This window comes from Cucurbita pepo, chromosome 10, assembly GCF_057944985.1.
Source record: "Cucurbita pepo subsp. pepo isolate OVF chromosome 10, ASM5794498v1, whole genome shotgun sequence".
Classification (NCBI taxonomy): Eukaryota; Viridiplantae; Streptophyta; class Magnoliopsida; order Cucurbitales; family Cucurbitaceae; genus Cucurbita; species Cucurbita pepo.
Window position 1 is genome coordinate 6,180,811 of NC_141807.1, and position 70,365 is coordinate 6,251,175.

Below are 70,365 nucleotides of genomic sequence, written 5' to 3' on the forward strand. Positions count from 1 at the left end.
TTTTTGGTCCTTCCGAAGCCGTTTCTGCCCTTAGTTTTACCATCCGAGGTCAGTATGGCTCCTAAACGTTAAAGACAGATTAGGTCGAGGGTTTATTTTGATAAATAGCATGAGGTTTAGCTAGGGTACCTTAGGTTCTAAATTTTTATGTGGTTATCATAGGACATATTTAACCGCTGGGATTAGCTCGTTGTGAGTGACTTCAACCAAGACCATCGAGGTAAGTGACCTTACTGTTAGAGTTAGCTTTCTACGTGTTGTATGATGGTGCGTGCCCTGTGGCCCCTGCATGCACCATATTTTATGTGATATGATTATGTGATGTATAGATTGTGTTGACCGTAGATTGTGTATGTTATGTGACGTATGAACTTGTGTTGACTGTTGACTGTTTATGTTATGTCATGAATGAGATGTTAGGATTGTATGCCATGAATATGTTGTTTGATGCCATAGATACACGTAGAATTATCGAGTCATGTCATGTAAGGATTCGAATTTTTGTTTTATTTATTTTACATTTTATGCTAAGATTTTATTTTTGCTTCCAAAACGAAAAGATATTATGCTGCATTTATTGTCGCTGGAAAAGGTATGATTTCTAGCAAGGAAATTACTGCCTTAATGGAAAAGTCATAAAGACCTTTTATATTCCCATATACAACTCTCCTCCTTCATTGAAAACAACTTTTGCTCTCCAAACGTTTACGGTTTTCGAGGGTGTCTGAGAGTACGGAAAAAATCGAGAGGGTTAGCCAGGAAAAACGTGTGAGGTGGTTCGCTGGATTTTCTTCGGTGAGTGGCCGGAGGGAGAAGCGACCGAGGCTATCGGTGTTGAATATCGTTGCGCGTCGGTCGGAATAGGCGAGGGGTGTCGTCGCGTCGTCGGAATCGGGGTTGTGACGACGTCGTTGGCGGCGCAGCGACGATTAGGGTTTTTGCGAGATTTCGGGTAAGGAAGACGAAGGAAAACGGGTTGGGTTCACGTTTGGCCTCTGGACCAGCCCACGGAACGAACGCGGGCCCTGTGCGTTTCGGCCCAACGCGGACTCGCGCTGCAGCCTTGGTCTCGGCTCCGCACGCGTGCTCTCGGCTCGGCTTGACGTGTACGGCGGCTCGGCTCCGTCAAAATCCGCAGCTCGGCTCCGTCAAATCCCGCAGCTCAGCTTGGCGGCTTAATTGGTCGGCTCGGCAGCTCGGCTTGGTGAATCGGTATCACTATAATATATCGATTCCAAGGTTTTTGGTCCTTCCGAAGCCGTTTCTGCCCTTAGTTTTACCATCCGAGGTCAGTATGGCTCCTAAACGTTAAAGACAGATTAGGTCGAGGGTTTATTTTGATAAATAGCATGAGGTTTAGCTAGGGTACCTTATGAAAAGTTCTAAATTTTTATGTGGTTATCATAGGACATATATAACCGCTGGGATTAGCTCGTTGAGTGACTTCAACCAAGACCATCGAGGTAAGTGACCTTACTGTTGGAGTTAGCTTTCTACGTGTTGGTGTGTGCCCTGTGGCCCCTGCATGCACCATATTTTATGTGATATGATTATGTGATGTATAGATTGTGTTGACCGTAGATTGTGTATGTTATGTGATGTATGAACTTGTGTTGACTGTTGACTGTTTATGTTATGTCATGAATGAGATGTTAGTATTGTATGCCATAAATATGTTGTTTGATGCCATAGATACACGTAGAATTATCGAGTCATGTCATGAGACGTTTATGCAACTGGAATGTTTATGTAATATGCCATGTAATGTAAGTCATGTGAGATGCCATGTGATGTAAGAAACGTAAATGCGATGTTAGCACTGCTTATGTAGTGCCATGTTAAATATGTTAAGGGACCTCATGCATATATGTATGTCACGTGCATCGGGATTCTTCCCCTTTATGATACGAAAGAATGAAATATGATATTTATGTTCGCCATGATATCATGCGGGCCCTTTTCTGTTCTGTGGTGTCCGGCTAAGTGTAACACGTTGTGCCCGACCAAGTCAGGCCCAGGGGGTACGTCTAAGAGCCCGCCTGGTGGGTTCATGTACACGTACATGGGCCATGTGTGAAGGAGTACCACACATCCAACCCTACCCGGAATAGAAAAGCGCCCAAGGCTATGAAAAGTTAGGTCCCCCTCATATGTTGCATGTGTTTGCATTCCTAACCCCAACAGTGGGGTGACTTACTGAGTATTTCATAAAATACTCAAGCCACGTGCTACCTACATTTTTTAGGTAAAGGCAAGGCGCCAATGTACGGTTGACGGCGGAGCTGAGGCCACCATGGAAGTTGGAGACGGGATATTTTTAGGAGTTTACTTTTATTAGACTGTTTTAAGTTATAGGATTGAGTATCGTTTTATTTGGATTTATTTTGAATTCAGTATTGAAGGTTTATTTTCGGAGTTTAGGTTTTGTTTTGGATTCATGAATTTTTATGAAAGACTATTTCAAGGTTATTTATGATGAGCTTCCGCCTAATGAGATAAGTATGCATGGGTGACGTCACTAATTAGGTTAAAGAAAATTAGGGGCGTTACAGTTATAGTCCTGCTCATAAAGGGTTCCGCTGTCTTGATCCCGCCATCACTAAGCTATATATCACCCGCCATGCTCAATTTGATGAAACTCACTTTCCTGCTACCCCTAGCTCCCAGGCCTAACCTATTTTCTCTATTCCTATTCCTATTTCAAATTTCTTGGAACCACATCTTTATCATATTGATTCATCCCTGTTGTGCGCCGAAAGCAAAACAAATGTACTCACAACACCGATGAACGGAATTACACAAAGAGACACCAAGATATTTACGTGGTTCGGAGAGAAGAAGTCCCTACATCCATGGGTAGCAACCAATCAATAATAAACAAAGTGTTACAAGTGAATACCTCACTATCACACTACAAAGACTCTCACCAATATGTCACTCAAGAAATACAATGTGACACACAAAACTTGATAAGTTCAGCAGTAGATTGTTAGAGTAGAGAACATAAACAATTGGATCTCAAGTGCTGTTTTATTAATTCTAAGCATGACATTATATAGCCTTTACAATCATGGTTGAACCTAAGAATATCAGCAGAAAGAAACTTAAAATCCAAAAGAATAGGACTAATCAGTCTTAAAGAATAGAACCTTATGACAATTTACAACAATCTCCACCTTGTCATAAGATCTTCAAGTTGATAACTGATTTGGTTGCTACCACGTCAACACACTACTCCTTTCTTCCGACGTTGATGAAATCCAAACAATGCCAGAACTTTTTACAAGCGATTACCTTTGTCAACATATCAGCAGGGTTATCAGCAATTTCAATTTTTAATAAACGAATGTCCCATTCAATAATAATTTCTCGAATAAAGTGAAAACGACATCAATATGTTTAGTACGAGCATGATGGACTTGATTTTTTCACAAACAAATAGCACTTTGGCTATCACAAAACACATCTATATGTTCCTTCAAAATACCCAAGTCATTGATCAAATCATGCATCCAAATAGCTTCTTTAAAAGCTTCCGTTACTATCATATACTCTGCTTCGGTGGTAGATAATGCAATAGTAGACTGCAATGTTGAACGCTAAGAAACAGGTCCACCAGCCATAGTAAATAAATAACCCGTAGTAGATCGTCACTTATCCAAATCACCAGCATAATCAGAATCCACATAATCAACTACAAGGTTGTCAAGATTAAACATTTCTTGTTTTTGAAACTTAATACCAACATCATTAGTACCAAGAATGTACCTAAGAATCCATTTGATAGCCTGCCAATGCTCTTTACCAGAATTATGCATATAACGACTCACCATGCTTACTGCGTGTGAAACATCAGGTCGAGTACATACCATAGCATATATCAAAGCACCAACAACATTTGTACAAGGAATATTCTCTATATACCTTTTGTCATTGTCGGAACTTGGATACATGGAAGCACTAAGTTTGAAATGAGGAGCAAGTGGACTACCAACGGGTTTGGTTGAATTATTCAAACTAAATCTTGTCAATACCTTGCGTAGATATTGAGACTGAGTCAACCAGACTGATCTTTTTTCCGATCTCGCCCTATCTCCATTCCAAGTATTTTTTTTGCATTGCCTAAGTCTTTCATTTCAAATGTTTTAGAAAGTTGATCTTTGAGTTTATCAATCTCCACCTGTCTCTTTGAAGCAATTAACATATCATCAACATATAAGAGAAAATAGATAAACGATCCATCATCAAGACACCGATAATACACACAATGATCAAATTGACTATAAGTATACATATGTTCTACCATGAAATGATCAAACTTTTTATACCATTGGCGAGGAGATTACTTCAGCCCATACAAAGATTTCTTCAATCTGCATACCAAATGTTGCTGTCCAACTACTCGAAAACCAACCGGTTGCGCCACATATATTTCTTCTTCCAAATCTCCATGCAAAAAAGCAGTTTTTACATCGAGTTGTACAAGCTCAAGATTAAATTGAGCAACCAAAGCCAACAAAATTCGAATGGAAGAATGTTTTACCACAGGTGAGAAAATTTCATTGTAATCAATACCTTCTTTTTGTGCATAGCCTTTAGCCACAAGTCGAGCCTTATAACGTATACCAGAAGAATTTTTTTGTTGTTGCAAAAACCCATTTACAACAAATTTCCTTCTTACCTTTTGGAAGTTGTACAAAATTCCAAGTTTGATTTATCTCCAATGATGCTATCTCCTGATTCACAGCCTCTTGCCAGTGCAATCTATCCGAGATCTGGATAGCATCTTTGTAGTTGTTTGGAACTCCATCAATCAAAGAGAAAGCATATGCTATCGTATCATCAAACCTTGCAGGTTTTCAAATTTCCCTTCGTGGTCTATTCCTGGAGATGGACTTAGGTTCCTCCACTCTTTCATTTACAAGGCTTTGCTCCTCCTGTTCTAAGACACCAGAGTTATTATCTACATGATCAATAGGTTCTTTAGTAGGAGCAACCATATCAGGAGAGAACATCACCTTCTTCACATGCTTCAATTCCTCGTCATTATTTTCAATTTTCTGTAAAAAACATTCCGGACTCATCGAATGTCACATCTCGACTATTAACAATCTTACTTGTTTCTGGACACCATAACCTATAGCCCTTTACGCCTTTGCTAAAGCCCATAAACTTGGCTTTTTTTGCTCTAGGATCCAGCTTTGAGTCTGTCACATGAGAATAAGCAGGACACCCAAACACATGCAGTTTATCATAATCACTAACAGGAGTACCCGACCATACCTCAAGCGGAGTTTTCCCACCATTTCTAGAAACAGGTAAACGATTCACCAAGTGAACTGAATAATTTAGAGGTTCAGCCCAAAATGCCTTACCCAATCCTGCTTGAGATAATATGCATCGAACCTTCTCTATTAATGTTTGGTTCATTCTCTCAGCAACTCCATTTTGTTGTGGCTTACCAGGAACAGTGAAGTGTCGAACGATCCCTTCATCTCGGTATACTTTAAGGAATGGATCATAAGTATATTCTCCCCTGTTGCCTGATCTCAGCTTTTTGATTTTCCTGTCCGTCTGATTCTCTACCATTTTCTTCCACTCTAGGAAGATTTGGAGAACCTCGTTTTTGTGCATCATGGGATACATCCAAACTCTCCTCGAGTAGTCATCAATAAAGGTGACAAACCACCTCTTTCCTCCGAATGAGACGTTCTTCGTGGTACCCCATACATCAGTGTGAACATAATCCAAAATGCCCTTTATTTGGTGTATAGCTGTACCAAACTTCACATTTTTTTTCTTTACCAAATATACAATGTTCACATAAATCAATTTTACCAGTTGTGGCACCCTGAAGGACCCTTGATTCACCAATGTCTGAAGCGCCTTCTCACCGGTATGCCCAAGTCTCATGTGCCATAAATTCAATATGTCTTGTTCCTTCGAACTTGCCACAGCAGCATGCCCAATTATTGTGGTTCCGTTGAGGTTGTATATGTTACCTCTTCTAGTTCCTTTAGTTGCCACCAAAGCTCCACAAGCTACTTTAAAATTTCCTCCTTCCAAAATGATGCGATAACCACTCGCGTCCAAAACGCCAAGGGAAAATCAAATTTTTCTTCAAGTCAGGGACATACCTCACATCATTGAGTTTTCGTATAACCCCATCAAACATCTTGATTTGTACTGAGCCAATTCCCATCATCTTGCAAGTACTATCATTGCTCATATAGACAACTCCACCGTTGAACTCTTTGGAGTCCAAAAACATCTCTCTGTTGGGACACATATGATAGGAGCACCCAGAATCAAGAATCCATTAACTGGTTTGGCTGACTGATAAAGAGATCATCAAGGCATTATCTGTATCAGTATCGTCATCTCTACCCCCACATTGGACTTCGACCCCTTCTCTTTTAAGATCGGACAACCTTTCTTCCAATGACCTTTCTGTCAACAATATGCACACTCATTTTTATCAACTTTTCTCCAATTATCAGATCTACCTCTCGACTTTGATCGGGACTTTCCACGTTCGCTCTTTTTTCAAGTAAAAGTCCTTCCACGAGCAGTGAGAACATTTGTGCTAGAGTCTTGATATGCCTCCTTTTCCTTCTTTCGCACCTCATTATTCATTAAGGCATTTGAAACATCTTCAAAAACAAAGATCAGTGAGTTCATGTAGTAGGGTGGTTACTAAAAACTCAGTAGGATTCCGACAAAGAATTCAACAGCAACAACACCTTGTCTTCGTCATTAATTGTAACATCTAGATTGAGCAAATCAGTGATGATTTTGTTAAAATCACCCAAATGCTCAGCCATTGAGACACTTTTCTTGTAGTCAAAACGGAAGAGTTTCTTCTTCAAATAGAGTTTATTTTCCACACTCTTCTTCATATATTTCGCCTCAAGCTTGTCCCATAGTTCTTTCGCCATGGTAACCTTCATAAATGGATATTTCTGATCCTTGCCAAGACAGGATCGAATAATTCCACAAGCTTGTCGATTTAATTTCGTCCTTTTGGCGTCTGTCATGTCTTCAGGCATCTCCTCTTGGAGAGAAGCATTAAGATCTTGCATGACCAACAAATCGCTAACTTCGCCTCGCCAAACACCAAAATTATTGGTTCCATCAAATTTCTCTACTTCGAGATTGGAACTCAACAATCTCGATCCACGTCGTGATTTAATTCCAGATGATTCTGCCATTTGCAATAATTAATCTGGATGTAACTAAAAAACACAATTCTTAAAAATTGATTTTCAAGAAAATAAGCACGATTGTGAGCACGACTAGTGGTTGATGAGGCCAAAACTTTCACAATACCCCAAATACCACAATCTGATACCACTTGTTGTGCGCCGAAAGCAGAACAAATGCACTCACAACACCAATGAACGAAATTACACAAAGAGACACCAAGATATTTACATGGTTCGGAGAGAAGAAGTTTCCCTACATCCACGAGTAGCAACCAATCACTAATAAACAGAGTGTTACAAGTGAATACCTCACTATCACACTACAAAGACTCTCACCAATATGTCACTCAAGAAATACAATGTGATACACAAACTTGATAAGTTCAGCAGCAGATTGTTAGAATAGAGAACATAAACAATTGGATCTCACGTGATGTTTTATTAATTCTAAGCATGGCATTATATAGCCTTTACAATCATGGTTGTACCTAAAAATATTATCAGAAAGAAACTTAAAGTCCCAAAGAATAGGACTAATCGAATAGGACCTTATGACAGTTTACAACAATCCCCCCTTACCACTTCATCATCGCACATTACTCGATCCAGTTCATCCCCGTGTGATATTTTTTCTGACCTTGTGGAAGAGTCTGTGTAGGTTGATACTTCTCTTGCAAGTTCCACTTTGCTACCCTCGACTTCTAATTCGACCTCTATTGAACCTACTGTTGATTCCTCTTCTTTGGGCACTCATCCTATGATCACACGAGCCAAAGCTGGTATATTCAAGACTCGTCATCCAGCAAATCTTGGTATTTTGGGCTCATCTTGACTTCTTTCTACTCTTCTTGCATCCATTGAGCCAAAATGATTCAAATTTGTGGCTAAGAATCTTGCTTAGGTTGCTGCCATGGATGAAGAAATTCGAGCGTTACAACAAAATGATACTTGGACTTTGGTTCCTCGCCCTGCCAACACCAACATCGTGGGCTCTAAATGGGTGTTTCGTATTAAATATATGCATGATGGATCCGTCGAGCGTTTCAAGGCTCGTCTTGTTGCAAAGGTTATACTCAGGTTCCTGGTCTTGACTAAGTTGACACTTTCAGTCCGGTTGTCAAAGCTACCACTGTCCATGTTGTGCTTTCTATTGCAGTCACAAATAAATGGCCTCTTCGACAACTTGATGTCAAGAATGTCTTTCTCAATGGAACTCTTATTGAACGTGTTCATATGGAACAAACTCCTGGGTATATTGATCCTCAATTTCCCTCTCATGTTTGTCTATTAAAGAAAGCCCTCTATGGCTTAAAGCAAGCTCCTCGCGCATGGTTTCAGCGTTTTAGCTCATTTCTTCTCACACTTGGGTTTTCTTGCAGTCGCGCTGACACGTCCCTTTTTGTCTTTCATCAGCAATCTAACCTTATCTATTTGCCTCTTTATGTTGATGACATTATTGTTATTAACAACAACTCATCTCTTATTGACAGCTTTACTCGCAAGCTTCATTCTGAATTTGCTACCAAAGATTTGGGTTTTCTCAGTTACTTTTTGGTCTTGAAGCTTCACCCACTCCTGATGGTTTCTTTATTAGTCAATTAAAATATGCTCGAGATATTCTTACTCGTGCTTAGTTGCTCGATAGCAAAACAGTCCACACTCCCATGGTTGTTTCTCAACACCTGACTGCTGATGGTTCTCCTTTCTCTGATCCTACTTTCTATAGATCTCTTGTTGGCGCCCTTCAGTACTTGATTATTACGCGTCCAGATATTGCCTATGCTGTCAATTCTGTCAGTCAATTCTTGCATTCTCCTACTGTAGTTCACTTTCTTGCTGTCAAACGTATTCTTCGCTATGTCAAAGGAACACTCCACTTTGGTCTTACCTTTTGTCCATCCACTGTTCCTAGTACGCAAGTCGCTTATTCGGATGCTGATTGGGCTGATTGTCCCGATACTCGTCGTTCTACATCCGACTATTCTATTTATCTTGGTAACAATCTCGTTTCTTGGAGTGCCAAAAATCAACCTACTGTCTCACGCTCCAGCTGTGAATCTGAGTATCGTGCTCTTGCCACAACTGCTGCTGCACTTCTTTGGGTTACGCATCTTTTGCATGACCTCAAGGTCCCTATTTCACAGCAGCCCTTACTCTTATGTGACAACAAAATTGCTATTTTGTTGAGCTCTAATCCCGTTTCTCACAAGCAGGCTAAACATGTTGAACTAGATTATCATTTCCTTTGAGAACTTGTTATCGTTGGCAAACTTTGCATACAATATGTACCTTCTCATCTCCAAGTTGCTGACATCTTCACAAAAAGTATTTCTTGACCTCTCTTTGATTTTTTCAGATCTAAGATTCACGTTCATTCAAATCCGACGCTTAGCTTGCGGGGAGGTGTTAAGGATAGTTGACCATTCATTATAAGGCAAATAGGCCTTACATTACGGCTTACCATATTTGCCCTTTTATTAAAGTCAAATATATTGTATTCATTTATTATTCTTTCCATTTTGTTATTTCCATATTATTTGTAATTTACTATATTTCTGTATTCTGTAAATGATTATAAATATGATAACTCTCACCACCATTTAGGTGTGGTGGATTCATCAAACATTTACAAGAATAATCTTTTTTATCTTGATAAGAGAGGAATGCTCAATTTGTCTTTATTGTAAGATTCGGTTGTATCAATTTGAGCAGCGTTTACCCACAACTATAAATATCAAACTCTAAAGTATTTATAAGCAAAGTAAATCTGTTAAAACTATCTCTCAAAAGTGTTCCAAATGAGCAATGAAAAATGGTTTCCTTCCGATCTAATTCCAATTAAGAATGTCAATTACAGAAGAGTGGAAGAGGCTGGAAGGTCTGCAGTGGAACAACATAATAGGAGGAGTGGAAATTCTTTCATTTACAAGACTGTGGTGAACGGTCTGACCGATATGATCAACGACCACCCAGGTCCTCGATTTTATATTATTGTGATAGAAGCTTTAAATAATGATGGTATTCCTTGGTTATATATTGCAAAGGTGTTGCACTTTGGGCTTCACCATAGAGGACCCTTTCTCTTCTCGTTTGAAGATGTCTTCAAGGATTTCAATAAGCATTAGATTGCTCTCTCCGTTCACAGTAAGCCCTCTCTCGCTACATAAAGGGGGGCGTTATTGTCTTTTAGCTACGAAAATGGCATAGACTATAATAAAATAATCACATAGTTATCTATCTATATATACTTATTAATTTTATGTTCGAAAGAAATTCAAAATAAATAAGTTTGAGGCACTAATATATTTAAAAATAATTTAATATGTATTTTACGCTCAAAATTTATTCAAAGTTAAGTGTTCGGTACGTGTCCAACAAATGTGGAATTTATATTTATACTTGTCTAATACATGTCCAACATGTTTCAAATATGGACATGAGAATAAGTTATTCTCATGGTTTCTTTTACACCAATTCAAACTAATTTGAAAGCTACAACTTTAATTTTGTTACGTAAGAAAGCGTTTTAACCAAGAGAACCAAGATCATAATAAACATAAGAATGACAAAACGAAATAAAATTCTTAGTTGAATACACATTTTCAAAGATGAGATATGAGAATAAGTTATTCTTATACTTTCTTTACACTCAGTCAAAGCGTATTTGATACGCTTCCAAAATGTTTTTTTTATATGTTCTTCCATCTCCTTTTCCCTCTCTTTTTATACTATAAAATTTCTTAAATTTTATATTTTATCACATTAAAAAAAAAAAAAAAAAAAAAAAAAAAAAAAAAAAAAGACCGAAATCATCTATGACATATTTCACTATTATAAAAAAAATTAATTTTGTTTTTACCGTCAATAATAGACGGAAATCATCTATCGACACCTCTAAGATTATCTCTTTTTTAATGTTACTTTTGAAAGTTAATTAATATTTTTTTATCGTCAATTTATGGGAGTCTTTTAGATTTTTTAGTTATTATCGAAATATTTGAAAATTTAGAAATATTTAAAGGCAATCCAATGATATTTTTATTAATTTAGTCTCTAATTTTAGAAAAACAAAATAATTTTTTTTATTGAGTTAATATTAGTTTTATTAATAAAAGATCAAAAAATTGAATTAATAAAATAAATTTAAAAAAAAACATAACAACACATTAAAATTAATTTAATGAAATTCACAAATAATCATCCTTAATAAAATTAAAACTGAAAAATTAATTTATTTTAAAACCGGAAGGTTTGCATAATGACATAAAATAATAATAATAATAAGATTTTACGCAAATTTAAGTTCCAAAAATTAATTAAATAACTAATAAATATTTTTCATACAAATAATTTTTTTAATTTTTTTATTTATTTATGGTTGGGAAAAGTTACAACAAAACTTGTATTTTACTTCGAACTGTAACAACCAAGCCCACCTCTAACACGGTTAAGAATGATGCTCTGATACTATGTTAAGAATGAGAAATAGAAGTGGTAATGCTAGGCTCACAGACTTGCGACTTGCGGTGATGTATGGACTAGTCGGGAACTGTAAAGGCTTCATTGTTGGATGTGAGAAATTTGAAGATGCTTATAACGTATTCTTGATATTGAATGATCGAGAACAGTTTGTCAACCACAGTTCTCGGTCTAGTAGAATGAGTGAGAATATCTAAACCATCAATTTCTATCCAAACTAAGACCCACTAGTTCATCATGTCAGAAGAATCGAAAATTTCAGAGTAGGAGAAGAGGAAAAGTAGAAGAAAAGTGATAGAATTCAGAACAGAGACGACGAATGAATTGAGATATATATCATCCTTTTAAGCCCACATCTCAAAAGTGTTAATTTCTCGTCTCTATAGCTATCGTCTTTGATTGAGCACAACAAATCATCGATATTTTTCCTCTTAACAATAAAATCAAGAACATATTCATTAACGAGATGTTTGTGGCAAGCTATCTTGATCCCGTCATCAACAGGTAGCCTCCTAATCTTAATATGGATCTTGAATTGACTATAAGTATTCTCAATCATTCTATTAGACCGAGAACTGTGGTTGACAACCTGTTCTCGATCATCAAATATCAAGAATACGTTATAAGCATCTTCAAATTTCTCACCAAGCTCAAAGGTGACATATTCAAGAGGTTCCTATTTTCTTTCACAACCTCTCAAGTGATCTAGAGCACAGATCTTGCTGTTATTATACAACTTCAACATCCTTATTGTATTCATCACTGTGATCCGCCCGGGTATTCATTTCATTTTGTTCCAATCAAATTAAATGAGACAAATTACCAACTCTCGAGTAAATCATTTATGCATGGACCAAGAAATGATCAGTTAAGATATTCACTTGTTCCAATCAAATTAAATGTGACAAATTACCAATCTTGGAGTAAATCATTGCGGTCTATTTCTGGGTTTTGCATCTTCGCGTAAATTTAATTATTTCTTGGAAGATCATCAACAAATACTTGGTTTTGCATCTCTCGTGTAATTCAATAATTTCTTGGAAGTCTACAAAGAAAACCAACCGTGTTTAAGGAAGGATTTTTCGGTCATGACTTTGTTTTAGACTCGAGTACTATCACAGTAGTCTCACTAGCTTTTATTGGTATCGCACTTGTTTTTCAAATTCAATAACTTTGATATACACCTATTCTGCAAACCTATACTCGTAAAGACAAGTTGGGTGTTATTGACTTACACTCGTATATTTGATATATTTTATCTCGTTTTTATTAGTATATTTTATCTTATTTTTAGGATTTAGTTGACAGCTTGTATCCTATTTAAACCTTGTGAACATTAATGAAAATAGGACTTCAACTCCCACGGCGACTTTTGATTCCACCTATGTTTCTCTGCACTTTCGATCCAACTTCTATTCTCATTCTTAAACAAACACATATTGTTTTTTTTTTTTTCCGCGCTTTTTCTTTCAAACTTCCCCTCAACATTTTTAAAACGCTTCTGCTGGGGAGAGGTTTCCACACATTTATAAATGATGTTTTGTTCTCCCATCGATGTGGAGAGATTTCTTACCGTTAATTTTGTTAGGTTATGGAGCGTGCTTATTTATTTATAGCTTAGTAAACGGGTATGGTAAATGACATAAAATGTCATAAATAGTAAATAGCTATGGAGTAAAAAAAACTATATCTGGTAAAGCTATATATAGTAAGTTAAACCATATATGTATATATATATCGAGCTTTAATACTTTCTATATTCTTTCTAATCTCTCTCCAATACTTTCTATATTCTCTCTAATCTCTCTTACTGTACGTCTGTAGTCATCAATAAAAAAAAAGTTTTAGCCAATATTCTCCTTGCATTTTCTCTATTATGTTCTTTCTGTTCATCTAAATCGAGTGTATGCGTTATTGTGCGATCCTAACAAATTTCGGGGCCCAACGTCTTCATTGGCACTCGTTTCGTTCTCCAGTCGATATGAGACCCCCCAATCGACCCCCGTTCGGAATCCAACGTTCTTACTGACACACTGCCTCGTGTTTACTCCCTTTGGGGCTCAGCCTCCTTGCTGGCACATCGTCCAGTGTCAGGCTCTAATACCATTTCTAATAGCCCAAACCTTCTCCTCCCCAAGTGATGTAGGGCCCTCCAATCCTCCCCCTTCGTGGCCCAACGTCATTGCTGACACACCGCCTCGTGTCCACCCCTCTTTGGGGCTCAGCCTCCTCGCTGGCACATTGTCCCGTGTCTGACTCTAATACTATTTGTAACGGCTCAAACCCACTTCTAACAAATATTGTCCTCTTTGAGTTTTTCCCGTTCGGGCTCTCAAGATTTAATTTAGAAAAATTAATTTTATTTTTTTGGCATATATAAATCCACATTTTTAATATGAAATATCACTAAAAAAAATTACCCATTTAACTCTAACATATTTAATATTTAAATGGATTAGTTAGCAATTCATCGCGTAATTACTTATAGAGAAAATGTGTTTTAACTTCAAATTCACTCTAGAGAGAATAATCAATACCGTACGAGAATAATTTTTTTTTTTTTATCTTTGAAAAATAAAATAGGATTGCTCAATTTGTTTTTATTGTAAGATTCGACAATATCAATTTGAGTAGCGTTTAGCCACAACTATAAATATCGAATTCTAAAGTATACATAAGCAAAGTAAATCCGTTAAAACTATCTATCAAAAGTGTTCTAGAATGAGCCATGAAGACGTTTTGCCATCAAATCCTATTAAGGATGTCAGTGACGAAAAAGTGCAATATGCTGGACGGTCTGCAGTGGAACAACATAACAAGAGGAGTGGAAATTCTTTCATTTACAAGAGTGTGGTGAACGGTCTGTCCGATATGATCAACGACCACGCAGGTCCTCGACTTTATATTCTTGTGATAGAAGCTTTAAATAATGATGGTATTTCTTGGTCATATATTGCAAAGGTGAGGCACTTTGGGCTTCACTTCAAAGAACCCGTTCTCTTATCCTTTGAAGATGTCCTTAAGGATTTCAACAAGCATTAGTTTGCTCTCTCGGTTTCCACGAAGCCCTCGCTCTCTCTACCTATAAGAGGGCGTTATTGTCTTTTAGCTATGAAAATGGCATAGACTATAATAAAATAACTATTATATATACTTATTAATTATGCATATTAATAGGAACAAATCCTCTCCTAATATATATATTAAATTTTTATTAATTTTATATTAGAAAGAAATTCAAAATGCACTAATATATTTAAAAATAATTTAATATGTATTTTACGTTCAAAATTTATTCGAAGTTAAGTGTTTGATGTACGTGTCTAATACATGTCCAACATGTTTCAAACATGGACATGATAATAAGTTGTTTCAAACATGTCTGACCGTATTTAATAGGCTTCCAAAATTTTGCCTAAATTAATAAAAATACTTCTAAAACTTAAAAAAAAAATAATATTTTTTAATTTTTTAAAAAGAATTCTAGATAATATTCTTACGGTTAGATTTGGATGGAAATCGTTAATACTTATTTCAAAAATATGGTTGAACTTTCAACCCGGCTTCAAAATAGTCGTTGAACATTAAGAAATTTCATTAATACCCTTCAATTAAAAAAAAAAAAAGAAAATTAAAAAATAAAATTAGAGTTAGTACTGTGTTACACATATCCATAAAAGTTTAAAGTTATTATTAACCCCTTTCACTATTATTTAAAATAATAATAATAATAATAATAAAAGAATTTTTACCATCATATATGAACAAAAATCATGTGAGTCTAAGAATATATATATTTTTTAATTTTTAAAAAATAAGAAAGAATAAAAATTAAAACATGGCACGAATGACTGGAAAATATACCTACAAGATGTTTGTACTACTAAAGAATTTGATTCGATGCTATAACTTAACAGAGGAATGCTCGGTTAGTCTTTGTTTAAGATTCGGCTATATCTATTTGAGTAGCGTTTAGCCACGACTATAAATATCGAACTTTAAAGTATTCATGAGCAAAGTAAATCTGTTGAAACTAGCTATCAAAGGTGTTCGAGAATGAGTGGTGGAGAAGTGTTTCCAATTAAGGATGTCAATGAAAATGATAGGAGGGGTGGGCGTTATGTTCATTTACAAGCGTGTGGTGAACGGTTTGTCCGATCTGATCAACAACAACGTAGGTCCTCGAATGACGATGGTATTCGTTGGTCTTATATGGCAAAGGGGAAGCACTATGGGCTTCACATGAAAGAGTCCAATCTCTTATCATTTGAAGATGTCCTCAAGGATTTCTTTTTCTCAAATTTTGTCAAACTCCACTCTTAGTTATGCATATTAAGTGTGAGGTCCTACGTCGATTAGAGAAGGGAACGTGATATGGAAATCAACCCAAGGGAAAGGATGGAACGGATTACCTTGATTATCAAGATCAAGAGTAAAGAAAACTCGTTTCCAAACTCGTGATTCGAATCACTCCACAAGAGGTTTGATCAATACCACTTGAATGACTCTAGCATGCAAGTTCTAAACACAAGAATTTGCAGACAAAAACTTAGCTCTCAACAAAGCTAAAATAGAAATTTTATTCTTAATTCCAAAATCTAATGTCTCTAGTCAAAGAAAAGGAGGCGTTATACAGTCTTTACAACTTTAACGGATGTGATACATAACTCCCAATTTAAATGGACTAGTAAATGAGAAAAACTCATAACCTCCTTATTAAAATGACTAATTAATGGTGGAATATGATAACGTATGTGGGTTACAATATAACCTTAACTCCTATATTTAAAACTAGTTTAAACATTGACAAACAAATAGGTAAATTATAATTAAATAATACAATAAATGAAATGTACTTATTAGTTATCCTTGGACTAGTTTCATAAATTCAGCTGAGTTCATTACATGCAACTTAGAGTGCATTTAATTCATTTCTTTCTTGAAGCTCAACTTTGCACAACATATAAGAGAGGTTTCCAACGTCTTCTATAATTCCTTTAATGAGCTCACTATAGCTTGAATATAAGTGTATAAGGTTTGTTGTAGCTTTTTTGCTCTTCTCCTTGTAATTGAACCTTGAGGTATAGAAATTTCTTGGTCGTGGTTCATATCAGAACAAGTGCCAAGAGGAGGCGGGGCAACACTGGGCCCTTGTGGGTTACAATATAACCTTGACTCCTATATTTAAAACTAGCTTAAACGTTGACAAACAAATAGGTATTTTATAATTAAATAATGCAGTAAATGAAATGTGCTTATTAGTCATCTTTTGACTAGTTTCATAAATTCAGCTGAGTTCATTACATGCAACTTAGAGTGCATTTAATTCATCTCTTTCTTGGAGCTCAACTTTGCACAACATATAAGGAAGGTTTCCAACGTTTTCTATAATTCCTTTGATGAGCTCACCATACCTTGAATATAAGTGTATAAGGTTTGTTGTAACTTCTTGGCTCTTGTCCTTCTAATTGGACCTTGAGGTATGGAAATTCCTTGGTCGTGGTTCATATAAGAACAAGTGCCAAGAGGAGGCGGGGCAACACTGGGCCCTGAAGGGGTGAATTATGAGATCCTATATCGGTTGGAGAGGAAAACGAAACATTCTTTGAAAGGGTGCGTAAACCTCTCCCTAACAAACGCGTTTTAAAAACCTCGAGGGGGAAAGCTCGTAGGGAAAACTCAATGAATACAATATCTTTTAGCAATGGGCTTAGACCGTTACAAATGGTATCAAAGCCAAACATCGAGCAGTGTGCTAATGAAAACGTTAATCCCTTCAAATCTCATATCCATTAGAAGGCTCACCCCCAATGACCAATTTTATAGGGGTTATGAGTTGTTTTGAACAACGGAAAGGGTCGATTCTACAAAAGCGAGAGGAATATATGGAGAGAGAGATGATTTGAACGTGGGTTTAGGGAAAAGAAAGAAAAAGTGCGTAGTAAACTGAACCGGTGAGTAGCAGCAGAGCAACAACAATGGCCGAGGCACCAAAAGAAAAGGGGCCAAAAGCAACACACTCGGAAGCCAAGGGGCCCTCCCCCGCCCCCCTCCGCCTCCCCGACATTCCAAAGTTTCATCACACCCATCACGAAAGCGAAATCTCTCCAACTCCAAGGTCTTATTTCATTCCATTTCTTCTATTTCTGCAAGAATCTTTCCTCTCCTTTTGCTTTTCTTCCCAGTCAGAGCTCCCCTTTTGTCTTTAAGACCATCTCATATCTGATGATAATCATGATAAAGTTCATCCTTATCGTCTTATTAACTCAAAAATCCATCTGGGTAACATCAAATTCGCCTTTAAATCTCTTTAATCCCCCTCCCCTTTTGTGTTCTTGATGTTTCAATGTCTGTTTATGTAAATTATCTTATACCCATCTTGCCAAATTGTCTTGATGTGTATTATTAGTGGAGAAACAGGATATATAGCTCAAATTCTTTTGGTTTTACCCAAATGGGCTGCCTCTAAGTGCACTTTCTGAGTTTTTCTACAAGATTTCTGCTGGTTTGAACATAGAAAAGTGTCAGATTATTAATAGAAACTGGTTTTGTTTGTTGAGATCTTGGAGTTTTGTGCTGTTGGTGAAGAAAAATATAGTGCCAATAGCAAGTAATCTGATACTTTCTTGGGTTGTTAACTCTGCTTGTTATCATATGCTTGTTGGCACTCCATGAATGTTCTGCTCCAGGTATCTGCATTTGGAATCGAACGTCGGCTTTAGGCTTTTTCGACTTGTCTAAAGAACATTGTTGTCGTTTCGAGCAGTCTCGAGCTAGTTCACTTTCATTCTTCAACTGGTTCTGTTCATAGGATCAATGGCTCAAGTGTTACGTAATTCTGTGTTTCTAGTCATTGTTGTCCTTTTTGTTAGAATCGATCTTTCACAGCAGTTTCAATCGTCTCCGACTCGGACCCTTTTAAGAATACAGAAGCTTCTGAACTTCCCAGCTGCATTGAGTAACTGGAATGACAGCACAGATTTTTGCAACCTGGAACCGGATGCCTCCATGACCGTTGTATGCTATGAGGGAAACATGACACAGTTGCATATAATTGGCAAGAAAGGAGCTCTTTTACTACCTCGTAACTTTTCGATGAGGGTTTTCGTTACTACCCTTGTTAAGCTTCCGGATTTGAAAGTTCTTACATTAGTTTCTCTTGGTTTATGGGGGTCAATACCTGGAAAAATTGCTCATTTATCATCATTGGAAATACTAAACATGAGCTCTAATTTCCTTTATGGTGCTATCCCTCAGGAAATGTCGTTGCTGTCTGGTTTACGAACGCTTATACTTGATGATAACATGCTTGCAGGACAGCTTCCTGATTGGTTCAGCGTGCTTCCGCTTCTAACCGTTTTGAGCTTGAAACACAACATTCTCAATGGATCATTGCCCGATTCATTTAGTGAGTTGGAAAATCTTCGGATTCTTTCCCTTTCGTATAACCGTTTTTATGGAGAGTTGCCTGATCTAAGCACTTTGACAAACCTTCAAGTTCTTGAATTGGAGGGCAATGGCTTTGGACCTCAATTCCCTCAACTTGGCAACAAGTTGGTTACCCTGAAACTGAGTAGAAACAAGTTCAGATCTTGTATCCCTGCTGAAGTTAGCTCGTTTTACCAGCTTCAACGTCTGGACGTTTCATTGAATTCTCTGGTTGGGCCGTTGCCATCGGTATTGTTTTCTCTACCATCTCTTTCTTATCTCAATATATCAGGGAACAAGCTCACAGGAATGATTTTGGATAATATTTCTTGCAATGATGAACTTAAAGTTGTAGATCTATCCTCAAATCTTTTGACTGGAATCTTGCCCAAATGTCTTCTAGCCGATACGAGGAATCGGGTTGTCTTGTATCCAAGAAACTGTTTTGTCACTGGAGATCAACAGCAGCATCCAGTTTCGTTTTGTCGAAACGAAGCATTAGCTGTGGGCATTATACCTGAGGAAAAGAAAACGTACCAATCACGAAATACCTTTCTCGCCCCGAGTATAGTTGGTGGTGTTGTTGGAGTGGTCATTTTGTTCGGTATAGTTTACTTGGTCGTAAGAAGAAAGAATGAGAAGAATATGGTGAAGAATCCTCCTACAAATTTAATAGTAGAGAATCCTTCTGCTGGGTACACCTCGAAGCTGCTCTCGGATTCAAGTAATATCCTTTTTTCTCATTGACCTTTAGTTTAGCTGCTCTTTCGAGAATAGGGCGTACTAGTTCTTGTGAGCAATGACATTCTCTCTTAATTGGTCAAAAACGATGTAGGATTGTTATTTTAAGCCTTCATATTTTGTTATTCTTTTCTAGTATTATACCCTATCAAAATGAGTTAAAATCCATCCAAAAATGACTGTAATGTGAGGTCCCACGTCGGTTGGAGAGGAGAACAAAACATTCATTATAAGGATGTGGAAACCTCTCCCTAGCAGACATGTTTTAAAACCATGACGAGAAGCCCAGAAGGGAAAGCCCAAAGAGGATAATATCTGCTAGCAATGGGTTTGGGCAGTGTGTCAACGAGGACGTTAGGCCCCGGGGGGGTGGATTTGAGGTCCCACATCGGTTGGAGAGGAGAACGAAATATTTCTTATAAGGGTGTGGAAACCTTTCCCTAGGTGACGTGTTTTAAAACCTTGAAGGGAAGCCTAGAAGGGAAAGCCCAAAGAAGACAATATCTGCTAGCGGTAGGTTTGGGCTATTACAAATGGTATCAGAGCCAAACATCGGGCGGTGTGTCAACGAGGACGTTGGGCCCTAAGGGGGGTGGATTATGAGGTCCCACATCGGTTTGAGAGGAAAACAAAACATTCCTTATAAGGGTGTGGAAACCTCTTCCTAGCAGACGCGTTTTAAAACCTTCCAGGGAAGCCCAAAGAGGACAATATCTACTAGCGGTGAGTTTGGGCGGTTACAAATGGTATCAGAGCCAGACACCAGGCAGTGTGCCAGCGAGGACGCTGGGCCCCCAAGGGGGGTGAATTGTGAGGTTCCACATCGGTTGGAGAGGAGAACAAAACATTTCTTATAAGGGTGTGAAAAACCTCTCCTTATCAGACGCTTTTAAAACCTCGAGGGGAAGCTTCGAAGGGAAAGCCAAAGAGGACAATATTTGTTAGCGGTGGGTTTGGGCTATTACAAATTGTATCAGAGTCATACACTGGGCGGTGTGCCAACGAGGACGTTGGGTCCCCAAAGGAGGGTGGATTGTGAGGTCTCATATCGGTTGAAGAGGAGAACAAAACATTCCTTATAAGGGTGTGGAAACCTCTCCTAGCAGACGCATTTTAAAACCTTGAGTGGAAGCTCAGGAGGGAAAGCCCAAAGAGATAATATCTGCTAGCAGTGAGTTTGGGCTATGTTACATATAACATCCATAACTTTCAGCCCGTAGTTGACGATAATCTATATAAGACGTGTACTAGCTTGAAGCTCCATATGGATGATTATTTATCTACTTTGTGAAAGTACCATGACTGAGATGAGTAGTGTAGTAGCTAACAAGTCCCTTATGCATTTTGATACATTACCTCTTTCTTCATCACCTTCAGGGTATATATCTCAAACAATGCCATTTGCGCCGCTCGGCCTTTCAACTTATAGAGTGCTCTCATATGAAGAGATTGAGGATGCTACCAACAACTTTGACTCTTCTGCGTTCATGGGTGAAGGTTCTCAAGGACAGGTATAACAAAATCTTGTATGTGATACCCGACTCTTTCATTATGAACGATGTCCGACTTTGACTCTTTTTCTTTCATGGGGTGACGGTTCTTAGTAAGGTTTTGTTGATATAGTAGCTTCAATCTTTGTTCATTACTCGCTCTGTTTCTTCTGTAACCGAAACTTCTTCTTGCTTCAACTTCCAAAGTTCCAATTTCAACTTTGAGATCTCACGTCGGTTGGAGAGGGAAACGAAACATTTCTTATAAGGGTGTGGAAACCTCTCCCTAGTGAACGTGGGAAGCCCGAAAGGGAAATCCCAAAGAGGACAATATCTGCCAGCGGTAAGGTTGGGCTGTTACAAATGGTATCAGAGCCAGTCATCGATCGCTGGTCCCTCAAGGGGGGTGGATTGTGAGATTCCACGTCGGTTGGAGAGGGGAACAAAACATTCCTTATAAGGGTGTGGAAACCTCTACTTAACAGACACGTTTTAAAATCGTAAAGGGAAGCCCGAAAGGGAAAGCCCAAAGAGAACAATATCTGCTAGCGGTGGGTTTAGACTGTTACAAATGGTATCAAAGCCAAACATTGGGCGGTGTACCCGCAAGGACGTAGGGCCATCAAGGGGGTGGATTGTGAGATGTCATATCGGTTGGAGAGGGGAACGAAACATTCCTTATAAGGGTGTGGAAACCTCCTAGTGGACGCGTATTAAAACCTTGAGGGGAAGCCCGAAAGGGAAAGCCCAAAGAGGACAATATCTGCTAGCGGTGGGCTTGGACTGTTACAAATGATATCAGAGCCAAACATCGAGCGGTGTACCCACGAGGACGCAGGGCCCTCAAGGGGGGTGGATTGTGAGATCCCATATCGGTTGGAAAGGGGAACGAAGCATTCCTTATAAGGGTGTGGAAACCTCCTAGTGGATGCATTTTAAAACCTTGAGGGGAAGCCCGAAAGGGAAAGCTCAAAAAGGACAATATTTGCTAGCGGTGGGCTTGAACTGTTACAAATGATATCAGAGCTAGACATCAAGCGTGTGTGCCAGTGAGGACGCTGGGCCCTCAAGGGGGTTGGATTGTGAGATTCCACATCGGTTGGAGTTGAAAACGAAACATTCCTTATAAGAGTGTGGAAACCTCTCCCTAGTGGACGCGTTTTAAAACCGTGAGGAGAATCCCAAATGGGAAAGTCCAAAGAAGACAATATCCGCTAGCGTTGGGCTTGGGCTTGGGCTGTTACAACAACGGAAAGAGTTATTAAATCATGTACTCCTTTATGGTGGCATACAACTTTTGTTTGAACAAAGCGCTTTTTGTACACTTCGTCTCTTACATCAAAGACTTTGTCCTTTTTTTTGTTATCAGATGTACCGAGGTCAGCTAAAGGATGGCTCTTTGGTTGCCATTAGATGCCTTAAAATGAAAAGAAGATCTAGTATCCATAACTTCACGCATCATATCGATCTTATTTCGAAACTCAGACATCGTCATTTGGTTAGTGCTCTTGGACACTGCTTCGAGTTGTACTTGGAAGACTCGAGTGTCAGCAGAATATTTCTCGTCTTCGAATACGTTCCGAATGGCACGTTGAGAAGTTGGATATCTGGTAAATGGAAATGGATATCACCAATGTTCATACTGATTTCATTTCAGCATTTTAACTATTCAAATGGATTGCAGAGAGGCACACGAGGCACTCGAGGCGATCGCTTGCTTGGACACAGCGTATAGCAGCAGCAGTAGGAATAGCTAAAGGCATCCAGTTTTTGCATACGGTTGCTGGCGTATACTCGAATAACATTAAAATAACAGATGTACTACTGGATCAGAATCTTGTTGCAAAAATTAGCAGCTACAACCTTCCTCTGATGGCTGAGAGCATGGCTAAGGTACAACAAAGAAGCATGCCAATTTATTCATCTCCTTGGCCCTTCTCGTTCTCTCTAGTTCATAATGACCCGGTTAACTTCTCAGGTCAGTCGGGGAGTTTCTTCAGGTGGATCAAAGGATTCGAGCGATCAAGAAAGGTTTGGTTATGAATATATTTTGTGAGATCCCACGTCGATTGAAGAGAGGAACAAGTGTCAGGCCCTGAAGGGGGTAGATTGTGAGATCCCACATCGGTTGGAGAGGGGAACGAAGCATTCTTTATAAGGGTGTGGAAACCTCTCCCTAGTAGACAATATCTGCTAGCGGTGGGCTTGGATGGTTACATATTTAACGTATATTCACCTTGCTTCACAGGATCAATCAAGAAGCTCAAGCTGACATCTATGACTTTGGAGCTATATTATTAGAAATCATTCGTGGGCGATCCTTCAAATCGAAAAACGAACTAAATGCTCTAAGGGAGAAGGTGATAGAGATTACTTTTCTTTTCAATACGTCTGCGTGCGTGCGTGTTGTATGGAGAGTAAAAGACCCAACCGCTATGAAATTTATCTATGAACATGTCGAAGTAGACATGACGTTTATGACGCTCTTTGATGAATGCAGCTACAAGAAGCCATTTCAGGGGATAGCGTTGCGCGAAAGAACGTAGTCGATATCGCCATTCAAAACGAATGCTTAGATCAATCATTGAAGACAATGATGGAAGTTTGTGTGAGGTGTCTGCTCAAAGATCCAATAACCAGACCTTCCATTGAAGATGTTCTCTGGAACTTGCAGTTTGCTGCTCAGGTTCAGGACGCTTGGTGCGGTGAGTACCGAAGCAGCGACGGGTCTCCCGTCTCCCCTTCTCAACCGAAACTCTCAATCTGCTAAGTCTCACAAAGAGGTTCATTTAGTTTATCCATATCAGTTCTTGGATCTTCATAGACTCTTTCTGCTGCCATGAGCTTCACTCTGTTGGTTTAGTCTTCAAAATGAACAAAGTTTGGTTTAATCTTTTAATCCTTGAACTTCAAGCATATGTTGTTTTAAACGTTATAGTGGTGCGCGTCGCAAAATGAGTGTCCTAAACGTCTTCCTTTGAAATTGAGTTGGAGGTTGATATATGGGGTTGCTCTCTAGTACGGTATTTGTAAAGAACTCAACATGGACACGGGAGGATTCATGTCTTGATAATACCCAGATGGATTGATGTTTGAACTGTCCTTGCAATGAAGACGACTCCTGTGTTGATTCTCGATAAGCATGTCCGAGTAAGCAATAAGGGCTAATGACATCTCAAGACTTGGGATAGCATCACAATGCATAGGCCATGTGATGAATCAAGATTACAGAATGAGATGCGACATTGCATATGAAAGAGCTTGGCTTAAAAGGGGCAAGGTCGGACCAGATAACTTGGCTTAAAGTAGAGGCAAGTAGACGAAGAGTCACGAGCAAGCGAACATGCACGCACGAGCGGCGTGTATAACCAAACAAGCTTAGTTTTCGTATTCTGTCTATGAAAAAAGACCTCACCTAAGGTCCAACGAAGTTGCTAAACTAGGCAAAAAATAGAAATGGGGTTTGAGTTCTCCTTAAGACTTGTCACGAGCATGTCAAAATTATAGCACTGCACGGTTGTAGGTGTACGACCATAACAGCCGATAACATTCTCATTTTTTGAAAAGTATATCGAAAACATATGAATTTATAATTGTCATTTTTTTTTTCTTTTTTTGTGACACAATTACACTACAATGACGTCACTTTTAATACTCAGCAATTTATCTCTTTGAATCGTCAAATAAAATACACATCGAAAAAGTAAAAAAGTGATATGGGTCTAAATCATCTTTATTATTTTTTTACTTAAAGTAAAAAGTAATTTTATTTTTTTTTAACTTGGAAACTTGAATCAACTTCCTCTTTCCACCATAGGATTGGTTGTTACAAATGATAAGATGTTCATGTGATGGCCACATTTTGTCTTGTTTTTTTATTTATTTATTTATTTATTTATTAAAGTCAACCCAACAGTTTTTACTCATAGTCAACATTGTGGAAATCAATGTTTTTTCTTTTATTTTTTTTATTTTTTATTTTTTGTCATTACTTGGAAATTTGCAATGGAAAATTAATAACAAAACATAAGATTCCAATGTCATTATGTTACATAATGATCATTAAATAAAATGTAGAAAACAATATTAATTATATAACCTAAGTTTTATACCCACCTGAGATCATAGTTTTGTGACACATTTATAATACTTTGATTTACGCTCCTATGCACTTCATATCAAATTTTTAATGTTATTGTCGACTTTTTTTAACGAATATACAACAAAACAATGTAGAGATGCTCATGTACCACAATAGGGCGACGAAGCACACATGGACACCCCATTGCAAGGTCTGAGACGACCCAGAAACCACTTGATGAACATTATCAACTTTGTAAGCCTACTTGAATCAGCAGCCCGTCTTATCATCATACTTAATAATCCAATAATGATGGTCGGTGATTAAAACCGAGCAATTTAAGAATATGCAGTACCAATTCAATCTCAATTTGTCCATCGTTTCTCTAGAAATAACTTTAATTATTAAACGGTTTGTTTTAATCGTAAAATTCTAATTTTGAAAGTAAGTCACCTATACTCCTTTGAACACGCATAAGAACATATCAATTTATAAGATAAGATATGAATATTCAATTTGTCCTAGGTTTTCTAAGAACATAGGATTGGTTGTTACAAATTATAAGATAAGATGTTCTAAAATTCAAATGTTCGGTTATAGTCAACCCAATAGTTTATATTCATAGTCAACGTTATTGTTTTTTTATTTTTTATTATTTGATAGGGGAAATTAAAAAGAAAATAGAATTAATTAGAAGACGGGTTCAAACTGCAAAGTTTTATCCTTATCAGAATGTGATCGTAGTTTTATGATATATTTATAATATTTCATGTGATAATGTTTTTCGTTCTTAATAAGACCCGTATTTAGGATTCAAAATTTAAATTCGATATTTAATGACTTTAGGATACAGATGTAACGCACGAGCCTAACAGTTGTATAAGATTTCTCCTTCATTATCGATTTTATTATTTATTGAACTTCCCGGGTTTTATTGGTAGCTATAGAGGCTAAACTTCACGAAGCCGCATAAGCGAAAAATGTTTGGGATGCTCTTAAAATCCTAAAAAATATATTAAAAAAAAGGGTCAAAGTCAACTTAGACAGTGGTCTAGAACACTAGCCTCTCCTACAATAAAGAGAAATGAAGGGAAGAAGAAAGAGAGCGGATTCTTTCTCGTGAGACCTATAGATACAATCAGTTAATTATTCTTTTTAGAGCGGTATCGGTTTACGATCCAATAGTAGGACTTAAACTCATAACCATCTTAAACTCGGCTAGCAGTTACATTCTTCTATGTAAGAATCAGACTTATATTACGTGTTTTTCGTTATTATTTATTATTTAAAATTTTCCTTTTAAAACACTAAATTCCTTATTTACCCTTCTATTACATGTAATTTTTTTTATATAAAAATTAATTTTTCTATTTAATTTATTAAATACATAATTTTAATAATTAATTATAATAAAATAAGTTTGTTTTATATATACAAATAAAATTTATATATATTTTTCCAATACAAATTCATGTGAATGAGTTAAAAATATGATAAGGGTACTTTAGTAATTCTACTACAATACCTAATTCGGTTTCATTTTACATCAAAACCATGACTCAATATACCTCAATTTAGAATTTAAATATTAATTTTTTTCCATAAAATGAAAAATAAAATAAATAATGAAAAAAAATTATGAATTGGGCTAATTTTTTAACTTTTTTTATCGTTTATTTTAAAAAATATATATTTTTTCTTAGAATAAAATTATATATACATATATTTATTTTATTTCATAATTTTTTTATATTATTTGTTCGAGAATTACTCCTAAAAATATTTATTTTTACTATTTAAAATATTATTTAAATAAATAAATAGATATTTTGTTATTAATAATAAATATAGTTTAAAATTTTAAAATTTTAAAATTTATTATGGTAAGAATAAAAATTTAGATATTTTAAAAGTAAAAAAAGAAAAAAAAAAATGATTACGTTGCTTCGTTGTCAAGCATGCTTATAATAACAAAGTCAATGATGTGTGGCCTATAAATATTCGCATGATTTAAAAGTAGAAAAGGGCGGCCACTTTCCTTCTCCCTTTTTCATCTACGCAATTTTCTCCTTCTCCGCCCTACGAACAGACCAGATCGCAAACCCTTCTCTCTCGATCGCTCTTAATCACCTCTGTTCGATCATCCATGGCGACCAATTTCTGGTCCTTGGCATGTATTCGGAGTCAGAATAGCGCCAATCTAACGCCGCGCCCTCATTATCCGTCTATGCCGAAATATCCAGCTGGGGTTTCGTTGCTGGAGAATAGCTTTCCGATGACTGAATCCACGGCATTCTTCTCCGTCATCGGCATGACTTGCTCTGCTTGTGCTGGCTCTGTTGAGAAGGCGATCAAACGTCTCCCTGGGATTCGTGAAGCTGTTGTTGATGTTTTGAATGGCAAAGCTCGAGTCCAGTTTTACCCTAGCTTCGTTGATGTTTGTATTTCTGTCCCTATCTCTCTCTGTTATTTCTCGCGCTTGGATTTTGTTTTTCGAATTTGTTTTGGTTTTCGTCTCGTCTTGCTGTCGCTTTCATGTGATTTTGAATTAAATGTTTAGAGTTTGACGTACAAGTTAAGAAATGGCTGGCTTACGTTTCGTATATTTTTTTTAATCGATTAGATTGCGGCTAGAATTGGTGTGACCATTCAACTACAACGCTTGATCAATTGTAAACGATTAGAGTTCTTGTTTAATGCAGCTTTTTTCCTGCGTTGTATGGTATTTTTGTCCCACGATTAGGATTAAATGTTTTTCGTTCCTCAGAACTTTTTAGCCTCAACTTGATTTCATTTATATAAACTATGTGGTTGCTATTTGCCATGAGGTGGTAAAGAGAACATCTAGCATGTTCTCTTTGGGGTTTCCCTTCCGGGCTTCCTCAAGGTTTTAAAACGTGTCTGCTAGAGAGAGATTTGCACACCGTTATAAAAACTGTTTTGTTCCCTCCTCCAACCGATGTGGGATCTCACAATCCACCACCCTTTGGGGCCCAGCGTCTTTGCTGGCACTCGTTCCCCTCTCCAATCTATGTTGGATCTCCCAATCCACCCTCCTTCGGGACCCAGGGTCCTCGTTGGCACACCGCCTGGTGTCCACCCCTCTTCGGGGCTCAGCCTCCTCGTTGGCACACTGCTCGGTGTCTAGCTCTGATACCATTCGTTACAGCACAAGCCCATCGCTAGCAGATATTGTCCTTTTTGGGCTTTCTCTTCTGGGCTTCCCCTCAAGGTTTTTAAAACGCGTCTGCTAGGTAGAGGTTTCCACACTCTTGTAAAGAATGTTTCGTTCTCCTCCCCAACCGATGTGGAATCTCACAAGATCATTGACACTAACTTCGTTTTTCATTTTTTTTTATTTTTTTTTATTTTTATTTTTTATTTTTTGATAAGAGACAATTTCATTGATGAGTGAAATTTACAAGAGGGATGTAGAATCCATGATGTTTACAAAAGACATTCCCAATTTGTAATGAGGGAGGTATAACTAAAGCTATAGGAAGTAAAAATATTAGATTGCGAGCCAATTAGTGAGGCAATTGAATTGTTGTTTTTGACTTCTTCTTGATCATGCACACAGGTGGATCAAGTATGTGAGGCAATTAACGATGCAGGCTTTGAAGCAAGTATACTCAATGATGATATGATTGAAAGATGTCGAATTCGTGTAATTGGAATGACTTGTACATCTTGTTCCACAACTTTGGAATCTACATTACAAGCAATTCGTGGAGTTCAAAATGCTCAAGTAGCATTAGCCACGGAAGAAGCAGAAATTTGTTACAACCCAAGGATTTTGAACTACAATCAACTTCTCCAAGCCATTGAAGATTCTGGATTTGAAGCCTTACTTGTTAGCACAGAAGAAGATGTGAGCAAGATACAGCTCCAAGTTGATGGAGTGAGATCTGAGAATTCAATGAGATTGATTGGTAGCTCTCTGGAAGCACTTCCTGGAGTTCTAGGTATTGATATTGATCCTTCACTCAGCAAAATTTCCTTGTCTTATAAGCCAAATGTCACGGGACCTCGGAATATAATCCAAGTGATCGAATCAACTGGGTCGGGTCAAATTAAAGCAACAATATTTCCTGAAGAACAGGGCAGAGATGCCTATAAAAAGGAGGAAATTAAGCAATATTACAGATCATTCTTATGGAGTTTGATATTTACAATTCCAGTATTTTTAAGCTCCATGGTCTTCACTTATATACCTGGTATTAAGGATGGGTTGGATACCAAAATTGTCAATATGATGACTGTTGGAGAGCTTCTGAGGTGGGTGTTAGCAACTCCTGTACAGTTCATCATTGGAAGGCGATTCTATACTGGATCTTACAAAGCGTTGCGTCATGGATCTGCAAATATGGACGTTTTGATTGCTTTGGGCACAAATGCAGCATACTTTTATTCAGTGTACATGGTCTTAAGATCTGCAACCTCGAGTGATTTTAAAGCCACGGATTTCTTTGAAACCAGTTCCATGCTAATTTCATTCATTCTCCTCGGGAAATATCTTGAGGTCTTGGCGAAGGGAAAGACATCAGACGCTATTGCCAAGCTTATGAAGTTGGTGCCTGAAACAGCAACCTTGCTTACTTTTGATAATGATGGAAGGGTCATTAGGGAAGATGAAATTGATAGCCGATTGATACAAAAGAATGATGTAATTAAAGTCATTCCTGGTGCAAAGGTTGCTTCAGATGGAGTTGTTGTTTGGGGACAAAGTCATGTCAATGAAAGCATGATTACTGGGGAAGCCAAGCCAGTGGCGAAGAGACAGGATGATTCGGTGATTGGAGGCACCTTGAATGAGAACGGAGTGCTACATGTGAGGGCGACACACGTTGGATCTGAAAGTGCTCTTTCGCAGATTGTTCGTCTCGTCGAATCAGCTCAGATGGCGAAGGCTCCAGTTCAGAAAATTGCAGATCGTATCTCTAAGTTTTTTGTGCCAATGGTTAGTAAGTCTTGCTCTAACTTTTCTATAATAACTGCAAAATCTGCTCCTGAGGTTATAAGGAGAGCAATGTGTTCTCAGAATCTTTTATTTGATCAATTTGACCTTAAAAGTTAAAACATTGGTAATTTTCATGTTTCTCACTGGGAAATTTTCATCTTGAAATCTTGAAATCTCTGTGTAGGTTATAGTACTTTCATTGACAACATGGCTCATCTGGTTTCTCACTGGGAAGTATGGTGGCTACCCAAGGACCTGGATACCTTCTTCCATGGATAGCTTTGAGCTTGCTCTCCAGTTTGGTATTTCAGTAATGGTCATAGCATGCCCTTGTGCTTTGGGCCTGGCAACTCCAACTGCTGTCATGGTTGGAACGGGAGTTGGTGCATCAAAAGGTGTTTTAATCAAAGGTGGCCAAGCATTGGAGAGCGCTCACAAGGTTAAATATTCCATTCCCACTTTAATGATCTGTTGATATATTTCTTCCTTTTCATTATTGTTTTGAAACCTCATTCATTTTGATAGAACAAAATTGTGTCAAAAATGGGGAGCGGATGATTCACATTTCATGGTGTGAAGTGTGAAGAAGTATGTCTCTACGTAGTTTCCATGTTTACAAATAACTCAATACTGGCTTAATAGAATGATTTTGTTAGCTAATTTATGTTCTACAAACTTAACAATCCCAATCCCAAGCCCAAGCCCACCACTAGTAGATATTGTTTTCTTTGGACTTTCTCTTTCGGGCTTCCTCTCAAGGTTTTTAAAACGCGTCTGCTAGGGAGAGATTTCCACACCCTTATAAAGAATGTTTCGTTCTCCTCCCCAACTGATGTGGGATCTCATAATCCACCCTTTTTTGGGGCCCAGCGTCCTCGCTGGCACTCATTCCCTTCTCTAATCGACGTGGACCCCCCAATCTACTCCCCTTCAGGGCCTAGCATCCTTGCTGACACACCACCTCGTGTCAACCCCCCTTTGGGCCCAGCCTCCTCGCTGGCACATCGCTTCGTGTCTAGCTTTGATTTCATTTGTAACGGCCCAAGCCCACCGCTAGCAGATATTTTCTTTTTCTGCCTTTTTCTTTCGGGCTTCTCCTCAAGATTTTTAAAACACGTCTGTTAGGGAGAAGTTTCCACACCCTTATAAAGAATCCTTCGTTCTCCTCCCTAACCGATGTGGGATCTCACATTGTCCTTCTTTGTTCTTGTGAGTAAATAGAATACTGAGTTGAATTTAACTTTGTAGGTGAATTGCATTGTGTTTGACAAGACTGGAACTCTGACAGTCGGGAAGCCAGTTGTGGTGAACACTAAACTACTGAAAAATATGGCTCTGAAAGATTTCTATGAACTAGTCGCCGCCACTGAGGTGAACTTGATTGCTTAAAAACTTTCCCATATTCTACCATCAGAAATTAAGTCACTCTACAACTTTATTCTGCATTTGAATCAGGTAAACAGCGAGCATCCATTGGCTAAAGCCGTTGTTGAATATGCTAAAAAGTTCAAAGAAGAAGACGATAACCAAACTTGGCCTGAAGCACTAGACTTTATCTCCATTACTGGACATGGAGTTAAGGCCATCGTTCAAAACAAAGAAGTACTTGCAGGCAACAAGAGTCTCATGTTAGATCAGAACATCCTCATACCTGTTGAAGCTGAAGAAATATTAAAAGAAATCGAAGAACTGGCTCATACTGGAATTTTGGTATCCATTGATAGGAAATTGACAGGGGTTCTTGCCATATCTGATCCACTAAAACCGAGTGCTCGCGAGGTCATTTCGATACTCAAGGCCATGAAAGTTAAATCCATCATGGTTACAGGTGATAATTGGGGGACGGCGAAGTCCATAGCCAATGAGGTTGGGATTGATGATGTAATTGCAGAAGCTAAACCAGACCAGAAAGCAGATGAAGTGAAGAAATTACAGGTACCTACTTTTTCTCCAAATAGAAACTTGTTCTTTATAGATTAAAACCACTTTAAATTTTGAAGAACTTTGTTGATAGAACTACGAATCTTACATGTAGTAAGAAGCTTATACGTAGTAAATAATCACGGTCGAGATGTTGCCATGGATGAAAATTTCGTCGTTGGCATTCATTTTGGTAGATTGTATGGCTGATTACAGACGACCCTCCCCTACTTTTGAGTTTTTATCAACTAGCACCAAATTTTGACCACCCCTTTCTATCATCTTCACTAAGCTTGGTTCTGAATTTTGACATCTAGACTTTGGGTCATACGGTGGCAATGGTGGGAGATGGGATCAACGACTCACCGGCGCTTGTGGCTGCAGATGTTGGAATGGCAATTGGTGCAGGCACAGACATCGCCATTGAGGCAGCTGACATAGTTCTTATGAAAAGCAACTTGGAGGATGTCATAACAGCCATCGACCTTTCAAGGAAAACGTTTTCCAGGATCCGTCTGAACTACGTTTGGGCGCTCGGTTACAATCTCCTCGGTATCCCTATTGCAGCAGGAGTCCTATTCCCATCAACTCGATTTCGGTTACCGCCATGGATTGCAGGAGCAGCAATGGCTGCCTCTTCTGTTAGTGTTGTTTGCAGTTCTCTCCTCCTCAAGTATTACAAAAGACCCAAGAAGCTTGATGCCCTTGACATTCAAGGCATTAGAGTTGAGTGATTAGCACATTATCAAGTATAGGAATGGTGTCAATGTGATGTTACTACTAGTTTGTGGTACATTGTATATTTGCATGAAACTGTCATAATTTCAATTTCATTGTCATGAAAAAAATAATAAATATTATATGAAGTAATAATTATATGAAGTTGTTTTCTATATTTGAGGTATCTCAACCATATAATACGTATTTTGAGACTCAAAATACACGTTGAAATTAATGCCGTATTAAGAAAAATCAAACTTTATTATGCAACAAGGGCTTAAAGATACTTCAAATACGACTTCATTTATTTTTAGATAGGTAGTTATTCATAAAATATGAATGTTTATGAATGTTACAACTTTTGAATTGTCCAGGAAAGATAAGCGTCTCGCTTTGAGACTATATAAAGAGGCGAGGCTATATAAAGCCATGTATGTGCATGGTGTCACAATCGCACTCTTGATGGCAGCGGACTTACGATTGTGTGGCACTCTCTTTCCAACGACAAGTGAGCTAAGCCAATTCGTTCTTACGTCGGCGACGTATGCTCGAGCCTCTGGCCTAGGTTTAAGAAGAAGGTTTTAGAAAACGAGAGCAGAGAGAGATTTTCGAAAGAGAGCAAGCAAGAGAGTAACATCAATGGCTCACAGTACATAACCTAACATCAATGGCTCACAGTATATAACCTTTGGTATGGAGAAGTTGGGAGAAGTTGACAACTAATCATATCCGCCTATAGTATATTCTGAGGCATTTCATGTCTGGCCAGCCTAGACATGATTTTTTCGAAATGTCATACTTCCTAGAAATACAAAAGTAAAACACTAGAAAATGGAAAAAACATAGAGGGTTTGGCTTGTCATGGGCATGCGGCCATGGGCAACGCCTTAAGACGAGCACGACCGTGACATCCTCCCCCACCTAATTGATTGACGTCTCTGTCAACCGACTACTTTCAAACTTGGTGATGTGGGTGGCGACGGAGTCCAGATCTTCGGTGCGTTCCTAGCTGATTTCCTCCGTAGGGAGATTCTTCCATTTGACAAGGAATTCACGAATCTTTCGTACAGGTCTTCCTATCTTCCTAACCCTGTCGGCTAGGATCTCCTCTATTTCTTTGGTGTCTCTTTGTTAGATCGATGCTCGGTCTAGTGATTACATTTCGCTAGTCGTCGTCTGGGTTAGGGTGATAGGGCTTCAAATTGTAGAATATAAATTTGCTATGATACCAATTTGTTGAAATTAGAAGCCGCTCTGCCGCTCTGATATCAACTTGTAGAAAATGGATGCTCGCTCTGAAACTAACTCGTTTAGATAACTCTCACGAAACTTTGAAGGGGGTGTCGAGAGGGGAGAGACAAGGAGACCGACTTTTCAAAAGTACTTTTCTATTTCACAGAACTTTTAACTCTTTCTTCTTCTCTTTTTGCTCCTTTTTCTCGGTGTGCTCTAATATTACGATGAGAAGTAAAACCTACTTATAAGTTTTTTAACGCAAAAAATGGTCATAACTATCCCACGTTTCCTTCCCCGTTTTCTTACCCATAACACACTCATTTCCTAAAATACATATGACTTTTGACTAAATTTTAAAACAAAAAATTAATAATAGCTCCTCCCCTTTTTTTCTCTATCTTTTTTTTTTTTTTTTTCTCTCTCTTTAATTTTATTTCCAACAAAACTTCTCATAAAGTTAAATGTTCCTACCATTTGTCATGCCAATCATCTTCTTGTATTTGTCGAGAAGTACTTTCGGTAGCGGTTTTGTAAAGATGTCCGCAACTTGATCCTGACTTGCCACATGCAGCAATTCCAAGTTTCCTTCCTTCACATGATCTCGGATAAAATGAAATTGAACGTCAATGTGTTTGCTTCTTTCATGGTTCACTGGGTTCTTGGCCAACTCAATTGCTGATTTATTGCCAACTTGTATTACGGTTGCACCTCATTGCTTTAGCTCCAACTCACTCAACAAACTTCTAAGCCATATTGTGTGGCACACACACCAAGATGCTGCTACATACTCAGCTTCACACGTCGAGAGTGTCATGATCGGTTGTTTCTTTGAAAGCCAAGTAAAACCTGTGTTGCCCATGAAGAATACATAACCCGATGTACTTTTCTGATCGTCTATGTCTCCGCACCAATCACTGTCAGAGTAACCAACTAACTTGTAATCTTCTGTTCTTGAGTAGAATAACCCAAGTGATAATGTTCCTTGGACGTATCGTAGGATTCACTTCAACGCCTTCCAATGTGAATAAATTGGCTCCTCCATGAACCAGCTTATTATGCCGACACTTAATAAAAGATTTGGTCTTGTGCATGTAAGATAGCGAAGGCTTTCCACTAGGCTTCGGTACCTATTTGCATCTACTCGTTCTCCTTCATCGTACTTTGAGAGCTTCGCAGGTTCCATTGGTGTTGATACTGGGTTACAATTTTTCATCTGTACTCCTTCAAAATTTCCTTTGCATATTTCTCCTGTGATATAAAAATACATGTTTCTCCTTATTTAACCTCCAAACCTAGGAAAAATTTCAACAAGCCCAAGTCCGTCGTCTCAAATTCTCGCGTCATTGTGCTTTTGAATTCTTCTATCATTTCATCATTGTTGCCTGAGAAGATGAGGTCATCGACATAAAGAGCGACAAGTATCACATTACCTCCACTCTTCTTTGTATAAAGTGAATGTTCGTGGGGACATTGTTTGTACCCATTGTCCTTGAAGTATGTGTCGATACGAGTATTCCATGCTCGCGGCGCTTGTTTAACCCGTAAAGCGCCTTCTTTAGTTTTAGTACCTTCTTCTCTTCTCCAATTTTCATGTACCCGGGAGGTTGTTCAAGATATACTTCTTCTTCAAGCACACCACTCAAGAATGTTGATTTGACATTCATTTGAAAAATAAGCCATTTGAATTGGGCTGCTTGGAAAATAATCAATCGGATTGTCTCCATTCTAGCGACGGGAGCAAACACTTCGTCATAGTCGATTCCCACCTTTTGCTTGTATCCCTTCGCAACAAGTCGTGCTTTGTACCGCTCAATCTCGCCTTGAGCATTCATCTTTTTCTTGAATACCCACTTCACACCTATGGGTTGACTTCCTTCCAGTAATTTTGTCTCTTCCCATGTGTTGTTGCGATGGATCGCTTTAATCTCCTCATCCATGGCAGTTTGCCACTTCGTGTCTCACACTGCCTCTTCAAAGCTGATATTTTCAGCATCTGCCAGAAGACATACAAGGTGTACCTCATCTGTTGAGTCATACAAATCTTGCAAACTTCGCATTTTTGGTTGTTGTGGTTCATCGAAATTTTCTGAGTCTGTTGGTGCACTTGTTGGTGCCGACTGATGATTCTCCAACTTCGATGTTGACTTCCGTCAAATTGTTCCAGTCTCATTCGCTTGCATCATTTACTCGCACATCGCGACTCACTATCACCATCTTGCTAATCGGGTCAAGTAGTTTGTATCCTTTTGTCTTCTCATCATATCCAATCAAAATATACCTCTTGCTTTTGTCTTCGAGCTTCGTTCTATGTTGGTTTGGTATGTGAGCATAAGTCACACTACCGAACACCTAGAGATGAGGAATTGTAGGCTTTTGTCTACTCCAAGCCTCTTATGGTGTTTGATCATCTAACTTCGCATGTGGACATCGATTCTGTACGTAGATGGCGCATTGCACGGCTTCTGCCCAAAATTCCTTCGGCATCCTTTTGCTCTTAAGCATTGAGCGAACCATGTCGAGAATGGTCCGGTTCTTTCTCTCAGCCACACCATTTTGTTGAGGGGTGTACGGTGCGGTTAGAAACCGCCTTATGCCTTGCTCCTCGCAGTACTCCATGAAAGCCGTCGAAGTATACTCGCCACCTCTATCGGATCGTACAGCTTTGATGTGTCTACCAGTTTCCTTCTCCACCATTACTTTGAACTTTTTAAACACCTCGAATGCCTCGGATTTTCCTTTTAGAAAATAAGCTCAATTTTTCCGTGAGTAATCATCGATAAAGGAAATAAAATACCTCTTTCCGCTGAAGGACTCGAGGTTAATTGGTCCACATATATCTGTATGGATCAACTCGAGAGGTTGTTTAGCCCAAAATTCAGCCTTCTTTTGAATTGAGGTTCTCGCATGCTTGGTGAGCACGCATTCTTCACAAAATTTTCCTTCAAAGTCCATGTTTGGTAGCCCATGTACCATATTCTTCTTCGCTAACTCCTTTAGGCCGCCATGATGTAGGTGACCAAAACGGAGATGCCAGAGTGATGCCTTGTCTTCTACATCGACTCTCAAACACTTTTCTCGTATGCTTCCTAAGTTCAATTTGTACATTCGATTTCTTCCTATCTCGACTCGAGCCACCAAACGCTCTTTCTTATCCTTCAGGTGTAGCAGGCGGTCCTTTAGGAATATCGAGTAACCTTTCTCTGTGAGTTGCCCCATACTCAATATGTTGGTCTTGAGATCTGGTACGTAATAGACATCTTGGATTGACCCCATCACACCATCCTTTTGCAAGAAGTGTATCGTACCTCGACCTTTTACCTCCACCTTCGACGCATCTCCAAATGACACATGACCATCTTCAATCTTTTGCATTTCTTTGAATAGGTGCTCGTGACCGCACATATGATTGCTTGCCCCTAAGTCGAGATTGTTGGGTTTTATGTTCTAAAACTCATAGTTTGTAAACAAAGGAATAATTATTTTTATTTACTTATTTATTAATTTACTAATTTATTATTTTTTTTTTTTTTTACATAATAATAATTTTTTGTTCTTTATAATAATTTTTATTTATTATTTTTTTTTGTTGTTACAGTATATCTGTTCACCCACTTGGTCTGTAGTTACTTCCGTTTGGCCTATTGAGGCTTCCATTTCGATGACCTTGCGGTTTATATGTTTTACCCTAGTGTTTGGGGCCTGTGTTGTTCTTCTTTGGAAACCCGCTTCGTTCCCAAAGTCTAGGAGTCTCTCGGCGCTGGTGATTGCGGTAGCTACGTCTTGACATTTTTCTCGTGTATTTTTGTTTTGGCCCACGGTTGTAACCCGTTTATAAAGAAAAATACCTTGTCCTTCTCTGACGTGCCCCTGATATCTAGCAACAGGATCGAGAACTGTCTGACATAGTCCCTTATGCTTCTAGTTTGTTTTAGGGCTATTAGTTTTTCCATTGCTATATGTTCTACGTTTTCGGTGAAGAATTGGTCCCTCAACTCTCTCTTGAGGTCTTCCCACGAGTCGATGGTGCACAATCCATTCTCGATGTCTTGCATCGTCTATGAGATACATTGAGGCTACTGTCACTTTTATGTCGTCGGTACAAGCCGTTGTGGTTTTAAAGTACTGTTCGACATCAAAGATGAAGTTCTCCACCTCTTTGGCGCCTCGGTTCCCTTTGAAGGGTATGGGGTCTAGGAACTTCAGTTTGTTGGATCCTGTATTAGTTTGCCCAGTAGTGACGTTCTCCACGGCTTTCATGGTCACCCCAATTCGGGTGTTCATGTCGGCCATCTTTTCTTGGATGACATCGATCGTTGTTCTGAATTCGTCAGCTAATCCATTGAACAAACTCATCATTATATTTTGTAGCACGTCGAACTCTTCGCCACGTCCCTCCTTGTGCGCGACAGAGCTATCGGGGCTACCAGAAGGTCTTGAGCTACTCATAGGAGCAACTCTTTCTTCGAGCGAGGTCACTCGAAACATTAGTTCTGCGATTGGCAACCCATCCAGGCGGTTGCCCATTGCGTCGATTTCTACAACTTTTCCATTCAATTCCATCACTCGTGCTTCCAGGAAGCGGATGGTGTCAAGGACTTCTTTGAGGAACAGTTCCTCCTCTATTAAAGTAAGTCGGTCGGCTTGTGATTTGAGTGTCAACTTTGTCGTCGACATGTTTTCGGTCTTTGCTATGTCACGGAGCTAACAAAGCTCTAATACTACTTGTCACAATCGCACTCTTGATGGCAGTGAACTTGCAATTGTGCAGCACTCACTTTCCAACGACAACTGAGCTAAGTCAATTCATTCTTACGTCGCCTACGGCCAAGCGACGTATACTCGAGCCTCTGGCCTCGGTTTAAGAAGAATGTTTTAGAAAACGAGGGCAGAGAGAGATTTTCGAAAGAGAAATGTTGAAAGAGACGTTATATAAGCAAGCAAGAGAGTAACAACAACGGCTCACAGTGTATAACCTTTGGTAGGGAGAAGTTGACAACTAGTCATATCCCCTATAGTATATTCTGAGGCATTTTATGTCTGGTAGGCCTAGACATGATTTTTCCGAAACGTCATACTTCCTAGAAATACAAAAGTAAAACACTAGAACATGGAAAGACATCAAAGGTTTGACTTGTCGTGGTTTTCTTTCTTTTTGACCATGTTTTCCAAAGGTAGTTGAAATGGGCATGCGGCCATGGGCAACACGCCTTGGACGAGTATGACCGTGACACATGACACCGTAAGGTAGACTTTAAAAATGTAATAGAAAGAGCATTTGTAGTTTCTTTTAGCCAACGACTAAATTTCTTTGCAAGTTTTAGTGGCATGCTTAGCTCATTCAAGCTTGATTTGATCAATCTTGCTTATGGTATTATTCAAATAAAATCAAATCAAATCTTAAACAAGTATTTTTAAAATCAAATCAAATCTTAAACAAGTATTTTTGTCTTAAGATATTCGATAAAAAGGTAATCCAAATTTAACTTTCCTTATTTTGAGGTGCTTGAATATTTAGATCTAAAAGTCTTATTCTTCAATAAGATTTAGATCGATTTTCTAAGCAGTACAATTATTTGAAATGGAATCATATTAATTATGGGATTGTAGCATTTGTGAATTAAGAATTTGCATATCCAAAACGTGTACGAGGACTCTTAGATTCAATTGGCTAGGGTCAATGATATCATGAATGTTTTTTTTTTTGTTTTTTTCCCGAAAGAAGCTTAATTTTCAAAAACAAAAACATTACCGATCGATGAAACCATGCAAGTTTTGACAATATTAAAACAGTTTATCCAAAGTGAAAGAAGTGCTGAATGAGGCCAGATAATAACTAACCCAAGAAAAACGCAATTGAACGAGCCAAAGGATAACCAGGAAACAAGAAAAGACATGAATTGTGTTCCCTATTGATGATCCTACGGACAAGAAGGGTATGCCAATTTAGCAGCAAAAACAGTTTCAGTTTGGAGGGTCTTACCATCAAATATGTATGTATTGAGTTCAAGAAAATGGAAAAATATATATATATATGCATGTCAAATAATGATAAAATTGGCAGCAAATACACTATAATCTACCTCATTTCAGCTAAACCTTGAATTTACCCTTGAATTTGGTGTCAAAATGTTGTTACAAGACCTATACCAAGCTCTTCTGCAAGCTCATCCCAAACTGGTAGGAGTGTCAACACGACAAGAAACACAGCCAATGTGACAGCAGCTTTTCTCCACGTTCCGACTTCTGTAACATCGTTTAAGCATGGCTTTTCGGGACTCCTCTGGAAAAAAAAGATTATGGCATAGCGGTAAATAAAGGGAACAATCCGAGCCTCCGAAGGCTTTGGTTTGCAATGTTATTGTGCCTTCTATGATGATAACATTACAGGACATACCTGACATATGAGAACATATAGTCCCCAGGGAAGCGATAATGGTCCACCAAGCTTAATAGAGAAGCAGGGGAAGAGAAATAGTTAAATGGAAGCCAGAGAGCTTAAATGGTAATGTTTTGTTGAGACAAAAGTTAATGGTTTGAATTTCATGAATAGAAAATCAGTAGATTGACATACCACTCCTAACCCGAGCAGCGTGTAGGTCGTCAAACCAAACCCAACTAAGGCACCTTTTCCAAAAGCACCCTGCACAAGCAATAGTAATGAGAACAAAGAATTGGAAGAGTTGTTTGTCTCTCTCAAGCCTTCTCTTCCTTTCGAGTCTTATGGGTGTAATATAGCCTAAGCCCACTAGGCCTTTCCCCTTCGAGCCTCCCCACAAGGTTTTAAAATGCGTTTGCTAGGAAGAGATTTTAAAATGCGTTTGCTAGGAAGAGATTTACACACCTTTATAAAGAATGTTTCGCTCTCCTTCCCAAACAATGTAAGATCTCACAATCCACCCCCCTTCCTTCAGGGCCCAGCGTCTTCACTTGCATTCGTTCCCTTCTCCAATCGATGTGGGACCCCCCAATTCAGATAGTGAGATCCCACATCGGTTGGGGAGGAGAACGAACCATTCTTTATTAGGGTGTGGAAGCCTCTCCCAAGAAAACATGTTTTCAAAACCTTGAGAGGAAGCCCGAAAGGAAAAGCCCAAAGAGGACAATATCTGTTTGCGGTGGGGTTGGGCTGTTACAAATGGTATCAGAGAAAGACACTGGGCAATGTGCCAGCGAGGAGGCTAAACCCCGAAGGGGGGTGGACACCATGCGGTGTGCCAGCGAAGACGCTGGGCCCCGAAAGGAGATGGATTGGGGGGTCCACATCGATTAGAGAAGGAAACAAATGTCATCGAGGACGCTGGGTCCCGAAAAGGGGTGGATTGTGAGATCCCACATCAGTTGGAGAGGAGAACAAAGCATTCTTTATAAGGGTGTGGAAACCTCTCCCTTGCAGGCGCGTTTTAAAAACCTTGAGGGGAAGCCCAAAAGGGAAAACCCAAAGAGGACAATATCTGCTAGCGGTGGGCTTGGACTGTTACATGGGGATGGAGAAAAATCTCAAGTATGTACATTATGACAAGCCTCAAAAGAAAGTTTAAAAAGTACCCCTATTCTTTTAAAAGTTGCACGATTGCCCCCTTGGAGTAGAAAGTTTTAGAATTTTAGACCGAAATTGGGATTTGGAAAGATGTGGTGATGACCTAGAATAGTATGGCAATCCAAATTTCTATCCTAGGTCTCCACCACACCATTCTAGGTTTCAGTTTCTAATCGAAATTCTAAAGGATTTCTACTCCAAGAATAATTACCAATAATATTTTTCCAATTTGAAGCAAACGTATCACGTATACCTGAATCGCTCTTCCACCATCAAGGCAGCCAACTGGAAGCATGTTAAAGGCTGTTGTAGTCAAACCACACCTGAAGAATAAAGAGAATTAGAATATAAATTAAGGATGTACGGAGATGTTAAGGTAGAGAACAAGATATTCCAGAAGTAAGACTTACCAGCCGGCAATAACTAGAGGATGAATTGCAACAGTTGAGGCATGCATGGCCCTGGATGTTCAAAAGATAAATATATCAGCTTGTATTAGTAAAATAACATAGTGGGAGAGAACTATTGACGTATCAGTAATGTTCAGACAACTCGACGTACGAACATCTCCATGACAAGGCTACAAATGGTACGACTGGGATTAGACCTATCAATTAAAATTTTTCTTCATATTGTGAATGTTATGAATATTATATTTGGTTTAAACTATAACTCTAGCCACTTAAGCCTATTTAATCCTGAAGTCAATTTAGTCTCTGATTTTCACCAACTTCTAATTACGTCCTTTTGATTATACTTCTTTTTAGCCTCTAAAATAACATCATAACACAAAGCTAATATATGTTGAGGATTGTTGGAAGAGAGAGTCCCACATCAGCTAATTAAGGGGTTGATCATGGGTTTATAAGTAAAGAATATATCTCCATTGGTATGAGGCCTTTCGGTGAAACCAAAAGCAAAGATATGAGAGTTTATGCTCAAAGTGGACAATATCATACCATTGTGGAGAGTCGTGGTTCATAACATGGTATCAGAGTCATGCCCTTATCTTAGCCATGTCAATAAAATCCTCAAATGTCAAACAAAGAAGTTGGAACCCTCAAAAGTGTAGTCAACAAGCGACTCAAGTGTTGAACAAAGGGTGTACTTTGTTCAAGGGCTCCAGAGAAGAAATCGAGCCTCAATTAAGGGGAAGCTATTCGAGGGCTCCATAGGCCTCAGGAAAGGCTCTATGGTGTACTTTATTCAAGGGGAGGATTGTTGGAAGAGTTGTCCCACAACGACTAATTAAGGGGTTGGTCATGGGTTTATAAGCAAGGAATACATCTCCATTGGTATGAGGCCTTTTGGGGAAACCAAAAGCAAAGCCACGAGAGCTTATGCTTAAAATGAACAATATCATACAATGTGGAGAGGTAATGATATGATATGACAGACTCAAGAACATGTCATGTCAAAATTCAGTTAATGCAAATAAATTCTGTTAACAGAGATTTGCAGTAGAGATTAGATAGAACCATAATCTTGAAGTCTATAGACCAAATGGAAACACTTTTTAATATAATGTCAAGCACTGAATAGACAAAATATTCAAATTTTGATGGAAAATTCGTGTTTTTATCGATTTAATAAATAATTATTTTATGATAAACAAACTGTAGAGGCAAATAAGTAACATACGCATAACCAAGAGTGGCTCTACTGATGAGTCCAAGGAGCAGAGAACCTTGAAACAGCATGCTAGGGACTTGCACCAAGTCTCCAGCTGCATCTGGATTTGATGAAAGCAGGAGACCAACAGCAAACATGGAAAACGACAATGCTGCACCAGCAAAAGGGCCAGCAAGTGATACGTCAACTTGGGTACTCCGATCAGGAATAATCGACTTGAACTATCAAAACAAAAGGCAAATAATAAGCATCAGTACTGCATCTTATACAGCATTAAAATCTTTAAACCACAGTAAAAACCTCAAATACGAATGAAGCATTCAAAAAAGTAATAAACTATTAACTACCATCCATGTGTGACTAGTTTTTATGTGCAAGAATAGCAAATATGCTTACCTGAGTGATTGCACCGAAACTGCCAAGAGTTATGTTAGGAATGAAGTAAGGAATGCTGAGTTTCACTTTCTTTGGAAAAGCTGCCAGAAAATGCCCAACTTCCTGCAAATTAATGACTCCGTTAGACATGTAAAATTACATGTGTAAGTGATTGCGCAAAAATGGATACGCCCCAAAACTGACCCAGAGCACAAAACCATTTTTTTTTACAGGAAACAAAACCATTTCATTGATATGGTGAAATGTGTACAAAAGAACCTATCAAGATAGATTTACATGAAGCTAGTCCAATACTCAAGGAGAGTAGATAAACTATATTTACAAAAAGGTTGCTTTAGAGTTTGCACCAAGAAAATGCTAAAAAAGAAATAGATTCTAAAATGGATGTTATTCCACGCTTCTTCTCGTTTAAGATGCGGCCATTTCGTTCCATGCATAGACCCAAAAGAAGGCTCTCATGAAGTTTAACCAAAGGTTTTATCTCTTCTTTGAAGGGATGACCCATTAGTAACAAGATAGAAGGGAGAAAATGTCACCTGGGCGAGTCAAGTTACTGCAGAAATTAGAGGCAATCAAGTCCCAAAGTTCATTTGTAAACCAACAGTTTCTGAAAATATGGATTTGTGATTCGTTCAAACAAATAGGGCAGCAAAATGGAGACAGATAAATCCAAGGAGATTTCTTCTTAAGGACATCTTGAGTGTTGATACTCAAAAAACTGAGCTCCCAGAGAAATAACTTAATCTTTTTTGATAGGTACCCCTCCAAATATGTGTAAAAACCGTCAAACTTCGGTGACTGACCGCCACTAATTCTTTTGTAAGAGATTTCATAGGGAAAACCCCACCATTTTTTAATAACCAGCACTATTTGTCATCACTTCTAGAAGGTGAAAAGGGCTCAATTAGTGTCGACAAGGACACCCATTCCATAATCTCCTCTTCCAGCACATTCTGGGGAAGAGATTCCAAGATGATTCGTTGGACATCCAAAGGTCAGCAACGGTTGCATCTTCCTTAAGAGATAATGCATACAGGGGCTGGGTATAATTCTTTAAGAGAATTCCTTCCAGTCCATATATCTTCCAGAATGATGATTTGTCTCCTTGGCACACTTTCCTTCCACAGTATTTCTAGATGAGGTCGTTTTGTTTATCAATGAACTTCCACAGTCCTTTGGATGTGTGCAAGGAGTAAGAACCCGGCCTTGATCCACAACGATTTGTTCCATATTAAGCAACAATCACTTTCCTCCAGAGGGCTCTTTCCTCAAAATGCTCCTAAGTGTCTAAAAATAACTATATGGGATGTAGCTTGGATCCCTCACCAGCCAATCCCACAGTTGATGCTGTGCTAATTCTCATGGGATACAAACGGCCCTTTTGTTTCTAAGTTCACTAGAAAGTATTTGTATACCAAACCCTCAAGTCCCTTTTAAGATATGTCCTCCAATAGAATGATATCCTTGGATGTCCATAACTACAATTGTCTATTCAGTGTTATTCAATACTTCAGAGAAAATATATCAGCATAAGCAATAATTACATTATATTTAAGAGTAAAATGTGAAGATTGATAATTTTCTGATATTAAAATTGAAATAAAACAATGTACCAGAGGAAATCAAATGACAGGAGGTGACATGACATCATTGAAAAGGTAAGGAATTAAAAAACTCTCTCCAACAATCTCAAATCCAAAAATGAGTAGTGAACAAAATATTCCTTCACTTTCCCATGTTGATTGGTGACTTGACATGATATTAGAGCAGGAATTGGCCGAACTCCTATGATGTCATTTTCTCTCCAATTAATATTGATATTCACTGGTTTGATCTACTACAAATTTTCAAGCCCACAAGTGAGGAGGAGTGATAAAGTATTAATAAAAAATCTAAATTTACCGTAATCCATCCGCTTAAGCTTTTGAGCTTACAAGTGAATTAACAATATCCTCAGTAATTTCCCCCTCAAAACAATTCTAAAACTTGTCTTCCACATGTTTCTAGAGAACTGTGCAGAAGGTATACAACCAGAGAGTAAAGGGCTTATAAGAAAGTTGCTGAACAGGGGAAATTTAAAGATGTAAACTAAAAATTTTAATGGTAAAGAATGCAGTCTGAAAATTTAGTCTCTTATCTGACAATGAAGAGGTAAAGAGACGGTTATCACAATCCCCATGTTTGTCGTGTGTCGAAAGCAAAAGAAAAAAAAAACAATTTTGTGAATGCTTCAACTAAGAAAGATGGAAACTAGAAGATTTCACTCACATGAAACAACAAAACCCCCAACACACCATATGCTAGAGGCAGAGCAGAATCTACAAATGGAACTAGCAGCTCCATATCTGGTGGTTCGACAGCATTGGGATCTGTAAAGTACTTCACTACCTCTGGAGGAAGGCGATTGATCTGTCCAAGTCAATACGATACAGTAAACTATTTACTTCAAAAGTGACAATTAAAGAATGGCTACAACCATTAAGGATATACGTATACGCAATGAAGTAATGAAACGCATGTAGAAAAGTTACACACAAGCTTGCACAGCATAAAAACACATATCCAATACATCTTTAGCTATCATTTTGTCAATTCATCAAATCAAGTTTATTCTTCAGTCTATCTGATCACGAAAGTTCTATAAGTAACTACCTGAGATGCAATTCCTAGCTCCACGGAGGAGCCAATGGTTAAAAGAAACAACAACAAAGCAATAACATATTGCCAAAGTGTTGTTGGACCGGGTTCTGAGACCTCTTTCCGCAACAAACCAAAACTAACACGTGGACCACCGCGTGGATCTGGACCTTCTGAATTTGGTTCCTCCACCATAAAAAGGTTGTACTTATCGCCCGTGACTTCAACGAGCTGACTTTGGAGTTTGGAGAATACCTCTTCCCTTTTACCCCTTAAATTCCCAAGGAAAAGAATGCCCTCCCCAAGATCTCCAAACGCTTCTTCTTTGGTTACCCAGAAAGTGGAGTAGCCAAACAGCTTGTCCTTTATTAATTTTACATCAGAAGGATCAACCTTCTCTGGTCCAAGAAGTTCCATCAGTTTAAAAGAATCAACCTGAAAGTTGTTGTATGCTGGTCCAATTGGAGACAAATTCGATGACTGAAACAGGAAATAAATCACAAATTAACAGATTCAGCTCTTAGAAATGCATCTTAAAGTTCTTTTGAGCTAGATCAAAGACGACATTCTAAGTTGAAAACAGTACAATAGTTATTATGATGCCACAATGACATTCAGCTATAAGAATGCAGCCAATTCTCATTGAAGCTCATCAACAAAATGAAAAGAAAAACGGTCAAGAATTTATACCCTTGAAGAAATCGATGGAGGAGTCTTCTCCGAATCAACCTCGCCGCCACGCCTCTCTTCAACCTCTTCAGCTGATACCGTCGCCGTCACGGCATTCGACTCCTTAGGCGAATCATCCTCTCTGTCTCCTTCGTTATGGCCTTCATTATCTGAACTAAAACACACAAACCTACCAAAATCTCCATCAGAAACCAAAAGCCTTCCCCTCTTCGACCTTTTCCCGCACAAGAAACACGAATTCTTCAACCTCCTAAACCCCAATAACCCGATTCCCTCCCTCGCAGTACAGCGCCTAAAACTCGACCGAAATTTGAAATTCGCGGCTCCGATACTAAAACTACAGCTCGTAAGAGTTCCCATTGAACAAAAATCCAACAGAAGCTTCCTTCGGCGAATACACGTCGCCTCCTTGAAGGTGCTTGGCTCAATGCAGCAGTAGGAGAAATGAGTTGAAGCAACAAATAGTAGATAACGCAAGGTTCATATCAATCTAAAAACATAGAGAGTTGAGCTCGATGATGCTTCAATGGCGGAAGGATAACAGAGTAGAGATGGATAGAATTCTTGTTCCGCTGCTGCAAATTGCGATTAAGAGATATCAGAATATCCATTTGAGAAAAATCCATAATCAGAAATATCTTTTCTTTGCGGCAAAGAGAAAGAGATTGACAAAATTACGTGTAAAATATCTTTTTTTTTTTTTTTTTAATTGGTTTTAAAAATTATTTCTTTAATTTATTCAAACTCTTAGCTAGCAAAGCTACAACACTCATTCTAATGCAACAAGGTGTTCCATGACTCTTTAGTCCTTTAGTCCTCTCTTCCATGGTGTTGCACTACCTTTATACACCTGACCGAAGGAGGTTTCGTCTCACCGACATTTATGTCTGACAAGATAAACCGTTCGTTGGGCATCTTAAAACAAGAGGTGGGGTTCGGTTTCTCTTCGCCGGTTTGCTTTTGTCTAAAAACTACGCGACTGTTCGATCTCTCTCGGTTACTCGTGGTCTCTATCTTGTAGGTGTGTGTTGTGAGGACCGACTAAGTGTGATTACATTTGATATACTCTCAGCGTCGGAAGAGAACGTGGGTTGCGGGTAAGAGAATTCTGGCGCTCACGCGTGTTCCACCGACCTCGTAATCTTTTTAACCTCAGTAACTTGATCTTCTAAGCTACAATATTGGAGCTGAACTATTTCATTCTTTGTAAGATTCTTTGTGAAGTGAAAACATATGTCAATATGCTTACTCCTCCCATGCGTAACTAGATTCTTCCCGCTGCCTCAAGTAGTCGCCTAAGTCATATAGTCTATCGAGAGCTTAGTGCTACTACTATCAGTTATGCTTTAGTTGTTGATAAACCCACTGCTGGTTACTTTTTAAAACTCAATGAGATAACGGTCTCGCTCAACATGAATACATAGTGAATCGGACATTTTCTTTAATGTTATTATTGTTAGGATCTCACAACAACATACACTCAATCTAGATAAATACAAAAAAAAATATATATATATATATATATAATATAGGAGAGAGAAATTATAGACTAACAAAAAGAACAGGAGAAAACTAACTATATATAGTTTACCAGTTATATAACTATCTACCATATATAACTATTTATCATATATAATATAACTATTTACCCTATATAGTTTTTTTTTTTTTACACTACATATGACCATTTACTTTATATGTCATTTGTCGTATATAGCTTTACTATTATAACCTAAATAGTAAATATGTTGTTTACTATGACCCTTTACTATTATAACCTAAATAGTAAACACAATTAGCACAGTCAACATCAATATAGCCAATTAGATATTTTCTTCGTTCTTTTGGGGTAATGTATAATTCTTTTCACGACTTGCAAGGGAGACTCCTTAGACTTTGCATGAATCGATTAACTTTACACGCTGTACATGATGTTTAGTCATGTGGTTATTGCATATATTAAACAACCAACCATTTGCTCGTGCAACATCTTGTGAATTTCTTTTCCATTTTCATCATTTTGAATTACTCATTCCAAATCTGGTTGAGGATTATTGGAAGTGAGTCCCACATTGGTTAATTTAGTAGAAGATTATGGGTTTATAAGTGAGGAATACTATCTTCATTGACATGAGGTTTTTTGGGGAAACCCAAAGCAAAGTTATGAGAGCTTATGTTCAAAGTGGACAATATCATATAATTGTGGAGAGTCGTGGTTTTTAACATGGTATCAAAGTAATGCACTTAATCATGTCAATAGAATTCTCAAATATCAAACAAAGAATTGTGAGCCTCCTCGAGAGTCCTCTCAACCGATAGGGAGAGGAGAGCCCTAGCGAGTACGAGAGATTGGTAAGAGAGGATGTCGATTATTTGCACGGAGTTACATATGAAATATCAAAGAGTCGTCCAAAAGCATAATGTCTCTTATAGTTTACGAAGTTTTAAAGAATAGCTATCTTGGTTAATTATTGCTATTCTACCGTCAATTATTTACTAGCTAGATGATGTGGATTCGAGCATGTTCGTTAATACAATGATTTAATATAATTTTTAATTTTTCAAAATTTAATTTCTTAATTTTAAAATTTTATATATATCTATTAAATACAAAAAAAAAACAAAAACAAAAAAAAAAACAAAAAAAAAAAACAAAAAAAAATTATATACAATTAAATTTTATTTTAAAATTTGAGATATTTATTACATGTAAAATTAAATTTATTTAGAAACTAATATACATAAATACATAAAATATATATATATATATATATAAATAATAGTAAAAGGATTAAATTGGAAAATTTCAAACTCGAAGGTATATGGGCTTGGGCCAGAATTCAAACCTTTGCAGAGGCCCAGGCCCAAAAACACTGACTCCCTCCGCGTAGGCGAAACGCGGCTGCTTGGTGTGGACGCAATCGGAGCTTCATATCACAAACCATGGAGATGAAGCTCCAAAGAAATTCAAATCCACAGACCGCCATATTCTCTCGCTCTTGGGCAGAAACTCCATACGCAAGTTCAGCCAATTCCTGCAGCGATTATGGCCGCTTCATCCTCCGTTTCCATCGTCCTCCTTCTCTTTTCCATCCTTTCTTTGTTCCTCGTCTTCCGTGCAGCTCCCGACACCGCCATCAAGAGTATCTTTCTTTCCCTTTCCTAATTTCGATTCTTGTTTTTTTTTGATGTTTGTGCGTGATCTTCTAGTCTGTGAGGGAGGGATTTTCAATTGGGTTTGTGGGGGGGAAGATTGATTTTGCAGTCAGGGTGCTTTTTGATCCTTTTAGGTGGGATTCTGAATTGATGCCAGATTGATTCATGGTGTTTTTAGTGATTTGACTGCGGATCAGGGTTTGTATTTGCAGTTCGATTCGTTCGTTTTCTTCCGCTTTGTTGTTTCGTTCGAGCCGATTGTAGGTTGTAACTAGTAAGCAGTTCTTTGTCAGAGTAAAAATAGAGGAAAAACGCATTCCACGATCTATGAGTGTGTCAATTGTAAGTCCTTTTTTTACATGTATCAATGTGCGTGGTTTTATCATCAAGATGGCCATCTTTCAAAATTCAGTGAGTTTGTTTGTTACTTTCAATTGAGTTTCATAATAATTTTTCAAGATCCGTATGTAATACAATATATCCTTTAATTGTTCTTTCGTGCATATTGTATCTGATATATGTTTGCTGATTTAACGTTCTGATTTTGCATTATTTCGTTTGTGTAGTACAGTTTAGTTAGTAACAATCTTGTGCGATTAATTTCTTACTACAATTATGTTTTTTACAATTGATAGGTATTGACCTCGAGCACCCAGCTGAGGATATCTTTCCATCTTCACTTTCTGGAGGCAGTGATATACAATGTGATCGTGTTCGGATTGCTGGTCTTTCAAGATTAAAACTTGGAAGCTTTGCCAGTTCTTTTCGAATCACTGCAGTTCCATCTGTTGCTATTCCTGAAAGACAACATACCAAAATTGGGGTTTGTTTTCACTGGTAGGTGGAGTACCATAGACTGATATTCACTGCTCACTAGCCTCTTCTAAACTGAAGAAGACACGAGTATTGGTGCTGCTTACAATTTGCACTGTTCATGGGCAAGTCTCAACTCTCAAGGGATATGATTCAAAGTCTTTTTGAAACATTGGATACTAGCGCAACTACAAGTGAAAAAATTAGAACCATTTTCTTGTCTACCAAAGCTGTTCCAAAACATCACTTCTAATACTTTTCACTGTAAACTCTGCAGGAACAATTCACTTGGATTGTGTCAGTGTGAAAATGAAGAGTGGAAAACTTTTCAAAAGGGATTGTGGAGTTCCACCATGTCTCCTTATGAAGTTAGATATATTGATGTTAAAGTTATTAATGTCACGCCTCTAAGTGGTCCTGTGACAATTGCTATTGAAGAAGGTATGTATAACATTGGCCATTGAGCTTCCTCAGTCTTAAATTACTTTACTTGTATGTTAATTTCTTTTCTAATTTCTTGCAGATTTCCAACAGTGGCGACTGTTATGTCTAGCTTTGGGATTTATATTGCTGCTGCTTGCTCCTGTTGTCAGCAGCTGGGTTCCTTTTTACTACAGCAGTTCGATGGCTATCGGAATTTTCCTCGTCGTGTTAATTATTCTTTTTCAGGTACTAAAGATTAACAATAAAAAAAAAACGATAATTTTTTCAAACTCCCAGTCCTAGTATATGAGGATAGTTTGTTTTAGTGGCTTTTTGTGTAAATTTCTTTTTTAATGGGAATTGGAGGTGGGTTGGAGCTAAAATTAAATATTCTGCTTAAATTTTTTTTAATTTTCCTGTGTTTTGTTAGATAGATTCTTAATCACGAGATTCGTAAAACTTGGAAGAAACGAGGGATTATCTCAGGTTTAGTTTAGGTTATGATTAACACTTACGTTTGATAAATTAAACCTGATCATTTATATCAAATCCTATCAACTAAATAAAACAATGAAGAAATTACAATTGAATTAATAATCCTATGCGATTTGTCATTATAATTATGAAACCTTCTTTAACATGAATTTTTCACGTATGAAATTGTTATATTATACCTATCAACTCTTTGTCATCTTTTCTGTTTACAACAAAATTTCTAGCTCAATCCAGATGAGGTCACCATGTTTATAAAATGGTAGTTTATCTAAAATGCAATTATAAATTTTTGTTTTTTATATTAAAGGCAAATATATTTATCCAAGGTTTAATGATAGTGTAATCTTTCTTTTGATACAAGTAATTACTGATGATTTCTCATTTACTTCAAGGAACCATTTCTCATGGTTTCCGCATGAGAGTCTTCTCATCACTTGAATCTCTGGGTTTTTTGTTTAAACTGATGGAAAAATATTGAAATAGTTTATCCACCACTGTTTTGTTTAACAATTTCATTTTTTTTCTACGGAGTTTTCATTCTTAACCGAATTATGTCTTCCCATGGGCATGGTCTTTGTGTGTGGGTTTGTGCGTTTTCCATGAATTCAGTGTGCCCCTCTTCAATTAGCTTCCTCCTTCATCTGAATTTACAAATTAAATACATAAATTTGATCAACCATGCAAGTTTAATTTAGGCATTGGTATCTTCTCCTTTGAGTTGTTACTGTTCAAGTTCTCAGATGTGCTGTTCGATGTTTATCTGATTAACTTATGTAACATACTTGTGAAGTTTAACATTTGATTGAGGAATTAAGACCTAAGACAACATGGCTAAGATTTATTTTTCATAAATAACCGCACACAATTAGCAATTACTGGAAATAGATGGTGGACAATTTCCCTTACAAGATTTGGATAATGCAAAGTTCACAAGCAAGTATACATAGATTTTAGTAATGAAAAATTTGAGGCCATTCCATATCTCTGTCAATTTGATGGTTGATGAACCAGAACCTTCCATGCTAATATCTTATTTACAAGCTCACAATATTTTCTTCCCCTTACTGATTTGTTCATTATGCAGGGAATGAAGTTGTTGCCAACTGGAAGGAAGAATGTACTTTATCTCACTGTCTATGGATCGGTGGTGAGTATAAAAGTAGAATTAGAATTTTCGTATTGACTTATTTCAGTTGAGCATTCCTTGAAAGTTGCCTCATTGTCTTTCCAGCTAGGAGCAGGATCCTATCTTGTTCACCACTTTGCAACATTGGTAAATTCGATTCTTCTCAGTTTTGGACTGAAAGAAGAAATGCATAATCCTGTAAGTCTAAGCTCCTCTTGTTTTTTACTTTTTAACGAATTTCAAATGAGATTCTTAACTTTACCTTCTAGAGTGCATGCTTACAACAGACTGGAGTTTGTTACATCATATGTATGAGCTTATAGTTTTTATTTATTTTATTTTTTTGGGTTAAGTAACGTACGGAGGTATAATTAAAAAGAAAAAAAGGAGAGACGGGATAGCCTAAAGGCTTGGAGCCAAAGCATGTGTATCAGCTTATAGTTTTCTTTTCTTTCGTGCAATCTTACTTATTTTTGTTTTTACCTTACGATATTGTGATTTTTGGAACCTACCTAGAGTATTCTGTAGCTAAGAAGATATGTGACACTTGTGTTGGCGCTCATATTTATTTAGAGGGATCATCTATTCGTTTCTGTAGAGGAAAAAGAACGATAAACCTCTATTTTCCTGTTCAATCATATGCATGAGTTAGAAAAAAATGGAACTGGGGCTAAGATGAATGAGATGCTGCAACACACAAAAGATTTTTTTTTTTTTTTTTCTTAAGTGAAATTGAAACAATTTCATTGATGAATGAAATTTATAAGAAGAAAAGAGGATAAGAGAGAGTCCCAATCCCAAATGAGTTGCAAAACAACAACAACAACAAAAAAAAAAAAAAAAAAAAAAAAAAAAAAAAAAAAAAAACAATAATAATAAAGAATGAATGAAAACCTTCCATAAATCTAAGGACTGAGATCAGTCACATATGATTCCAATTGCATTTCTTTCTATTTCTATTGATTTATGTGCTAATTCTGAGTCCTTCCTTCTCATATGCTTACAGGTTGCCATCTTTTTACTTCTGGGGATCGTTCTTTCTGGAGCTGCCTTGGGTTACTGGATTGTCCGGAAGTTTGTGATCTCAGAGGATGGGAATGTTGATGTTGGTGTGGCCCAGTTTGTAAAATGGGCAATGCGTATTATTGGAGCTACGTCTATCTTTCAGGTTTGCCAATGTTTCTGTGTCTTTGGATTTGTGCCATATTTAAACTTTGAATTAAGAATTTCAAGAAGAAAGAGGGAATCGTTAAGAAGTCGACTTCTTGATGTACCCTTTCCAAATATTTTGTTCAGATTGTAGACATTTTTATCAGTTCCGGTTGGTGTAATTTTTTCCAAGTTCCTTTACTGTTATGTATTTTAAGTCTTTAAAAACAATATAGTCAAATGTTTAACTGTTCTGTGGTTCATTTATTTTACAGAGTACCCCTGATGCTCCTTTAGCACTTGGTGCCTTTGTTTTTTGTTGGGCCGTCTGCTATCTTATCTGTTCTCTGAAGCGGTGTGGTACCATGTAAGTCATCTGCTCGTCTATTTACTTTCCGAAGTGGTGTGGTTCGGTCTGAGTTCAATATTACTTACCTTTCCACTTCTTTAACATGTTTAAAGCCAGATATTTTTCAATCAATTTTTCTCTCTCTGGAGCAATTTTAATCATTTTTATGCTCTGCTTCATATATAACAATTAGAAGATCTCGTTTGTTTAAATGTTGGATATGGACATTTGATAAGGGGATATTTCATCTTCATCTTGAATTGAACTTTTCTAGGTTACTATGGTTGGGTTGGGCATCATTTATCATCCTAAAAGTCATTCCAAATAAGTATGTTTAATTGATCTTGGGAAACATAAAACATTTCATCTCTCTTTTTTACCTCTTTTATCTTTAACTGATATGAACCAAGAGACATCAATCATATAATATATTTCAATTCATGCCACGTCGAAGAAGAATAAAATTCCATTGTTATAAATTTTGGGTGGATTACAATTTAGAGTAATTTAGAGTTATTATATTTCATTAATATATTTTAAGACTTTTTATTTACTTTAGGTTACATTTACCTCATGGTTAATTATGACCACAAAGTATGAATGTTACAACTCTTGGAATGTCTTTAATAGTTTCATTTTGAGGCTTTATAAAGCCATGTGTGTTGTATTTGTAAGGAGACTTAGAAAATATAGTAAAAGGAGCATTTGTGCTTTCTTTAGCCAATAGCTAAGTTTCTTTGCAATTCTACGTAGTTTAGATTGCATGTAGAATCATTCAAGATTGACATGATCAATCTTGCTTGTGGAGTGATTCGAATCTCAAACAAGTGTTTTTGTCTTGAGATATTTGATCAACAAGAATTATTCAAGCTTGACATGATCAACCTTGTTTGTGGAGTGATTCGAATCTCAAACAAGTGTTCTTGCCTTGAGATATTTGATCAACAAGAATCATTCAAGTTAGACATGATCGATCTTCCTTGTGGAGTGATTCGAATCTCAAACCAGAGTTCTTGCCTTGAGATATTCAATCAACAAGGTAATATGAATCTTACTTCCCTTGTAGTAATTTCCAAGGCATGAACTCCACAAGCAAGATTGATCATGTCTAGTTTGAATGATTCTTGTTGATCAAATATCTCAAGGCAAGCACACTTGGTTGAGATTCGAATCACTCCACAAGTAAGATTGATGAAGTAAAGATTGATCATGTCAAGCTTGAATGATTCTACATGCAACCTAAACTACGTATAATTGCAAAGAAACTTAGTCATTGGCTAAAAGAAAGCACAAATGCTCCTTTTACTATATTTTCCAAGTCTCCTCACAAATACAACATACATGACTTTATATAGCCTTAAAATGAAACTATTAAAGGCATTCCGAGAGTGATAACATTCATACTTTATTTATGGCCATAATTAACCATGGTATAAATGTAACAAAGTAAATAAAAAGTCATAAAATACAATAACTCTAAATTATTTTAAATTGTAATCCACCCAAAATTTATAACAATGAAATTTCATTCTTCTTCAATGTGGCATGAATTGAAATATCTCTTGATAATTTCAACAAAATTTTCTTTACATCTTCATTGAAACATATTGTATGATTGATGTCTCTTGATTCATATCATTAACAATAACAGTGGCTTCTTCATATTACCTCCTTGAAAGACGGTCGACGGTCAAGTATGTGAATCTTGCTTTAATCTAGTAGCTAGTGGCGAAGGTGTAGTTAACTCATCTATTTTTACCATCGGTACTTTTTACCTTATCTCTTCGTACTTTTGTATTAGTTGCCCTCTACCTAGCCTCTAAGGTTGTTCTTTCTTGTGTGCTGGATATGGTTTCTGATATATATAAGATACTGATCAGACCATCAGACACCTAAAATTGTTCTATTTTGTTAGGAATCAATCATATTCTGGATTTGGTGGCCCTTGGCAACGGCAGAATAAGCAAATTGTTAGGGAGCAGATTCATCCCGAATTCGCTGGCCGATCATACCCGCAAGATAGGAAATGGAGAGTTTCTGATAACCACACCCCATCTTGGTCGAGTTTTCCTGTTAAAGGTACTGTTTTCTGTTGTTGGCCGTTTGCTCTATTGCTTCTGCTTTTGTACATTTTGACTGCCATTCCTATTCCTATTCCTGGTTTGTTCTGCCTCTTACCATTTTCATTGCTTGATGTGTTACTTGCAGGGGCGCTCTCACCGTCCTCCGGGATGCAAGATCGGGACTACTACTCAACCTTCCACAAGACCCCTAATCGAAAGAAGTTCACAAAGAAAGCCTGGAATGATTTCACTAGACATTCGACGCAACAAGCATTGTCCGAGTTGGCATCAACCCCTGAATTCACAGATTGGATCATGGAGCATGCAGATAGGATTCAACTTCTCCCAAGTGATGATAGTTCAGATGAAACTGTTGGAAGTGAATCTGATTCAACCAATGAGGATGTTGTTGGTAGTGGCAGTAGGTTCAGCTTTCTAAACTGGTAAGACTAAGTATCTGTATCTGCTGCTAACAAGGATAAGTAGAATCATCTAGACTATTAGGTTCTTAGGAAATTTGATTGTGCTGGTTGAGATGAGCGAGTTCGGCAAATTTTCGAACCACAACTCTAACGGCTAGAAGTGTCTCATAGATTAGGCAATTCACCAGTATCACATACGGTGTCGTGTCGAATGATTTATTCATCGTGTTCGTTGAATTGGGCAACATGGAATTGAGTCAATCCAAGATGTTACCACGACCACCCGACGCGTTACATGATTCAACACAATCTAGGACCGTTGGGCACCTCTACACAGCTGATGTTATACCATTTTTTTTAGGCATGGATATTGAAGTTACATGCCTTCCAAATTGAGTTTCTTGATTGTTTAGGAGAGTTTGTCTTTTTTTCTCAAGAATATTCCAATTGTAATCATCGTTGTTTTATAGTATCAATCATTTAAGTGTCCAAAATTTCAAGTAGATTATCTTGTGGAGACAATTGAATTTTTTACATGAACTTGTATGTGAAGCTAAGCGAAGAAGCTTTTTGTTTTTTGTTTTTTGTTTTTCTATTTTATTTTGTTGTTAACTGAATTGATTGAAAAAACTCAATTCAAGGGTGAACGAAGAACAAAGAATTGATCAAAATATAATTTCCCTTCAAATGTTCATTTAATTGCTCAATTATAATTTTGGAATTTGACTAGATATTAAATTGAGTAATTCAGAATTAATTTTGATGTTCGTGGGATATAATTGATACCTATGTAATTGATATATATATATTTAGAAGTTTCAAGTTTTAATAATATTCTTAAATTTTTGCTTGGAATATGAAGTTTAAATAATACTCTTAAATTTATTATAATTTTTTTAAAGTTTGCACGGTCTCAAAAATATTATTTATCTTTTAAAACTTTTAATAATATTTTTAATTTTTTAATAAAAGTTTTAAAAAAAACTTTTGTTTAAAAAATACACTATACTTTTAAAAAGATTTTTGGGTCTAAACAAAAACTTTCAAAAGTTTCGTTAATGTCTTAAAATTTAAAAAAATTATAAACACTTTTAACCATTTAAACATCTTAATTTACTTCACTTTTAGGGAAAAAATTTAAAAAGTTTGGAGATAATTGTGAGAAATAGAAGAGTAGATGTAATAATCTTTTTTATTTCTTTTTTTAATAAATATTAAGAGTGCTTTTAAAATTTTTTAGTTATTTTTTAAACATGATATTAATTAAAGAAAAAGGTATTTTTAAAATTTTTTTCTTTTTTTATTTATTAAATTTTTTAATTTTTTTTTATTTCTTTTTAATAAATATTAAGAGTGTTAATTTACCCTTAAAATTTTATGTTATTTTTTAAACCTCAAGAAAAGGGTATTTTTAAATTTTTTTATCTTTTTTTTATTTCTTTTTAATAAATAGTGTTACTTTACCCTTAAAATTTTATGGTTATTTTTTAAACTTGATATTAAAGAAAAGGGTATTTTAAAATTTGTATCTTTTTTATTTCTTTTTAATAAATATTAAGAGTGTTAATTTACTTTAAAATTTTATGTTATTTTTTAAACACGATATATATTAAAGAAAAGGATATTTTTAAAATTTTTAAATTTTGAAGCGTATTAATGAAAGGTTTTAAAGTTTAGAATATTTTTTAAATAAGTATTTTTTGGAATCAATTAAATAGAAGATATTATTTAAAAATATTTAAATTTTATGTGTATTTTTATTAATTTAGAAAAATACATATTTTTTTAAGCAAACTATTTATGGATAATTTAAGACAGCGATTACTGATTTTCCATTGAATAAAAACTCAAAATCCTTCTCCCCCAAATCTTCGTTTCATTCTCTCTGTAAAATCTCCGGCAGAAGCTTCAAAATTCCATCCCCTTCGCACCCTTTCTCCTTTCCAGGTTCGTATTCTCGGCCTAGGGTTCTAATTCCGCGTTGAATCCCATGATCATCTCGTTTCCGCAGCCATAACAAGATGTACTCGCCCAACAACAGCCCCTTAGCTTCTCCGACGACCTCTCGGTCTGTTACTGAAACTATTAATGCCTCACATAACTTTGTGATCAAGGGTTATTCTCTCGCTTAGGGTATCGGCGTGGGAAAGCATATTGCTAGCGAGACTTTTACCGTCGGAGGGTATCAGTGGGCTATATACTTCTATCCTGACGGGAAGAATCCGGAGGATAGTTCAGCTTATGTGTCGGTGTTCATTGCCTTGGCCAGCGAGGGCACTGATGTGCGTGCCTTGTTTGAGCTCACTTTGGTGGACCAGAGTGGTGAAGGAAAGCACAAGGTGCATAGTCATTTCGATCGATCGCTCGAGAGTGGGCCTTACACGGTCAAGTACAGAGGTAGCATGTGGTAAGAATTATGCTTCTTAATGTTTGAGTTTTCTCCTTTTTGTTGTCAATGAATGAATTTAGAACCGTGGGTAACGATTAGTTGCATGATGTTTGATCAATTGCCATTCATTTTGACATGTTTAGAGGATGCTTAGCAATTATGAAATGGATGCCTTAGATTTTCAAATTGGGAATATATGGATAAGGAATATTTTTCTTCCTTTTAGCTCAATATTGATAGCTAAACAGCAAGGTGGGTGTAGTTGTCGAACCACAATGATGAACATGTGGGATAATTAATGAGGAACCATGGGATGTGCTTTATTGCATACCCTGCAGGCTGTGAGCTAAATTGCCTATCAAACACAAAACTACTTTTTTTTCCCTCCAAACAAGAAAAGAAAATTTTAATTGAATTAATGAAACTTGCAAAAATCCCTCAGGTACTTCGATTCCTTGGTCATACTGGAGTTATCTCCATCTCCCCTCCCTCCTTCGATTCCCTGGTCAAGCTTCAGCTATGCTTGGATCAGTGGACTTTCCTTCAAACACAAACAGGTCATACTTGCAAAAATTCCTCAAGTACTTCGATTCCCTGGTCATACTGGAGTTATCTCCATTTCTCCTCCCTCCTTGATTTGTCACAGCAGCCTGGATCAATGTCTGCAGGGTTTCAATAGTCAACGTCACTGTTTTGGAGGGTGGAGACACCGCATGCTCTGGCGCTTGTACTGGTGGCATTTCCCTCTGGGAGGAGTCATGAGTGGGGTCGGATTCAGTCAGAGAATGTGTTTCATTTTATAATTTATGAAGCCTAATCAACTTGATTGCTCGACTTTTTGTCTTTGTCTAGCATCCCTATTTGTCGTACTAGATATATCTTTGGAGGCTTTTGATACGAAGAATGAGAAACTTTTCGATTGTGCAATTCCATCTTTTCCTTTGATAATGTGGCTTGAAAGTTAAGCATATATTTGAAGCAAATCTTGATTGGGGAGTGGATGCAACCATACTAGCTCTAGTGCACCAGTTCCATCAAAACCCTCTAGTTAAGCATGCTTGGGGACCTAATATTATGGTGACTGGTGACGAGTTGATAGTAAGGGTGGTGAATCCTAACATATGAATTACCGTTAGCTTTTTTTGTTTTCATATTCGATCCGTTGGAGCATTTTAAAACAAGTGAATTAACTAATATTTAATTTTCTACATGAATTTCTTTTGCACCTTTCTTCTTGATAACCATCTTCTTGCTATTGGATATATGATGAAGTACATGATCTTTGTAACTTGGTCTGAAATCAAAGATTGAGCTGGCATAAATACATTAGAAAATATGTGATTGTGAAAAGGATTACTTTTCACTTTTTTCTTTCACCAAATGGATTGTATGCAAGCTCGTTTTTATGGTTTTTGTAGTTATTATTAATAATTATTGTATTATTTCCTTTGGTCTTAGGGGCTATAAGCGTTTCTTCCGAAGGACTTCACTTGAAACATCGGTTTTCCTTAAGGACGATTGCTTGAAAATAAATTGCACTGTTGGTGTTGTTGTATCCGGAATAGACAGTTCAAGACTACACTCCATCCATGTCCCTGAATCTGATATTGGAGCTCATTTTGGCACATTACTGGACAATGAGGAGGGTTCAGATGTCACTTTCAATGTGTCAGGGGAAAAGTTTCGTGCTCACAAGCTAGTACTGGCCGCTCGCTCTCCTGTTTTTGAAAACGATTTTGTCAACATGATGGAAGAAGATAATGATGAAATTCATATAACAGAAATGGAACCTAGGGTTTTTAAGGTGAATTCTCTAAAAAAAAGCTATTACTTTTGCCACTTCCAATATGTAATTGGCTGGATTTGTAGCACGTCCAGTGTGCTTATTCTCGTCTGGTGACGGTTTCTTGCATTTCATCTGTGCAGGCTCTGCTGCATTTCATTTATAGGGATACTCTCCCAGAAGATGATGAGTTCTTAGAAGCAAGCTCGTCTTCAGTTCCATCTGTACCTGATTCATTACCTGCAAAATTATTAGCTGCTGCTGATAAATATGATTTACCCAGACTTAGATTGATGTGTGAATCTGTACTTTGCAAGGACATATCTGTGCACTCTGTATCCCATATGCTGGCCCTTGCTGACCTCTATCACGCTGCTGATTTGAAGTCTGTTTGCCTAAAATTTACTGCTGAAAATCTTGTTGGTATGTGTTTGGCTGACTCTCATTGAAGAATTAGCATTCTATGGATCAATTTCAGCAGCTATGCATATTCCATAACATGGAGTAGAATTATAACATTATGCTTTCCGGTAATCTTTCTTAGTTGAAATTTGTGCACATCTGTTGAGCATTTGTTTCTGTGAATTATCCTGCTGAATATTTGTCTTTTAGGTGACTTGGGCGACATTTTACTTTTCTGATTAGGACTGCGCCAGTGTGCGGGGCTGTTTTTTCTCCTTCACACCTTACAATTGGTCGAAGATACTTCGTGATTGTTGGTGTGCATCTTCTTCAATAAATGCTATAAATGTTTGCTTGGTGGTGGATGTATCCATGCTTATTATTGTTTGTGTTTTTCTACCGTCTTGAAGTCGTAAATAATCTAGGATTTGAATTGATGATGCAGTGTTGTCTGCCTAAATTTTGGCCCTTAAACCACAGGTTACTATTTTATTTTCACTTCAGAGTTCAAGAATCTCATGAAATTAGGATTTTTTTGTCATGCTAAGAGTCTGACTTGTGGATAAACTATTTTCCGAAAAGAAATATTATCTGCCACAGTCCATTTTACATACTCCAGGAGGAAGGCATGCAGGGGGGGGGGGGGGGGGGGGTTAGTCCTCGAGCTTGAGATAGGGCTGTATTCTGTTATTCTTTCTGTTAAGATGAGTGGATACTGTTCTGGTTGTGCACACATACACTATGATGAATGGATACTGTTCTGGTCGTGCACACGTACACTGTGATGAGTGGATACTGTTCTGGTCGTGCACACGTACACTGTGATGAGTGGATACTGTTCTGGTCGTGCACACGTACACTATGATGAGTGGATACTCTTCTGGTCGTGCACACGTACACTATGATGAGTGGATACTCTTCTGGTCGTGCGCACGTACACCATGATGTGCATTATTTGAAGATATCTTTTCTCTTTACCTTGAATGTTGACAACTTCTCTTTATTCATAATGTCTGATTGTCCAAAGGTTTGATGCAGCTGTAATGCAATCTGATGGGTTTGAGTTTCTCAAAGAAAACTGTCCATTGCTGCAGTCAGAGCTTTTGAAGACTGTTGCTAGGTGTGAGGACGAGGAGGAGCTTAGCGGAGGAGGAAAAAGTCGTAGCGTATGGGCGGGGATACAAATGACAGGAGTGTGAGGCAACAGACATGGGAAAATGGAGAAAGGAGTCGAAGCCCGTGGATGCAGCATTCGGATGGCGGTGACGCCTGCATACCGAAACCCAGGTGAGAAGGCTAACACACATACTTGGTAAGTTACTATTGTGATTTGTATAATAACATCTATGACATGAACTTAGCCACTTAGTAGAAAGCTAAGTGTTTGTAGCATTAGAGAATGTAAAGGGAAAGCATTGCTCTTGTTGTCTATTTGTGCTTTTGACGAAATCGCTTTGGCTAGATGTCATGACCTTTGAATGGAATTTTGATTTCTCCATTTCTTTTGCTTCTCTGAAGTATCATCCCATTGCCTCATTGTTCTGCTTATTTTATTTTCATAAAACACAGATGGAGTATAACGACCCAATCCCAGCGTTAGCCGACATCGTTTATTTTGGCTTTCCCTTTTGAATTTTTCTATAAGGTTTCTAAAACATGTTTGCTAGGGAGAGGTTTCCACACCCTTATAAAGAATGTTTCGTTCTCCTCTTCAATCGATGTGGGATCTCTAATCGATGTAGGACTCCCCAATCCATCCCCTTCAGGAACCAACGTCCTTGTTGGCACACCGCCTCGTATCTACACTCATTCGGGGTTCAGTCTTCTTGCTAACACATCGTTTGGTGCCTGGTTCTGATACCATCAATCCTGGGACCTATGGGTTATATGGGCCCACCACACATTTGCTGGAGGAGAACAAAACCTTGTTTATAAAAGTTTTGGTGTCAGGTTCTGACACCATCAATATCCTGGGACCTATGGGTTATATGGGCCTACCACACATTCGCTGAGAACAAAACCGAAAACTTCTCACTAGCAGTCGCGTTTTAAAGATCTAGAGGGAAGACCCAGAAGGAAAAAATCTAAAAAAGATAATATCTTCTAACGGTGAGCTTGGACCGTTAGAGTTAGAATTTGAATTTGAACTTTTTGTTGTTTGTTTTGTTCGTTGTGTTTTCATTGGGTCGGATTGTTTGATTAGAAAAATTTATAACTCGAACAATTAAGTTGAATTTAAACAATAACCCGATCCAATCCACGGCGCACTCCTTGTCATTTAAAAAAATGTGGTCTTGTGGAGCACATTTGAGCTTGCGTAGCAGTTATTTTTATGATAAGCTAATTCTTTGAAATTTCTTTTCTTTGGCTTTCTTTTTTGTCGTATCTGTCGACAGTGAGCAAATTGTAATTGAAGACTTCCTCACTATTTCTCCACCTTTACATTCTTTTATATATAAATTTTATTTTATATTTAAAAAATTATCCCAAACTTTCAATTTTTTTTTAATAATATTCTTAAAATTTTTTTAAAGACCAAAATAATTAAATTTTCTCCATTTAACAATTACCTCTTATAAATTTTCAACGAATTATTTTAAATGATTTTTTTTTATACACGAACTCAAAACTAAATTTGTAATTTAATTATTAAAATAAATTAATCCCTAATTTAAAAAAATGAAACATATAATTCCATCCATAAAAAAAATTAAACTTAATTCAATTATCTATATATTTAAATATGTCAACACGAATGTAGATCAATTATTATTTAATTATTAAAATAAATTAATTTCTAATTTAAAAAAATGAAACGTATAATTCCATTAATAAAAAAAAATTAAACTGACTGTATATTCTAATAACTCAATTATTATTCAATTATTAAAATAAATTAATCCCTAATTTAAAAAAAAATGTAACTTATACTTCCATTAATAAAAAAAAAATTAAACGGACTCATTCCTATATTCTAAACATGTCAACTTGAATATAGTTCAATTATTATCTAGTTTTAATCGAAAATTTAAATCAAACGGTTAATTTTACGGAGAAATTTAAAATCTTGCAGAAAAAAATTGGAGTAAATTTAAAAAATTGATTCCCAAGTGAAGTAAGAGTACAAACCAAAATATTAAGAACGATGAAAGATTGAAATGATTTGAATCTCTCAATTTTCTTTCGTTCTTATCAAAACGAGGACCGGAATGGAAAATCCAACTTCGTTTGCAATTGCAGCCGAAATTGGAAAATCTTCTACTAAACTAATACCGATGCCATTTTAATATTCCATCTCCAATTATTCGTTTGCCGCAAATCAAGGGAACACAGAATCAAACAAGGAGGGCCAGCCATTAAACTCGGTGAATCCGTGGGAGAAGCTGTTCCCGTTTCCTGTTTCCTGTTTCTTGTTTCAAGTTTCAACCGAAGCAGATAAGTTCCTTCCAAATTTCGTACCAAAAATTTACAGTATGATGATCTGTTAGATGTAATGGGATTGAGGGATATAAGGGGGCATGGTGCGTTGTATTGGGAAGTGTGAAGATAAAGATAATCCGATTTGTCTATTGTTTCTGACACCTCTTTGAATTTCTGAAGTAAACTGGCGATGGGTTTTCAAGAACTGTGATAAGAACAGCGAGTTTGATCATCTTGGTCTGTGAATAATATGCTGGTTCGTGAGCAGAGTTCGAGGGATTCGGATGTTGATTATGGAAGAAGGTTATCTGGTGTTTTTGAAAGTTTGGTTAGGAGAAAGCAGGTGGATTCTGAGAATGTAACGAGGGAGAATCATCATCAACTGGCTAAGAAATTATCTACGCTTGACCTTGTTGCCATTGGTGAGTTTTTGGGGGGTTTTCATGATTCTGCTTTCTGTAATTTGCTCCTTCTGGGATGGATTGAGTAGGGTCATGTTTAATGGTTGTTTGATTTTTTCTTCTGTTCTAGATTCTTGCTTTTCCATGGACTATTTGGCTTACAATGTTTTGAAATTGAGCTATGTATCATTGGGAATTGTGCTGCCTATGTTGTGCAAGTTGTTTTTAAGACAATCCTATGAGTTTTCTAATGTAAGCTTGATTTTGTTGGGAGAGGAGTACCACGTTAACTAATTAAGGGAAAGATCATGAGTTTATAATTAACGAATACTATCTTGATAAAGGGTGTTATTTGGTCGAGGATTCCAAGGAAGAAGTCGAGCCTCGATTAAGGGGAGGCTGTTCGAGGGCTCCATCCATAGGCCTCAGGAATGGCTCTATGGTGTACTTTGTTCGAGGGGAGGATTGTTGGGAGAGAAGTCTCACATTGACTAATAGGGAAAGATCATGAGTTTATAAGTAAGAAATACTATCTCCATTGGTATGAGGCCTTTTGGGGAAACCAAAAGCAAAGCCATGAGAGCTTATGCTCAAAGTGGACAATATCATACCATTGTGGAGGTCCGTGGTTCCTAGTGTGGTATCAGAGTCATGCTCTTAACTTAGCCATGTCAATAAAATTCTCAAGTGTCGAACAAAGAAGTTGTGAGCCTCGAAAGTGTAGTCAAAAGTGACTCAATTGTCAATCAAAGGGTGTTCTTTGTTTGAGGGCTCTAAGAAGGGAGTCGAGCCTCGATTAAGGGGAGACTGTTTGAAGGCTCTATCCATAGGTCTCAAGAGAGGCTCTATGGTGTACTTTGTTCCAGGAGAGGATTGTTGGGAGAGGAGTCTCACATTGACTAATTAAGGGAAAGATCATGGGTTTATAAGTAAGGAATACTATCCCTATTCGTATAAGGCCTTTTGGGAAAACCAAAAGTAAAGCCATGAGAGCCTAAGCTCAAAGTGGATAATATCATACCATCGTGGAGGTTCGTAGTTCCTAACAGATTTTGTTATCTGAATGTGTTTATCATGTCTCGAACATATAAATTCTTTCTTGCGGATTGGGTTTCTATTGTTTTTGGTTGGTTAAACTAAAAGGGTTATGATGTGTGATGATTGCTTTGCTTCCTCCTCATCAGGAGTTGGAGCTACAATTGGAGCTGGAGTGTATATTTTGGTTGGAACAGTTGCTAGAGAGCACGCAGGACCCTCTCTTACAATATCATTCTTTATTGCTGGGGTAGCTGCAGCACTCTCAGCATTTTGTTATGCGGAGCTTGCTTGTCGATGCCCATCTGCAGGGAGTGCCTATCACTATACATATATTTGCGTTGGAGAAGGGTATGACGATTTTTTTATAGCGTTCCGAGCTTGCTTACACATATATTCACCAATTTCACAGCACAACTACTTGTCTCTACAATACTTGGTTGCTAGAAAATTCATTATTGAATGACAATGAGGCTTCACTTTTACTATTAATCCGAAAGGATGTGATTTGTGTTATATATAGCTGGCTGTAAGCAGCTAGCAGCATATTCGTTACATTGTGCATAAACTTATTTGACCCTCGTTTGGCGACTAACTGTGTGGTTGATTACTCCCAGAGTTGCTTGGTTGGTTGGCTGGGCACTGATTCTGGAATGGACGATCGGTGGTTCTACGGTGGCTCGTGGCATAACTCCCAATCTGGTATAGTAAAAACTTCCTACATTCACTCATGGTCTTAAACTTGAGACTGGGAGTTGGATACTTGGTTCCTTATATGAGACTAAACATGCGTTATTATAGAACTTTTGAGGAATATATTAAACAATAATAATAAAAAGAAACGGCTAACCTGAGCATAACTCATTTGGTTCAAACATTATATCTTCGATCAAAACATTAGAGGTTCGAATCTCTACTCACATATGCAGTTGAATCTATTTATCGTGCATGAGATGTTTATGGTGCTCACTGCGCAATTTCTCGTGATGCTATCATTTTTGTTCATTTCAGGCACTGTTTTTGGGAGGCGAGGATAAGTTACCGGTTTTCTTGGCCCGTATTACGATCCCTGGACTTGGTATTGTTGTTGATCCATGTGCTGCAATCTTAATCTGTATTGTTACTGCCCTTTTGTGCTTTGGGATAAAGAAGGTGTTTTCAGTAGAACCATGAAATCTTTTCTTATCTCATCTGCTCTTTCGCTTGTGGGTTCCTTTATTGTGAAGTACAATGGTTATTTTTCAGAGTTCATTGGCTCAAACCATAGTCACAACTATAAATGTCTGTGCTTTGCTTTTCATTGCTATAGTCGGTGGATATCTTGGTTTCAGAGATGGATGGGTTGGATACGAACTTCCGAACGGGTAAAGGAAACTACTTTGTTTGTGATTAATTTTTTATTCGAACGCGTATCCCTTAGTTTGCACTTTCTTATGTTCTTGTAGATACTTCCCCTTCGGTGTGAATGGGATGTTTGCTGGATCTGCAGTAGTTTTCTTTTCGTACATCGGATTTGATTCAATTACTAGCACTGCTGAGGAGGTACTTTTTACGATCTCGTTATCGCTGTGAGATAATACTTTCTTGTCCCAGGAAATGAAAATGACCTCATTTATAGTTTATGTTAACAACGTCATTCTCACTTAAGATCATGAGGAACGGATTAAGGATACGAATAAGAACACCGAAAATATGGATTTTAGAAATTCTGTTTCGTTTGGTCTACCTCTTGATAGTTTTATAGCATTTCATCACTATTTGAACTTTTGAATTGACAGATGAAAAATCCTCAACGAGATTTGCCCCTTGGCATAGGACTTACTATGCTTATCTGTAGCATTTTGTATATGCTCGTTTCGACGGTGATAGTTGGCTTGGTACCGTATTATGCCTTGGATCCAGACACCCCTATCTCCTCTGCATTTGCTAGCTATGGTGTGCAATGGGCCATGTGAGGATTCTCTAAATTGAGGGAAATTCATGGGAATCTTTGCTTGTTCTGTTTATTTTTTACTTTCAGTATTTCTTTTAAAAGCTAGCATTTTCATTCTCAGGTACATAATTACGGTTGGGGCAGTGACTGCTCTTTTTGCAAGCTTATTGGGTTCAATTCTTCCTCAGGTATGTGCTATAAAAGTTATTTTCCATGGTAGATAGTTGGGCAATTACGGTTCATGGGTTATCGTCTTGGTTGGCAACTGGTCGTGTGTTGGTACAGCTATTAGTTCCTTGAAGAGGTCGATTTTCGTTTTCGTTTTCGTTTAAGGTGGCCACTTGCTGGCGATTATGGCAATAGTCTAGTTTTTCTTTGCTCCTAGCCCACCTTTATTAATCTCCAGAAAGGCCTTGTGCAGTCTAGTTTACACCAGGCAACCTATTGGGATGTCTTGAACTAGGGGTCTGTAAGGATGACGGTGAACGCCAATTCAAGCTCTGTCGATTCTCTCAAACTAGGGGTCTGTTGGCAACCTATTGGGATATCATCTAGAGCTTGAACTAGGGGTCTGTTGGTTCGCTCGAAACGTCCCAAGCCCTCACACCAATCAACCTATTGGGATGTCTTGAACTAGGGGGTCTGTACGGATGACGGTTAATGCTAGTTCAAGCTATGTCGGTTCTCTCAAACTACAATGAGATATCATCAAGAGCTTGAACTAGGGGTCTGTCAGTTCTCTTGAAACATCCCAAGCCCTCACACCAGGCAACCGATTGGGATGTCTTGAACTAGGGGGTCTGTACGGATGACGGTTAATGCTAGTTTAAGCTATGTCGGTTCTCTCAAACTACAATGAGATATCATCAAGAGCTTGAACTAGGGGTCTGTCAGTTCTCTTGAAACATCCCAAGCCCTCACACCAGGCAACCGATTGGGATGTCTTGAACTAGGGGTCTATACGAACGACGGTGAATGCTAGTTCAAGCTCGGTCGATTCTCTCAAACTACATTGAGATATCATCAAGAGCTTGAACTAGGGGCCTGTCGGTTCTCTTGAAACATCCCAAGCCCTCACACCAGGCAACCTATTGGGATGTCGTGCTTTTATTTTAAACGTGAACTACTTAATTGTTAAAATTTCACATTCCTTTATTTTCCAGCCCCGGATCCTAATGGCCATGGCTAGAGATGGATTGTTACCCTCTATTTTTGCAGACATCAATAAGCACACTCAAGTTCCAGTAAAGGGCACCATTATAACAGGTCTTTTTGCAGCAGCTCTGGCCTTTTTTATGGATGTTTCACAGTTGGCTGGAATGGTAAATCAAGGTTTTCATATAAGCTGAAGATGAAATGATTGAAGAACGATCAAATCTATTAAAAACATAAACAGAATACATTAAGATTCTAATTCCATCTTTTCTTATATGCTTCTTCCGTTGAATACAGGTAAGTGTAGGAACACTTCTTGCATTTACTACAGTTGCATTATCAGTTCTGATACTCAGATATGTTCCACCACATGAGTCCCCACTTCCATCTTCACTTCAAGAGGCTATCAACTCGAAATTATCACAGTTAGATGGTGAGAGCCCGGAAACCGATAGCAATGTTGTTGGAGATTCATCTGGTTCAAGCGACAAAGGAAACACCATGCTCAGTTACCCTCTTATCGAGAGAGACGTATCTCGAGGTTAGAATGACTACTATCTCTACGTCTTGTAAAATTTTTCTTTTATAAGAACAAGCTGTTTGTAAGTGAAATGATACGTAAAGATTGAACCGAGAGATTTTTCCATGAATAATAATCCGTTAAGCCTCGGATTGTAGATGGTAAGGATCTGTGGAGCT

At 37.6% G+C, this 70,365-nt stretch overlaps 6 protein-coding genes and 1 pseudogene across 9 annotated transcripts in view; 6 read left to right on the forward strand and 1 right to left on the reverse strand.

Moving 5' to 3' along the window:
• The first annotated feature begins 8,115 nt into the window (after positions 1 to 8,115).
• Positions 8,116 to 9,454, forward strand: LOC147790503 (secreted RxLR effector protein 161 pseudogene; annotated as a pseudogene).
• An 8,127-nt stretch (positions 9,455 to 17,581) lies between these two features.
• LOC111803322 (putative inactive leucine-rich repeat receptor-like protein kinase At3g03770) lies at positions 17,582 to 24,199 on the forward strand. 2 transcript variants are annotated; one of them, XM_023687668.2, is made up of 8 exons: positions 17,582 to 17,802; positions 18,374 to 19,836; positions 21,231 to 21,364; positions 22,713 to 22,953; positions 23,028 to 23,236; positions 23,322 to 23,374; positions 23,592 to 23,703; positions 23,844 to 24,199. In XM_023687668.2, exons 2-8 carry the CDS (start codon positions 18,501 to 18,503, stop codon positions 24,111 to 24,113), a joined length of 2,355 nt encoding a protein of 784 aa, XP_023543436.2. In that variant the 5' UTR covers positions 17,582 to 17,802; positions 18,374 to 18,500; the 3' UTR covers positions 24,114 to 24,199. The 2 variants fall into 2 exon arrangements, with proteins under 2 accessions (XP_023543436.2, XP_023543437.2); XM_023687669.2 differs by lacking the exon at positions 17,582 to 17,802 and having other exon boundaries at positions 17,811 to 19,092; positions 19,183 to 19,836.
• Positions 24,200 to 27,430: 3,231 nt separating this feature from the next.
• Positions 27,431 to 33,199, forward strand: LOC111803320 (putative copper-transporting ATPase HMA5). Its single transcript, XM_023687666.2, has 6 exons — positions 27,431 to 27,861; positions 29,005 to 30,384; positions 30,569 to 30,823; positions 31,633 to 31,755; positions 31,840 to 32,319; positions 32,622 to 33,199. The coding sequence occupies exons 1-6, from the start codon at positions 27,571 to 27,573 to the stop codon at positions 33,036 to 33,038; spliced, it is 2,946 nt and encodes a 981-aa protein (XP_023543434.2). The 5' UTR covers positions 27,431 to 27,570; the 3' UTR covers positions 33,039 to 33,199.
• A 7,037-nt stretch (positions 33,200 to 40,236) lies between these two features.
• Positions 40,237 to 47,790, reverse strand: EGY1 (Peptidase M50 family protein). 2 transcript variants are annotated; one of them, XM_023687678.2, is made up of 10 exons: positions 47,153 to 47,788; positions 46,478 to 46,942; positions 46,094 to 46,234; positions 43,826 to 43,927; positions 43,439 to 43,650; positions 42,208 to 42,258; positions 42,051 to 42,120; positions 40,832 to 40,900; positions 40,655 to 40,705; positions 40,237 to 40,540 (listed from the first exon to the last, which is right to left on the reverse strand). In XM_023687678.2, exons 1-10 carry the CDS (start codon positions 47,510 to 47,512, stop codon positions 40,382 to 40,384), a joined length of 1,680 nt encoding a protein of 559 aa, XP_023543446.2. In that variant the 5' UTR covers positions 47,513 to 47,788; the 3' UTR covers positions 40,237 to 40,381. The 2 variants fall into 2 exon arrangements, with proteins under 2 accessions (XP_023543446.2, XP_086984036.1); XM_087127910.1 differs by lacking the exon at positions 46,094 to 46,234 and having other exon boundaries at positions 47,153 to 47,790.
• A 2,288-nt stretch (positions 47,791 to 50,078) lies between these two features.
• On the forward strand, positions 50,079 to 57,651 carry LOC111803333 (uncharacterized). 2 transcript variants are annotated; one of them, XM_087127887.1, is made up of 11 exons: positions 50,079 to 50,295; positions 50,944 to 51,145; positions 51,399 to 51,562; positions 51,645 to 51,790; positions 53,124 to 53,186; positions 53,271 to 53,363; positions 54,172 to 54,333; positions 54,590 to 54,681; positions 54,938 to 54,991; positions 56,579 to 56,742; positions 56,872 to 57,651. In XM_087127887.1, the coding sequence occupies exons 1-11, from the start codon at positions 50,199 to 50,201 to the stop codon at positions 57,171 to 57,173; spliced, it is 1,539 nt and encodes a 512-aa protein (XP_086984013.1). In that variant the 5' UTR covers positions 50,079 to 50,198; the 3' UTR covers positions 57,174 to 57,651. The 2 variants fall into 2 exon arrangements, with proteins under 2 accessions (XP_086984013.1, XP_086984014.1); XM_087127888.1 differs by lacking the exon at positions 54,938 to 54,991.
• A 1,319-nt stretch (positions 57,652 to 58,970) lies between these two features.
• LOC111803338 (BTB/POZ and MATH domain-containing protein 4) lies at positions 58,971 to 63,220 on the forward strand. The gene is given in 5 exon segments (XM_023687690.2): positions 58,971 to 59,555; positions 60,996 to 61,341; positions 61,464 to 61,743; positions 62,761 to 62,892; positions 62,895 to 63,220. Coding segments are annotated over 5 exon segments (1,263 nt in total). The 5' UTR covers positions 58,971 to 59,169; the 3' UTR covers positions 63,014 to 63,220.
• Positions 63,221 to 64,871: 1,651 nt separating this feature from the next.
• Positions 64,872 to 70,365, forward strand: part of LOC111803328 (cationic amino acid transporter 4, vacuolar) — an 8,076-nt gene continuing 2,582 nt past the window's right edge. The window contains exons 1-10 of the mRNA XM_023687677.2: positions 64,872 to 65,564; positions 66,728 to 66,929; positions 67,196 to 67,280; positions 67,590 to 67,730; positions 67,824 to 67,942; positions 68,024 to 68,120; positions 68,357 to 68,529; positions 68,633 to 68,699; positions 69,675 to 69,833; positions 69,964 to 70,207. Of these exons, the coding sequence (XP_023543445.2) occupies positions 65,393 to 65,564; positions 66,728 to 66,929; positions 67,196 to 67,280; positions 67,590 to 67,730; positions 67,824 to 67,942; positions 68,024 to 68,120; positions 68,357 to 68,529; positions 68,633 to 68,699; positions 69,675 to 69,833; positions 69,964 to 70,207 (1,459 nt within the window). The 5' untranslated portion in view covers positions 64,872 to 65,392. The remainder of the gene's footprint in view (positions 65,565 to 66,727; positions 66,930 to 67,195; positions 67,281 to 67,589; positions 67,731 to 67,823; positions 67,943 to 68,023; positions 68,121 to 68,356; positions 68,530 to 68,632; positions 68,700 to 69,674; positions 69,834 to 69,963; positions 70,208 to 70,365) is intronic.

Excerpts from the sequence above, each read along its gene's own strand:
- EGY1 (XM_023687678.2), bottom strand. The coding sequence starts at position 47,512 with ATGGGAACTCTTACGAGCTGTAGTTTTAGTATCGGAGCCGCGAATTTC. Across the intron at positions 42,259-43,438 it reads AGAGCCACTCTTGGTTATGC|GGCCATGCATGCCTCAACTG; the intron begins GTATGTTACTTA and ends TTGAACATCCAG. Across the intron at positions 40,541-40,654 it reads TATATGTTCTCATATGTCAG|AGGAGTCCCGAAAAGCCATG; the intron begins GTATGTCCTGTA and ends TTTTTTTTCCAG.
- LOC111803320 (XM_023687666.2), top strand. The coding sequence starts at position 27,571 with ATGGCGACCAATTTCTGGTCCTTGGCATGTATTCGGAGTCAGAATAGC. Across the intron at positions 30,385-30,568 it reads CTAAGTTTTTTGTGCCAATG|GTTATAGTACTTTCATTGAC; the intron begins GTTAGTAAGTCT and ends ATCTCTGTGTAG. Across the intron at positions 31,756-31,839 it reads AACTAGTCGCCGCCACTGAG|GTAAACAGCGAGCATCCATT; the intron begins GTGAACTTGATT and ends CATTTGAATCAG.
- LOC111803333 (XM_087127887.1), top strand. The coding sequence starts at position 50,199 with ATGGCCGCTTCATCCTCCGTTTCCATCGTCCTCCTTCTCTTTTCCATC. Across the intron at positions 51,563-51,644 it reads GACAATTGCTATTGAAGAAG|ATTTCCAACAGTGGCGACTG; the intron begins GTATGTATAACA and ends AATTTCTTGCAG. Across the intron at positions 54,682-54,937 it reads CTGAAGCGGTGTGGTACCAT|GTTACTATGGTTGGGTTGGG; the intron begins GTAAGTCATCTG and ends GAACTTTTCTAG.
- LOC111803322 (XM_023687668.2), top strand. The coding sequence starts at position 18,501 with ATGGCTCAAGTGTTACGTAATTCTGTGTTTCTAGTCATTGTTGTCCTT. Across the intron at positions 19,837-21,230 it reads GAAGCTGCTCTCGGATTCAA|GGTATATATCTCAAACAATG; the intron begins GTAATATCCTTT and ends CATCACCTTCAG. Across the intron at positions 22,954-23,027 it reads GTTGAGAAGTTGGATATCTG|AGAGGCACACGAGGCACTCG; the intron begins GTAAATGGAAAT and ends AATGGATTGCAG.